This window comes from Solanum verrucosum, unplaced genomic scaffold (genome assembly GCF_900185275.1).
Source record: "Solanum verrucosum unplaced genomic scaffold, falcon-dt-bn FXZP01000199.1, whole genome shotgun sequence".
Classification (NCBI taxonomy): Eukaryota; Viridiplantae; Streptophyta; class Magnoliopsida; order Solanales; family Solanaceae; genus Solanum; species Solanum verrucosum.
The window spans coordinates 1641495-1713583 of NW_026020049.1; the positions used below are offsets into that span (position 1 = coordinate 1641495).

The following is a 72089-nucleotide window of genomic DNA, read 5'->3' on the forward strand; positions in this document are numbered from 1 at the left end:
ACGGACTCCTTGCTCCTTTTTCTTTTTCTCCTCTTCTTTCTCTCTTCTCTCAAAAGCCCTAACTCTCACTCTTTTAAAAAGGGAAAAACTGATTTAAAATCAGTCTAACACCTCAATATAACCAAAAGAAATGGCTAGGGAAAAGACCAAAATACCCTTACAAATTCGGGCTAACTGCCCTGACAACAGCCCAACTTCCAAAGGGCATAACTCACTCATACGAACTCGGAATTGAGCAAACTCGGCGGCGTTGGAAAGATCATTCCAAGGGATTTCCAAACATAACTGGAATTACACCTAAATCATCCTGAGTTAGGATTTATTACTGTTCAAAGTTGACCAAAAACTCACTTTTTTCCATACTTAACCAAATTTTCCAGATTTTTAAATTCTTTCCAAATATGACTATTTTCGATTTTTAAGCTTCTTCCTAGTTATCAACTTGCAAGATGTCACACTAGAGGATTTTCTATCACGACCAAGGGTAACCCCTAGATGTAACAAGGTGTATAGAACCCTGAAGGACTCCATACAAGCCACTTAGTCCTCATAACATAAGAAATAGAACAATAAGAGTAAAAACACATTACAAGTCTAAAATTTTCATAAACGAAAGTAGAAGTCTAAACATTAAGTCTTCATCATAGCCATCTATTACAATGTTTGAATGAAATAGGACCTAGCCCATACAACATATTACGACCCAGGGGTATACCCTAGAAGTAACACGGCGTACTTGATCCCGAAGGGGTCTCATTGAAGCTATTAGCATATCAAGAACATAAGATAATAGAAAAGTACGAAAAATTTAAAAAACTTTTTACAACCGAAGACATTTTCATAAAAGCAAGCGGAAGTCTTTCTATACTTTGTCTCACACCATCTAATACAAGTTTAGAATAAAACTCTTGGGACACAGCCCATACAATAGTCTCAACATGAAAATAAAAGACATAAAGGAAATGGTGGGTTTTGTCCTTGAAGCTATGAGGACTCACCAAGATCTTCAACTCCTTAGCTCCTTAGAAACCTATCTCCAAATAGCACTCAAGTCTCCAAACCCTACATTTGATTAGCATACAATGCATGAATAGCATCCCATAATACCACCCAAGCCAAGTAACCCTTTTTGGTCATCTTAATCATAGCCTATATACATGGTCAAGTCTTAAGCTTTTCTACTATAAGGGAACCATACTCCTAATTAACCTCAAAGCGCACTTGTGGAATGTATGAAAGGCATCCTATACTACCCTTCACACTATGCATAACCTTGAAGGCATCATAGTCATAATTACCTTTAGTCAATCATATCATGTCAAGGAAGGGAACTATAGCACAATCCTATCTAAGCATACATCATATAAGGGAAACACCTCATGAGTCACCTTAAGGCAAGCTTATGACATGCATGAACAAGACCGCATAATCCTACCCATGCTAAGCTATACACTTTAGGTTCATCATTCATGTTCATCATCTTTTAGCATCATAAATACAAGGGGAGTCACCACTAGTCATGCATGTATTGGAGAGGCCTCAAAAGCTACAATCCAAACTAATCATGCTAATGTTCATAAATGCAAGGGGGAGTCACCTCAAGACATAAATGTTTAGTTCATCATGAAAGACAAGGGGAATCACCTCAACCCATATATATCATGGAATCATACAAATAAGGGTAATCACCTCCAGTCACACATACTAGTGAATTATAAGGACAAGGGGAGTCTCCACAAGTCATACAAGTTAATGAATCATAGGTATTCGCCTCCATGTCCATTTTAATGTGATATAGATATTCACCTCCATATCAATTTTAATGTGTAATGTAGGTATTCGCTTCCACATCATCACATAAGGATCATAGGTAATCGCCTACATAATCAAACTAAAGGCTAATGGGTATTCACCGCTTGCCTTGGGAGTCACACATATATAAAGGGTAATCACCTCACACTCCCCATGACTAACTAATTAGGAGTAAGGGAACTCACCACACATTCCTATCATGTAAAGGTCATTTAGGGGAATCACCACAAGCCTCATTACAATTTATAGTCCTAGGACTTAGATTCATTTTAGGTGAGAAAACCTTTCAACCTAGAATCATTCTATGTGAGAGAACCTTTCATGTAATGTTATATTCATGCATAATACCATATCTAGAATTCTATATTAGACATTGGTATCCTCATGACTCAAGTGAATCTATCACTTCACATATTCAAGAATTTATTAGGTAGATTTGGTAGGCAAAGGTCGTCCACCATAACTCTATCCATTGAAGCTTCTAATATCATTAGAGTTTACTCTCAAAGCCTTAGCACATCTAGATCATCACATTGGCTTTACTCTCAAAACCCTAGTGATCATCATTCATGACTACAAGACTTATACTCAAAATTTTACTTCTTATTAGCTTCATTATACCTAGATTTCAAGGTATTCTAATCACATCCCTCATTACTAGGTGATTCTAGTCACAATTGATCATAAAGGTTCAATTTATCTTTACAAGTCATGATCCTCATATTCAATAAAGTCTAGTTCAATTTATGATTATATGTTCCTAACCTTGAACAATTACTACATATGGCACTGATTTAAGAAGATCACCTATGAACCTTCAATTTCACTTCTAATGGCATAAACCCATAAAATATCACATTCATCAAATAGACTAGGGTTAACCATAAAAATCACACAAATTCATCATAATATAATAATCCAATGTTAATACAATCATAATTAGGTATTATCCACTAGATTGGAATCATATCTAAACCCTACCCACAATGTAGAAGGAAACCCTAGCTAGAATTGGGTTTTTGACTTCACAATTGGTAGAAAACCTAGGAGGCTCTATGAATGGAAGAACTCATAGATGATTAAGCTAACATACCTCAATTCAAAGCCCTAATCAAGCTTGAAACAATGGAGGAAGATATGTCCCTCTTCCTTCTCTTCTTCTTCTTCTTCACTTCTAGAGAGAGAATTATTTGGAGAGAATTTGGGATTCTTTGATGAATGAGTTAATGACTTAGTTTATGGGTCTTATTAGGCTTATATATGGGGTTTAATAACTAACTAACGGACCTCCCTTAACCCATAGTTAATTACTAATTAACCTTTAAGTCCCCTAACTAAAAACTAAACTTGAAAATTTGCCCCAACTCACGAACCACCCACCCACGGACCGTGAGTGGGTCCATGATCCGTACTGAACCTTCGTAGGTGAGGTACTGAGGCTCAACATTGCAGGCTTCTGCAGGACTTGACCCACGACCCCAACCCAGGGGGCGTGGGTCCATTCACGGCCAGTAGGTGGCAATCATGAGTGCTGCCTATTTTGACAACTTTTAGGGTTGTTTTGAGGTCCACTTCAAGGACCCCTTGGGTGGTCCTTGGGGGGTCGTACCTTGACGCCCTAACCCTTAAACCTCCATACTAAGTTTGAGAATCATTTTTACAACTTTTAATCCTCATACCACACTCCAAAACTCTTACGATAAGCTCTAGAACTCTCTAGTTCAACTTACTAGTTTCCGAGGCGTAACACAACATGTCCAAAAAGGGAAAGTACATGAAATGAACTACAACATAGGAACAATCCATCCTCAAACCATGAGGACTCACCAACAAGCTCGGAAGATACACAATTCCAAGCTTTAGCCACTAGAATGATCACCTCGAGAACCGAACCCTACACTTAGGGAAAATGTAGGAAAAATAGGCGTTAGTACAAAAATGCACTAAGTATGATAGTCATGCATAAAAACATTGAAAACATGCAAAAAGGGACATTTAATTTGAAAGCATGAAATTTACCAAGTTTAAACAGCATCATAAAGATAGTGGAAAAGCATAAGTCATAAACATAGTCAACATAGTCATCATCATCTTTAAAACCTTGAAAACTCATATAAAAGCTTCTCGAGTAACCATAGTTCATAATTCATATTCTTGTCCTTGTTGGCGTGGGAATAAGCCATAACCGACATGAGACCATGTGAGTTATACATGGTCCTCCGGTGTTACCCACACCGAAAAGATGTGTCCTACTTGCCTAAGGTAAAACCATACTTTAGCTTAGGTGGATCCACTAGCTAAATAACCTATGAGGGCATATAGTTTATGGGATCAGGAGATTGCTACTAGAAACCCGGACTCAACTTGCATAAAAGGTCTCTATCTCATGAGACATACTTTGGGAACCCAGACTCAACTAGTATAAAAGGATCCCATTGGGAAGTCGGACTCAACTAGTGTAAAAGCTTCCATCCCATATTCAATATCCACTCAGTGCTAAGCATTAATTCCCATGGATTACATATTAAGTCTTGACTTAATTCATATTAATGCTTAGTTAACCATGTTTAGATTGTTGGGACATATAGTATTAACCATATGTTTAGATATAATATTTATTATGGAATAAATATTTACTCAGTTTTAATAGATCATATATTTGTTTATGGTGTCTATTTACTTATATAGTAGATGTTTTAGTGTATAGAGTTTTAGCTTATACACAGAGAATTAAATCATCGGTTCTTATAAGTATAAAGTTTTTTTTGTTCACAATTTAGTATGGAAATTGGACATGCCATCGGTACGATTGTAGCACAAGATTATATATAATTTATCTTGGTTATCGGAATGGTATAGTTCCAAGTTCTTGTGCTAGTGTATTTTGTATGTATTGAACGGGACCGAGTAGAGCTAGTTGTTTTAGATTGACTAACAAAAGCATATTCTCTAAACTGTTAAATGTACCTATATTCTTAATTTCTTAATCCTGATATAACTTTTATGATTTGTATATATTAATTATTGTTTTGATTTATTAAAAGGTGAGATTCTGAAATGGGTCAATATGCCTGGTAGATTGGATGATAATAATATATATTGGTGAAATAATTAGTTAGTTGATGTAATCCATGTCTCGTTATAGAGATTGATTGATATGCCTTTTTAGAGAAATTCATAAGTTTTCATCGTGTTCAACCTTGCAAGTGGATTTATGGATTCGACACATGAAATAAGTTAAGTAGTGCTCTAAAAGAAATTAATCATTGAATTAAATTTGCCAGTAATTTAATTTATTGATTAATATATGTAATATTAACATGGGGAATTACATAAGTTTTTAATGGGAATTTTGAAATTACTATATATTAGAAGAGTCTAGGATTACTACCATTGTTCCAATAAAAAATTACAAATGTCTAATATTTACTATATAAAATATATAAGTGGGCCCCACCATATAATAATAATAATAATAATAATTATTATTATTATTATTATTAGTATTATTATTATATATGTATTATTATTATTATTATTATTATTTTATTATTATTATTATTATTATTATTATTATTATTATTATTATTATTATAGGTGTTTTTCAGAAAACGTGGGTAGTTTTTTCTATGAGGAGTATTTTTTATTTTTTTGAAAGAAAAAACAGATTTTTTATTTAGTCCCCCCCCCCCCCCCCCCAAAACCCAAAAAAAAAGGAATAACACACTCTATACTTTTTAGAATTATTTTCAAAGGACGTGGGTTGTCATTATTTTTTAAAAAACTTTTTTTTTAATCAATTTTTAATTATCTATATTTAATTATTTTTTAAAAAACTCAAAATTCAAGAATGTAACTATTCATTTTAACGTTGTTATCTTCTAAAATAGTAACTTCTTTTCTTTATTTAAAAACAAATTATTATATTTGATTAGTTGATAATTTAAAATTTAAAAATTAGCAATTAATTGTGAAGAGTCTAGGATTTACTACCATTGTTCCAATAAAATCATTACAAATGTCCAATATTTACTATATAAAATATATAAGTGAGCCCCACCATAAAAATAATAATAATAATAATCATTATTATTATTATTATTATTATTATTATTATTATTATTAGTATTATTATTATATATGTATTATTATTATTATTATTTTATTATTATTATATGTGTTTTTCAGAAAACGTGGGTAGTTTTTTCTATGAGGAGTATTTTTTATTTTTTGAAAGAAAAAACATATTTTTTATTTAGTCCCCCCCCCCACCCAAAAAAAAAAAGGAATAACACACTCTATACTTTTTAGAATTGTTTTCAAAGGACGTGGGTTGTCATAATTTTTTTAAAAACTTTTTTTAATCAATTTTTAATTATCTATATTTAATTATTTTTAAAAAAACTCAAAATTCAAGAATGTAACTATTCATTTTAACGTTGTTATCTTCTAAAATAGTAACTTCTTTTCTTTATTTAAAAACAAATTATTATATTTGATTAGTTGATAATTTAAAATTTAAAAATTAGCAATTAATTGTGAAGAGTCTAGGATTTACTACCATTGTTCCAATAAAATCATTACAAATGTCCAATATTTACTATATAAAATATATAAGTGAGCCCCACCATAAAAATAATAATAATAATAATAATAATTATTATTATTATTATTATTATTATTATTATTATTATTATTATTATTAGTATTATTATTATATATGTATTATTATTATTATTTTATTATTATTATTATTATTATTATTATTATTATAATAATAATAATAATTATTATTATTATTATTATATGTGTTTTTCAGAAAACGTGGGTAGTTTTTTCTATGAGGAGTATTTTTTATTTTTTTGAAAGAAAAAACAGATTTTTTATTTAGTCCCCCCCCCCCAAACCCAAAAAAAAAGGAATAACACACTCTATACTTTTTAGAATTATTTTCAAAGGACGTGGGTTGTCATTATTTTTTAAAAAACTTTTTTTTTAATCAATTTTTAATTATCTATATTTAATTATTTTAAAAAAACTCAAAATTCAAGAATGTAACTATTCATTTTAACGTTGTTATCTTCTAAAATAGTAACTTCTTTTCTTTATTTAAAAACAAATTATTATATTTGATTAGTTGATAATTTAAAATTTAAAAATTAGCAATTAATTGTGGCACTGACACGTAGGCGCTGTCACCTCTCATATATTAGAAGAGTCTAGGATTTACTACCATTGTTCCAATAAAATCATTACAAATGTCCAATACTTACTATATAAAATATATATGTGGGCCCCACCACCTTCCACTTAAATACTACATATTATATATTATTAATTACTATACTATAAATCACTACTAATATCCAATATATTTATCAAACTATATAAGTGGGCCCCACCACCTTCCACTTAAATACTACATATTATATATTAATTACTATACTATAAATGACTTAAATACTCCATACTATCTATTACAATAATTAACAATTATTTGACACTTTAAATTCTATCAATGCCATATAAATTAGGATAAAAAACCTAACATATAATATTTAAATATATTTAAAAATAATATAAGTAATACTATACATTACAATAATTAACAGCTTAATTATTTAAAACTTATATAAAAAATTTAATTGACTCTCTAAATTCTATTGGTACCACATAAAATGGATTATATAATAAACATATATTGTTTGAAATTGACGAAAAAGAAACAATAAATTACAATAATTAGTAAAAAAAATAGTTCACTCCAAAAAATCTATCAATTAACAACATATATTGTTTGAAATTGACGAAAAAGAAACTATAAATTACAATAATTAACAAAACAAATCTCTCGACTCCAACAAATCTATCAATTAATGCCACATAAATTGGGACATGGCAAATAACATATATTATTAAAAATTAGGTTCAAAATGTACTAAAAAATACAATAATTAACAACTTAATATATTAAAGAGACATATAAAAAAGGGTTAATATTTGAAATTCTGCATCTGCCACATAAATTAGAACAAAGAGAGTAATAAATATTATTTTCAAAATTATGTAAAAAAAAAGGTACTGCAAATCACAATAACTAACAATTTAAAATATTTTTAAAATCATATAAAAATTTCAATAACTTCTCAAATTCCATAATATAACACTTAAATACTACATATTATATATTAATTATTATACTATAAATGACTTAAATACTCCTTATTATCTATTAGAATAATTAACAATTATTTGACACTTTAAATTCTATCAATGCCATATAAATTAGGATAAAAAACCTAACATATAATATTTAAATATATTTAAAAATAATATAAGTAATACTATACATTACAATAATTAACAGCTTAATTATTTAAACAATAACAACAACAACAACATACCTAGTGAAATCCCACTAGGTGGGGTCTGGGGAGGGTAGAGTGTACGCAGATCTTGCCACTACCTCGTGGATTATATGATAAACATATATTGTTTGAAATTGACGAAAAAGAAACAATAAATTACAATAATTAATAAGAAAAATAGTCGACTAAATTGACGAAAAACAAATTATAAATTACAATAATTAACAAAATAAATCTCTCGACTCCAACAAATCTATCAATTAATGCCACATAAATTGGGACATGGCAAATAACATATATTATTAAAAAATTAGGTTCAAAATGTACTATAAAATACAATAATTAACAACTTAATATATTAAAGAGACATATAAAAAATGGTTAATATTTGAAATTCTGCATCGGCTACATAAATTAGAAGAAATAGAGTAATAAATATTATTTTCAAAATTATGTTAAAAAAAAGTACTACAAATCACAATAGCTAACAATTTAAAATATTTTTAAAATCATATAAAATTTTCAATAACTTCTCAAATTCCATAATATGACATAAATTAAAAAAAAAGTGTTATAAATCATAATAAATAGTACAATATTTCAAATACTTTAAAAGTATTATAAATTGTAATAAATAATACAACAATTTAAATTACTTAAAATTTAACGACTTAAAAATATTTTTTAAAATGTATTAAAATTTTGGTTAATTGTCAAAACTTTACATGTGCCACCTAAATTGGGACATGGACAGTCACACATATTTTTTTAAAAAAATTACATTAAAAGTATTCTATCAATTAACAACATATATTGTTTGAAATTGATGGAAAAAAAACTATAAATTACAATAATTAACAAAATAAATCTCTCGACTCCCACAAATCTATCAATTAATGCCACATAAATTGGGACATGGCAAATAACATATATTATTAAAAAATTAGGTTAAAAATGTACTATAAAATACAATAATTAACAACTTAATATATTAAAGAGACATATAAAAAATGGTTAATATTTGAAATTGTGCGTGTGCCACATAAATTAGAACAAACAAAGTAATAAATATTATTTTAAAAATTATGTTAAAAAAAAGTACTACAAATCACAATAGCTAAAAATTTAAAATATTTTTAAAATCATATAAAAATTTCAATAATTTCTCAAATTTCATAATATGACATAAATTAAAATTAAAAAATAATATATATCCAGCACGGGGCCCTATATCTAGTATAAATAGAGGAGTGCAATTACGAATTTCTAGTGGAATGATTTATAATTTATTATGGTAAGAATAAATTCAAATTAATTATTTGAATTATTTCCATAATAGGAAGCCTCAGTAATTAATTATGTGGTCACTACAGTGCCCATATTTAACTAGAACTCAGAATCCTATTTCTAAGGGAAAAAGGAGAGTCAGACGTGGATTTGGTTTTAAAAAGAAAGCAAGCGTGTTTTTTTTGGAAGAAAAATTACGTGTGTTTTGGTTCTCCTCTTTGGACTGGAAGAAATCTCTATAATTAGGGATTCTTGTAACCCTAGAAAGATTGAAGGTATGCTTGCCCACCCAAGTATTGAGAGAGTTTGGATGTGAACTTGGGATCACTGTAGAAGATCATAGTTGTTGTCTTACTTGGGGATTCACTTGAAGGTATCTATCTACTCACGCTTCAAGTGGTATTTATCGAATTAAATTTCAGCAAGATTATGTGTTCTAACATAAATGGTATTGGTTATCTATTATTCATGTAAGTAGTAAGATTATGGTATGCTTTTGTTGTGCATATAGTTTTCCAAGAGTCTGGTTCTATTAAATTATTACTATTTAATATTTATGAAGGGTAAAGTAGTAAATTACTATCGTCTCAATGGGTTATCGATTTACCCAATAACCCAGTACTAAAAACTGATATCAAATTGATAACCCAATATATTTTTTATAAATCCATTAAAAGTCTGTCAACACAATAATCTAGTAATATTATTTTTGGTTCAATTTATTGATCGGTTTGGGTTTTGCACACCCCTAGCAATATGTCATTTTCTTGCATGGGTTAAGTCCAATATGTATCTCTGGATTTTAATTGGTATCTCAACATAGTGAATTAGATGTCGTTGTCACGACTAAAATGACACAAGCAAGAAAAGTTGAAATCGAGAAGGTTCTAATTGGTAGCTAGCCCTAGAGATTATGTAAATGCATGGATGATCGGCTTATAGTCATCCATGAAGCGATTAAAAAGTAATGATCATGATTTTATTCCGTGACAAAACTTGATGATTGTGATTATGCGTAGGATATTGCCTGAAAAATGCGAAAGTGTGAAGTGTACCTTTTTGTATGACTATGAAATTGTAATCCGAGAAAAGGCCATAAAAAGATTAATGTGTTAGTTTAGAAATGATTTGTAATTTTGTTAAGCTGAGTTGGTGTTAAATTTTTGGGCATGTATTTTTCATGGATAAGGAACAAGGATGAATAGTGATAGTAGGAAAACTCTGATTTAAGGATAGTCGATATTGGTTGGGAACCATAGGGAAAAATGGCTATTTTTGTATGATAGCGAGAATGTGATATGATGAACAATTTTTCTAAAGTTCTACAAGATTGATTTTATGTTAAGGTGGTGCAAGATTCTTATTTATGCATTGTTGGAGCTAGTCTTGAGGTATCATTTAAGACAATGATGAAATTTTAAGAATAAACAATTTTTCTAAAGTTCTACAAGATTGATTTTATGTTAAGGTGGTGCGAGATTCTTATTTATGCATTGTTGGAGCTAGTCTTGAGGTATCATTTAAGACAATGATGAAATTTTAAGAATAAACGTTGATAATGAGGACTGAGAAATGACGGAACCTTGCAAAAAATTTCAATTTCTAGGCTCACCTCGTCGGGGCCACCATAGCGAGGCTGTCCAACTATGGTGATCTTGCTATGGCGGGATTTTTTTTGCTATATAGGAGGCCACTGTAGTGGCGTTTTTGCTGCTATAGCAGGAAGGGCCAGACATAATCTCGGCCATGTCTTCCCTTGATTTATTTTTAATTTTTGGGGCGTCTAAAATCATAATACATATGGGAACCACAACAAAAACAATGAAAATTGTTTAGAACATATCCTAATATGCATATACGATGAATAATGATAGAAACCAACATCCATGTGCTAAAACAATGTTGGTGTCCTATTACCCTTGAAAGTATGAAATATCGTAGTAAATAGACCATTTTGATCCATTTTCTTATAAACCCAATAATTTGAATATGTGTGTGATGCACCCTCCCCCCTTATTTAATTAATTAATTTAATTTAAATACTACTAAAAGATTGGTTTAACTCGACCCAAAATGTTTCACCTACCAATATAATTGATATTTTTTTCTTTTTCTTTATTTTTCCATTTCTCACCTTTTTCTCTTTATTTTTTTCCATTTCTCAGCTTTTTCTCTTTATTTTTTTCCTTCTCAAATTACGCAGGAAATTGAAGATTATCAACTTAGTTTGCTTCATTTTGTATTGGAAGTAAGTCTTTATGTTTACATCACATTTTCATACACAATTTCGGATCATTCTCGTCGTTATAAATATGATTCCAGATTGCATTTGACATTATAAAAAATAGTTTCCCTGAAAACCTAATCACAAAAGATAACTTGATTTCTCAAATTTTAAAGAAATTAAACCTTGAACAACTGGAAATTAACAAGAAGTTAGAATGTTCTTACCTTTTTGGGTTGATTTTGTTCAAGAGAGGAGATTATTTATTTTTCAAAATATTTAATGGTTTCTTAGTAAGAATTGGGAAAGATGATGTATTTAAAGTGTAAGTAATTAAATAATAGAGAAAGAATTGACATGTAACGCTTTTAAATTCGTTTTGAAAGAAAAGTTTCTCATTCACGCTCGTTATCTGCAAACAAACATAGGGAGAAAATGATTCAAAATGATATATTTACAAAGGTATTTAATACTTTTGTGGGGTGATAGGACGACCACTGTAACACCCTGTATTCGAAAAAGGGAAATGAACCAAATTTTTGGAAGTTGCAGGTGCCAGCCACGGAGGCCAACCACGGCTCGTGGGTTGAACCACAGACCGTAGGAAGGTCCATGGGTTGGCCACCCTGCCAAGTGACTTGAGGTGCAGGACCACGACTCAACCTACGGACTGTAGGTCAGACCACGGTCCATGGTCGAGGTTCTTGGTTCGATGGACAAAAAAACTAGGTTTTTGATGACCAACCACGGTCCACCAGGACGGGCCGTGGGTCAGACCACGGTCCATTTTTTGGATCCGTTGGTGGTCACCTGGAAGTTATTGTTAGGGGCAGTTGGGTCTTTTCCTAATTATTTAGTTCCTATACTACATAATTTTACCTTTCCCTAAGACCCCTATATAAGTATTTTCAATCCCCAAATTATTCCATTTACTTCATTCTTCCAAACTCACAAAAGAAGAACTCTCCAAAAATTTCTCTCTCTAGAAACTTGAAGAAGAAGAAGATTCAACCTAGGGTTTCAAGTCAAAGTCTCAATTCCTCCATTGAAGGCTAGTTTTGGATTCAAGGTATGATAGTTTCCATCCATGGATTCCTTTCATTCATGGAGTTCCCAAATCCCTTTATTTCAAAAGGTAGAATTCCTCAATTGATTTAGGGTTTCTTCAATTATCATGGGTTCTCTTAATTATTGATTTAAATGATTGAATTATGATCTCTTATGAATGAATTGATGAAATATGATGATTTTATAATGATTTTCCCATGAACCCATGTAATCCCCATGTTTTCAAGTTATGAATCATATGATGTGGGATTTTGATCTTCAATGAAGAGTTTTATGAAATTGAGCATGTATTGCAAGTTTTACATGTATTTATGATGAAATCCATATTTAACCCATGCTTTCTAAGCAATGATGATTGAAAGTGGGTTTTGAGCCTCAAGAGGTAAATTATGGACATTCATTGTTTTATGAAATCCATGCAAATGTTTTAAGGGTGCTTTGAGAGTAAAGTACCAATGATGATGTTGTGTTGTGAAATGATATTTTCATAAACACATAATAACATGATGTGAAAGGTTTTCTCACATAGGAGGATTCTTAGGTTGAAAGGCTTGCTCACCTAATTGAATCAAAGAGTAAGAGTTATCCTAATGAACTAGCTTGGTTTGGTTGTCCAAGGGCACCTTTTCATGAATAATGAAGTCAAGTAGGAAATGACTATTCTGTGGGATTAATGCTTAGCACCGAGTGGATATTGATGATGAGATGAAAGCTCTCTCGTTAGTAGAGGTCGGGTTTTTAGAAGCAATCTCATGAGATAGAGACTCCCCCGTTAGTAAATGTCGGGTTTCTAGTAGCAATCTTTTTATCCCTTAACTATGTGCCCCCATAGGTTGATTACCTAGTGGATCCACCTAAGCTAGAAGTTCATTCTCCTTACCTTGGCAAGTAGGACAACCCTTTTCGGTGTGGGAGACACCAGGGATCATGTTATAGCTCACATGGTCTTTATGTCGGTTAAGGCTAATCCCCACAAGTAATAATGAACTAAGGTTACTTCAAGAAGTATCGCATATGAGTTCAAAGGTTTTAAAGATGAAGTTAGCTTGCATTGACCATGATTTATGACTTATGTATTCTAACTCTTTTATCTCATGTTTAGTTTGGTCAATTGCATGTCATAAATGAAATTTCCCTTTTAGCAGATTAGAATGTTTTATGCATGGCTTGAGTTTAACAACACCATACTCACATCAAGTATGACCCCTTTTTACCCACATTGGATACATGATTTATGGAGACTTGAGTTATTATGAACTCGTCCCCATATCGGTGCTCAAACCTATTCCCAAAATATACTCAGATCATATGCATAAACATTGATGGTATATCTAGATACCATACTGCTCATACATTGATGGCATACTCGATTGTCATACTAATCATGTTTTAGAAAACTCTTTTCTCAAAACTCATCTTTATTTTCTCAAAACTCAGTTTAATAACTCAAGTGTTGGCTTTAAAAAAATGCTTTTTAAAATTTATAACTCAAATCACAGGGTTCATGTGGAATTATGAACATGAACGACTCAACTTACGGATCTTAATAGAAATAAATAACCTCAGTACTCAGAACTCAAGACTCAACAATACTATTCATCTCTAGACTGCACAACTCATAAGGTTCATGCAGAATTATGGACATGAACAACTCAACTCAAGGACTTCATGGGTAACATATAATAGTCCTATGATTAGGAATATAATCTCAAAGGGATTTTAAATTCAATACTCAAGACTTAGAACTTGAAGATACTACTCCTCTCAAAGAAACTCAACTTATGAAGTTCATGCGGAATTTATGGGCATGAACGACTCGACTCGAGGGTCTCCATAACAATATGAAACTCATGTATACGACTCTTCTTATTCTCATACTTACTTCCTCAAAACTTAGCTCAATTGACAGTTGATCTCAAAGGATTCACAATTGAACTCAAAGACTTTCTTGAACTCTACTCTAAACTCTTTCTTGAATTTGAATTATGAATTCAAGAGTTATGATTCATGATATGAAGGATCTCAATAACAATATAAGAATTCGATAATTAGGAATAGAACTTTTAAAAGAAACATGAACTCAAGAACTCAAAATCAACTTTTCTCAACAATACTCAAATCTAGGGGTTGAATCCTAGATTTCTCTTTTACTGATTTGAAAGTAGATGTAGGGCGTGAGGAAGAACTAGTATAACACTATGATAGCCTAACATACCTGGAAGAACAAGTTTCTTTAAGAATCTTGAAGAAGAACTTGATTAGAAGCCTTGAAACCCTAGTTTGAAGGTTAACGATCAAGAAAACCTTTCTTGAGATTCTTGAATTACTTTCTTGAAATCTCTATGGCCAAAAATTATGATTTTCATTAGTGATTCATAATTGTATGGAGGAATTTGAGTTGAAAAAAATGGAATTCTTGGAAAAAGACTTACCTTGAAGAAGAATCTTGAAAAAGATTGAAAGAATCTTGAATGTAGTCTTCTACTTTGATTTTTTTTACTTAGAGTTTTGCCCTAGGGTTTGAGAGAGAAGAGAATGATGGATTAAAAGATGAAAAACTGATTGTTTTGAGCCTTTTATTAGTCAAGAAATTCGTTTAGGGTTTTCTTGGAGGTAAAAAACTAAAAACAACACGTTTTAATGTTTTTCCGTCGGCTAATTCGTAACAACACTATATAGGCTACTAAAATAGTCATAACTTTTTACTCAAAAATTGGATTGACGCGAAATTGGTGGAGTTGGAAATTAGATTCAAATACCTTTAATTTCATAGGTTTTAACTTACGTAACTCTTTATATTCTAAGAGATATGGTCGTTTGAAGTTGACCCAAGTAAAATCTTACATCAAAACTTAATCGATAAGGAAATCTTGAATTTCTTGTACGAACGCTTGAAACTTTGAACTTTTTCTCCTCTTGAATCTTCTCTCTAAAACCATAAACGCTTTTGGGGATGAATGAAACCGATTCTAATCAGTTTATACCCTTAATTAGGTGAAATTCTCGTTTAGAATAAGTGGGGGTAAGGAAAACACTAAAATACCCCTCCTATTTTTGGGTAACTTTCCTTAAATGGACAACCTGACTTAAAAAGGGCATATCTCCCTCATACGAACTCGTTAGCAAACTCTGTGGCGTTGAAAAGATAATTCAAAGACCTTTCATTAGATATCTAGTAGCCCACATAATTCATCATGTACTAAGAGTTATGATCGTTTTAAGTTGACCCAAAACTCATAACTTAAGCATAACTTGCAAAATTTTAGATTTTGCTATTTCCAATTTAGTTCTTTTTTTGGAACTCAAGGTGCTACTTCTAGAGACCTTAACACTCAAGAAATTTTAAATTTCTCGGTAAAATCCTACTCACAAAAAAGGATGGTTCGAGTCTTTGCTCAAAAAATTTCTTGGGTATACAGACAGTCAGGGTTATCTATTTCGTGGTTGGAGGTTGCTGTGAGATATTTCTTAGCTTTAGTGAGTCCTCTTGCTTCGAGGACGGACTTTCATTGTTGTTGTTCCTTTTCATGTATTTCTCTTTTGGAAATGAATTAGGGGCTAAGCTCAATTTCATTCTATTGTATTAGATGGCTATGATGAGACAAGTGTATTAGACTTCCTCTTTGCTTTTATAAAATGTTTTGGACTTGATTATTCTTATTGTTCTATTTCTTATGTTATGACAGCTAAGTGGCTCGTATGGAGTCCTTCGGGTTTCTATATGCCATATTACATCTAGGGGGTACCCCTGGGTCGTGACAACCACAATGTTAAGGCATCTTTTCGTAAATTCAGGACAACTTTTTGTGTCACTTTATATCTTTTCTCATCTTAATATTCATATGTGTATTCAGATTCATATATCTAAATAAAATGCTCAACTATGCATTCAGTTTCAAACTTCTTAATCTTATCAAAAAACAAATGAGGCCTTAATGGGTCTGAATATATTTCGATGATTAAGATTTATAACAAAGTCGAAACATCATTAAATGTCTAGTCAAAGATTTCTATAAAGATAACAGTTCATTGATTCCATCTATTTACCGCTACCACCTTCGCCCACTATTCGCAACTACCGTCGTAGTCCCCCAGCATTATCAACTACCACTATCAAAAACCACCATCATTTGCCACATTACTACAATAAGTTGTCACCACCACAAGTAACCATTACAATCAATCACTATTACTACAACAACCATCAATCACTACCATCAATTGTCATTATGTATCGTCAATCATTGTCATTAGTCACCACCACTATTTGCTATAACTTTGATCTATCACAACTATTTGATGTCACTACCAACTACCACCATCAACCATTACTATTAAGCATCCTCACAACTAATTACTACTCACACCACCACCATTAGCCAACATCATTCCCAATCGGCACCCACAATCGTCATCATTAGCCATCTCCTCCACCAACAACCATATAAATGATGTTAATTATTTTGTATTCAATTTTTTTACAACATTTTAATATTTAGATGTGTATTCAAATTCAAATATCTAAATATTAATACATATCTCAATATTCGAATTCTAACGTTCTAACCTTAATAAAATTAAATGAGACCTAGTTAAGCCTTGATAAGCCAAAAGCAAGAGGACGAATAAATTTTAACTCCCATGTGTGGTTAATTATACAATCATCTAAGTCATTCTACTATTTCTCTCAAGACCAAAAAAGCCATAAAAGGTAGGACATCAATCGCAATACAAGTTACGCGAGATCAAAGTTTGCACAATTAAACTAAATGGAATATCAATGGATCAAAAGGTTGAACATGAAAAGTGCACATAGATTATAAAATCATACTTCAAATATCAAGTGCAGATGAATAGTTTTACATGAGTAGTGATACGCCCAAACTACAACTCCCGAAAGAAGTATAAACGGTCGTCGTCGAATAAAGAACCTAAGCTTTAGGTTAGGATCGATCTCACAAGGAATATGATTTAGACTTAGGCTAACTTACGATTATCTACGTTCAATCAAACTATTTCTTAAAAAAAAAAAAGGAAAAAAGGGGGATTTGTAAACAAAATAGATGTTTGTTAATTTATATCAATAAGTAACAACTAAACAGGATTGACATTTTGAATATCAATATGAGATAAAAACTAGGGCATAGGTGTTCCCCACAAGATCTTAACGCAATATTCCTAATAATAGTAACTCTATCCTAGTGTTAACATGTAAGGTTGATAAGTTAGGTATCCCTAAGTGATTGGTCCTCCAAGTAGGGAATTTCACCACGCAACTTGGTCCGTCTACGGGTGTATGCTTTACCAACACTTACCCTTAACCCCAGATTAGCCTTCGCACTATTAGGGTTAGGCTATTAGATAGCGGCTAAACACATCTAAATATCCATTGTTTAATATCTTTCTCATTCGTTACCTCCTTGGTCCGGCAAGTAAGAATGAGACGAGTTCTAATGTTGTGCACCACTAGAAAGCATTCTAAACGAAAGGATTAACAATAGATGCATCAACACTATTTTAGAATTACTTAATTATAGTCATACATTGTTAATTACTCATGGTTCACACAACCCTAGTTGTGGATTTAGCTACTCATGTTTGAGAATTTACAATTCATGTTAGGGTTAATGAGATAACTAATGAACTGACAATTAGAATAGATGGATACTGTAATCTTGAATTGAAAAATCAAACGCAAATATCATAAACAAAGCTTTGAGAATTAATTGTCGAAAATGTTTGCAAAATAATCCTCAAAATAGAAACAAAATATCCCAAAAAGTCTAACAACCAAAAACGAAAAATACAACTTATATTTATAGAAACTAAATCCTAGGAAAAGAAAATATAGGAAAAATCCGGTCTGAGCAGTTTCAATCGACGGCAGCAAACAACGGACCATGGATCAGCCAACGGTCCGTGAGTCTCCTCAGTGGTTCAGCAGTAGGACAAAATTTTTAGTCTTCAATCGACAGTCATCACCTACGGTCCATAGGTCTATGCACGATCCGTCCTGTCTCTCCGTTGTTCAAGTACTGGAGCTCCTCTTCTCTGATTTAATTGACGATTAGCATCCACGATCCGTCAGTCAGACTACGATCCGTCATTTGCATCTATGGTTCCACACTTTGGTCAGACTTCCTTGAACAATTGACCCACGGCTCCCACCTACGGCTCATGAGTGAGCTCGTAGGTTGCCAAATTCCTCCTGGTTCAACTACATTCAACTTCAACTGCTTCAAACCGATTTCCTGTAAAATTAGGGTAAAAACCATCATATCTAATAACAAAAATGCCTAAGACGCACAAAAACTTCAAGTATAATGCATCAAAAATACCATACACTCACGGTACATCAAGTAGTAATTTACTACATTCTCCCGCTGCATTTATGAGAGCCACATTTACCCTTCTCTCTCTTCAAATTGCCATTTGTATCATGAACACGAACAATTCGGTGGTTGTAGTGATAAGTAAGCTCCTCTAATGGATAAATACTTTTGGAAGCGAAAAACATTATGTGAGGTACTCTTTTATCACCATGGTCATATATGACATTTTGAGCACAAAGGTTTGGTGAGCAACTATGATTGATAAATCTACCAACATTCCCATATATTGCGGCATCAATAGTAAATCCATCTTCATCCTTCCTTTAAAAGAATTTGACTCGACTTTACTACTTACAACCTTTCTTTTGGGGATATATTCATTATAGTTGCCAACATCAAAGAAGTACTCATCATAATCCATTCTAATTTTGGCTTCCTTATGATCAAGCAATTCTCCGATATATTCACAAATAAAACTTCCGGGTGAAATATAATCTGATGACCTCAAACCCCATCCTTTCGATTTGGTTTTGAAAACCTCGAAATGGTACCGAAGACCATGTTGGCTAACCCTATTTTTGCAAGATGGAGGACATTTGCAATATGGACCACACTCATGAACAAGAGGTTTTGCTCTAAGAATAGAGCTTTTTGGGTTGAATGGAAACTTGCCTCCGTTCTTAGAAGCACAAGAGCACTGATCAAAAGTCGAGCATCTACTTGTGCAACTGCAACCTTGAGGCCTAATGATATAATACCAATCAGGATACTGCATGTTAGTAATGTATGTGAAAGGTGGGGATCTCTCATCATCTATTTCATTGATAGTGGGAATTGGTATATTTTCCTTCCCTTGCGACACATCATACTCCATAATAAACTTTGTCTGCATAGTAGATTTTGGTGCCTTGTTAACAGTTTCACAAATATGATTGACATTGACTAACTGAGTAAGTTCTTGTTGGCCAAGATTCCTCTGCAGTTCAAACTTGAAAACGTATTTTCCAGTTGGACCTCTTTCTCGCCAACACTTAGTTACAGTGTACAACCCATAGTAAATGTATTTTCCATCGATCTTTTCACTATTAACTCTTGGACGACCATAAATAACCCTCACAGAATATCCCAAATCCATTGAGTTCTTCAAGGCAAGATTATCCCTTTTAAGCTTCTGATCTTCCACTCTCGCATTAACAGATACTCTAGGATTCCCTCCTTGACCTATATAAATGAACTTTTGAGAAGATATGGTCTCATTCTCGTATAGACCAGAATCAACAATGCAAGTTGCAACATTTTTTCTATTAATATACACATAATCGATACCCCTAAAAATTTCGTGATGTAGTCCAACCATAGCAAGTTCTACCTTGAACCGGAATTGATCACCAATTTCAACTCCAGGAACATGGCCAAAGGCCCACTCAGAATTTACCCACTTTCCTTCTTTTCTCAAAATCATTGCAGCCTTTATGTTGATATGTCTTCCTTGTTTTTCTGCATTCTTTTCTCGCAAAAGCTTAGTATATTCATCAGCAAAACGTTTGAGAGTCTCTCTAACTTGTTTTCGTTTCTGAATATGGTCATATTCAAAAATAGCGGGAAATTTAGATTCATTTATAATACGTCCACCGTTTGAAAACCATTCACATCTTGAATAAACTGATGAAATTTTGGGAACATTCAACTTATGTTTAATCAAGACATCATGTTGTTGAACAGTGTTTCCATTGTTGTGACGAACGGATGGATGACAATTTTCAGGAAAATTGTTGGTGACATGAACTCTCATGCGCTTACATACTGATAGAGATCTAGTATCAATCATCTGATGAAGTTTCTTCTTCTGTAACTTCTTTGAGGTACTTGTTTCTACCGGTACAAATGACATCTACAAGTAGGCACAACATAAATTCATCCTATAAATCCAGTATAATTGCAAACAATTTTACAAAAACACAAACACATTACACGATTATTAACACTAACACGACAAGGCGTTATGAATGTTTGAATCAAACTGGAAAAAAAATGTTATATCAAAGCAAAAAAAAGACGCATCATGAAACAAAAAGAATACGACCTAACAAGCAAAGAAGAAGAGTAGTGAAACTCATACTAGGGCTAAAGGAGAGCAAAATTCTGAAATCGTTTGAATTGGGGGGGGGGGGGGGGGGGGGATTAGTGTCATAGAAAGAGGTCGAACTAGAAACAGTTAACACTCCGCATTAAACTTATGGTCCTTATAATTAAACTTTTGCCGCAAAATAGTCCTTCAACAGAGGAACAATTTTCTCTAATGGAAGAAGAAAAGGGGTTGATGTGGTTTGACGAATTTAAAATAAATCTTCGAAATGACATTATTTCTCAGCATGTCTTAGAAGTGTTTCTCAAAGGTCTCACCAGGGAAAATCCACTATAGTTACAGATTGGGGAAAAGCTCAAGGCGTTATTTTTATTTTTAAAAAAGTATGTATGTAAAAATAATTTATTTAGAATGCACAAAAAAACAAAAAGAATTGTTGATTAAAGTTTATAAACTAAAAATTCTTGACTTTATTTTTTACCTTAACCTGAGACGGGTCCAAACAAAGTCATTTAAGCATATGAAACAATTGTAGGAAAACAGAAGGATTAACATTAAACGACATGAGAGAAATAAAACTAAACAACTTCAAAACACCAAGAAAAGAAATAACTTACTTTTAAGTATAAATCCAAGTGTTGACTTCTTAAGATCCAATTTTTTTCTCAAACCAAAAGATCCCAAAAATATTAGAGGAAGATGGAACAAGGGTATACCAATAGCATAATACCAAGCTTCTATTTAAACTAAAAATAGTGAAAGTGAAATTAGGTATGCAATTGATTTTTATTCAGATTGTGTTTCCTTACATTAATAAGTTTCCAAGTAAGTCAAGTATAAAATTGGAGAAAAAAAAAAGTCAACTATAAAATTAGACATAATAAAAGTGAAGGCTAAATTAGGTGTGCAATTGATTTTTATTCAAATTAAATTTTTTTTTACATTAATAAGTTTCCATATCAAACAAGATAAGTCAAATACAAAATTAGAAAAATAGTAAAAGTGAAGGCTAAATTAGATATGCAATTGATTTTTATTCACATTAGATATCCTTAACTTAATAAATTTCCATATCAAACAAGATAAGTCAAATATAAAATTAGACATAATGAAAGTGAAGACTAAATTAGATATGCAATTGATTTTTTATTCAAATTGAGCTTCTTTAAATAAATAATTTTCCATATCTAACTATGTAAGTTAATTACAAAAAAGTGAAGATAAAATCAGATTTGCAATTATATTGACTATTATTCAAATTGTATTCTTTACATCAACAAGTTTTCATATCAAACAAGGTAATTCATATACAATTGTACCTTTTCCTAATTAATGTATCATTTAAAATACATTAATTTTAATAAAATATTATTTTTAAAGATTTTTATGTAATTGTTTTCTTTTAAAACCATTTAACTAATATAAAGTGAAAAAAAAAACATTTTTTTCTTTTTAATCTCCTTTTATCAATTAAAATAGAGTTACATTTTATATTTTCTTAACTAATATATGTCTTATATATAATATCATATTAATTGCATCATTATTTCTCATTTATATAATTATTAAAATATATTAGTAAAATAGAAAATATATTTATTTCTTAATCATTATTACAATTTGCCAATATATTCCTTAATTTTGAAGTTAATATGAAAAAATGGTCAGCAATAACTTCATTGATGATATTTTAAAGATATTTGGTAATGTGGAGCAATTTAATAAACTATATCGTTTTATGCATTAATCATTATAATTATTGTATCTTAACTTTAAAATCAATAATTAATAAGTGTTTATCATCCTTCGATTTCGAATATATTGAGAAATATTTTTTTTCTTTTTTATTAGAATATTTTTATCGTTATCTAAATAAAAATAAATGATGAATTACATACATAAAAATTAACGATGGTTACAATATTTTTATTAGGAAAAAGAATGTATTAGAAAAAGGACATTTCTTTACCAAAAATAATAATAGGACATTTTTGGAACAAGCATTTTGACAATTTTCCGTATAATTTATCATAGTTAAGTAATTTAATGAAGTAAAATACATCTACTCCTCTGTTCACTTTTGGCTATCCATTATTTCAAAAATATATTTTTCACTTTTACATGTTATTTTTAACATATGAAGAAAACCAATTATTTTTTCTATATCTTATCCTTATTATTAATTGCTTATTTCTCAAATCATTTTTTAAGACCCAAATGTGACAAGTAAAAATGAACCGAGACAATATCTATATCTATCTATATTACTTTAAAAGCATAAATATCCTTAGAAGTACCAAATAAGTCATAATTTGTTCCTTTTATATATATTTATCATTAATTAATGTTGCACACGTGCAAACCAAGTTCACTTAACTAGTTCTTGAAAAATCATGAAGATCATTAGAAATGTTGATTAAATCTTTTTCTTTCATTAAACGACTTTACAATAGACAACTATTATTTACTATTTTCCTTAAATAATTGTCATTTAATTATTATCTTAATATTTAAAAGTTTGAAATTAATTGAAGTTATATGACATTCTTATTAATTAGATAAATATAACATTTATTTTAACATAAATTGTTTTAGAGTTTGCTTCACATATCTTTAACTGTATCGATCTTTGGAGCTCGATGGCCCTTTACTGTCAGCTTATTTCATATTATATAAGAATGTGAAGCAAACTCTAAAATATCTCTACTACATTAAGTAGTCAATTCTATTTATGGGAAGATTCAAAATGTAGTTCTAACCCATCTCAAAATACAAAAGTAATACAGGGGAAGGAGAAGATTTTTGACCTTGTTCATGACCCGTTCAAGCTACAACGAAGTAAGAGTACCTTCGATGAACATTCAGAGCTCGGAAAAGCCATTCTTCACAGTTTTGATTCAAGCAGTCGGCAGTGAGAAACTTTCACTTCCTGAAATCTCAATAATACACAACAGTTAATAAAGAACTACATTGATACATCACATGACATAATAAAATAGCTTATATGTAGAAGGCACGGCAAGAAGTATGCAATCGTCTTTCAAGTTACTGTGTAGTAACCGTAGGAGAAGTAGTATGGCCAATGCAGCTATCATTCACCATATCCAAAATATCAATTCCTTTACCCGGAATTTGTTGTGAGTCTCACATGATGTAACCAGTTTCCATTGCAAAGAGGACTTTTATTTGCTTGCTCTGTTTATATCATATTCTGGTTTTTCCTTGGCTCTGCCGAGGCAAGTTAATTAGGGGTCACCACGAATAGCTACTTTCTTCATTCCGAAGATCAAGAACCTCATAATCGATTGACTTTACAGAAAAATCATAAACAATAAAAGCAAGTAACTTCAAAACATGGAAATGTGGATCAAACACGACGCACATGCTCAAGATATGGCTTTGTGAATCCATAATTTCACGAATTTGATGGTGCATTTCGGGATTTCTTATGCGGTATCTCATATTACAGGAAAAAGGGAAATGACTGGCCTATTAGCATACTCCAATAGCAAATAGACAAGCTTTGTTTCCCTAACAACTGCATTTGGGACATGATAACAATAAGCCACAAGCACAACTTATGACAATCCACGTTTCCAGAAAATGTTCTCCGAAAATGACTTCTCTAGTGGAAGCAGAGAATACAAGTTCTAAGTGTCATTCCACATTGATTGTGTCCTCACAATCCTCCAACACATCTCATCTTCATCCACACGCCCATCACCCTACCAGCCCTTACATTTTAAATACCTACTACACCCTTAGTTTGATGTAGAAGACAATTATTGCTTAATAGAAGTAGAGCATGAAGGGAAAATGACTAACGATATCCTCGAGCAATATGGTTTAAAGACACCCTTTACATATGCATTGTTTATATTTGAGATAACAAACAAAATTCAATAGAATGTGACGGAAATGCAAAAAGTGCAACTCTTCCAAGTCATTTGTTGATTAATTGTTGTTCACCTGAGTTTTTCCAGCCTTCCTTTTTGTTGCATTCTTTCTCCCTTCTGCAGATAAAGGACAAACTAGGCTTTCAACGTAGATTTCCGCCAGACGCCAACCGTCAAAGTTAAAGTTAATAACCTTTGAATATCTGAAAGAGTCATCCTTTGGATTATATGTCATGACGTTACTTTTTTGATCAAGTGAAGTAGAATATGTCATGACTTTACTAGATCCAAAATTTCTCCTTCATTTGATATGAAAGAGGGTGGAAACAGCATATAATCATAATCCACAAAAGGATCATCTGGATACTCAATAGTTAACATCTTTGTCCATGATTCTTTAATCCCATACACCTTCATAACCCAAGCATCTACATGACTAACCATATTATCACAAAAGATAGAAAAATCACTTCCAAACACTCCAAGACTCAAAGAAAAATGTCCTATTCCATAGTTGGGCTGCTCCACCTTTCCCCATTTCTCATCAGTCATATCAATAGAAATGATGTTCCCGTCTTTATACATATTAAACAAATCAGGGGCATGAGTAATCCAATAAAGTTTCCCATTCACAAACTTGCCCGATATTTTTAGTAGCTTCTTAATTGGACATTCATCAACACATTTCCAAGAATCACTGTGTAAACTATATATTTGACCTCAACTTGATCCCGACTGCTATATTTCAAAAAAATAGCCACTACCTTATAATCATCGTGGAATTCATCATATCCAAAACCATATAAAGGACAGCAATCTTTCTTCATTAATGTAGGTTTGGAATTTGGCAATTTTTTGTACTTCCTAATTGATGGATTCCATAGAACCAATTCATATTCATCAATGGCAAGACAAACCAATCCATTGACAGAACCTACAATCGCAAAATGACTGTGCAATTTCTTGTATGGATAATCCAAGTCAAATGCCTCAGTTACAGACTCATAAAGTAAGGAACTAAGAGTAAAATCTTTAAGAGTATACTCATAAAGACCATTCGTAGCTGCACGAAAATTCATCGTAAGCAAATGGTGAGTGTAATCCTTGTTGTTACTAGTGGATATGCTGAGATGGGTGTTGATAAATTCAGGGCTAGAGATCAAAGCAAGCCAAGATTTCGAAACAGACCTGAATTTCAAAATCGATTTCACTGGTACCCTTGAGAGGATTTCAGTGATGAGTTCTGCTGGCAACACAGGGATTGTCGTCAAGACTGAATTTTTTATTGAAGTTGAAGGTAATTGAGAATGATTTGTGGGTTTTTTTCAGATCTGGGGGTATATGGAAGGCTACATATTGCTTGAATTCCATTTGAGTAGCAGAAATTTGAACCTCTCAGTTTTCGCTATGAACGAGTAAAAAACCTTGTGTTGGTGCTTTGAGAATTTTCCCCAAACTATTAATGCTGCTACTCCGTTTCAATTTACCTACTATCATGTGAGCAAGACTAATTTTAACGGCTCGTTTGGTGCGATGGACAAGTAATAATTAATTTTGGAAATATTTTTAAATTGGGCTTATTTTATATTAATTGATTTTTTTTTATCTTTGATTGGACTAAAATTTTGAGATATTTTATTATAGATAAATTATTTCAGAATTGTAATGTTATTTTTATGAGGTTTTATGAGGGTTGATAAACAACAACTTACTAAGTAAGGTCTAAAAAGACTAGAGTGCATGTATACTTTATCACTATCTCATAGATATAGAGAGGTTATTTCCTAAAAATAAAAATTAATTAACAATCTTAAAATAATTGATTCCGAAATAATTAATCTCAAGATAACTTGTACCAAACAAACCCCAAGAGATATTGTATCTAACTAGGGATGGCAATGGGGCGGGGTGGATGCGGGATGGGGTGGGTTGAAGTGGGTTTTTAAAAGCCAATGTGGGGCGGGTTGCGGGTATATGTGATTTCATGTGGGTTTAAACTTAATTTTAATATTTTACATGTTATAAGAGCTATAGAACGGTATTTATTAAGATGATTTCTTTAAAGTTACTAAAATATTCAAGATAGTAAATGAAAATGGTTCAGTAAAAAAATAATTCAATTTCTTACATATTTCCCAATTGACTTCTAAAAAATAAAATTTTAATTCACTATCCTATTAAATTAATACAACTTAATGAAAAAATGAATTTATTTTTATGAATTTTATTTTTAGTTTCAAACTTAAATAGAAAAAGAAGATATTAAAATAAATCGGGGCGGGTTCATGCGGAGCGGGTTGAAAATGAAAAAAAAAATGTTATACGGGGCGTATTAAAAATTTTACGGGTTAAGCTCAACCCGCTCCGCTCCGCCCCACCCTTCCACGTACCGTTCCATTGCCATCCCTTTATCTAACTACGTAATACCAACAAGGCCGAAAATTTGCTATTTATTTTGTCTCAATTCACAAGACACAACTTCTTTTAGTTGATCCGGAAAAGAATGATAATTATGTTGTAATTTAATTATAAAATTCATTTTGTCAAAATAACTATTTCATTTTTTGGACTAGAGTCACTAATATTAAACTTACATTGATCCGTATTCACTCAATTATTTGGATACAAATGAGAATTAAAAAAGATAATTTAGAGATATTCTTTCAGATTTCGCTTTATAACATTTATTGTTGGTGTAATATACCACAAATATAATAAATTATATTTGAAAATAAAAAGAACAAAAATAAATAAATAAGACTGAGACGTGGATATCTCGCTCTCTTTAAGAAGATTTAAGTGCAATACGGCATAATCTTTACCAATTCAAGACCATTTATGTATTTTGCCTAAAGTTTTTAAGTAAATTTTTTGATTGAATTTTGCTAAGTATTATTCTGAATTTTCATTTCAAAATTTAGTTTCAAGTACAAATTTTCACTAGAAAAATAGTCAAATTTGGTGGTGGAACCAACTTGGTATATTCTTTATAGTGACAAGGAATGTGAAGCAGAGATATCATGTTGCAATGATGAGATATTCCGAAACAATGAATTACATATCGAATCATTGATCCAATCTGCATCTACTGTAAGGTTCTTGCAACCTGATATATCCAAGCATAGAAGAGCACCAAGTTGAACTATGCTTCGAGGCAAATACTCCAAATTATTTCCAATGAGATTCAACTCTTTCAAAGAGGATAAGCATCCAATGTCTTCCGGAAGTCCTCCATCTAATATATTGCAGCAATTGAGTTTCAAAATATTCAAGTTTGGCATCCCCATGAAACTTGGCAACTCTTTCAGCCTGTTGCAACATGATAAGGGATTCCACGTAGATTCAGATATTTAAGAGATTCCGCATTAACAATCATACAAACTTAACTCAATGAGTTTTCTGCAACAGACCGGGGAATGGTGAATCTCTTCAAGACTCATACATTCATCTAGATACAAATACTCCAAATTTGGCATACCCCTGAAATCTGGTATTTTCTTCAGGCTTTGGGAGCCACTTGTCGCAGAGACGGTAATTGCTGCTATTCAAACACATAGGAAAGAAAAAGGGTAATTTGCCAAGATTGAAAGTGCAATTTGTAGAGGTTAAAAACCTCTGCTTTTTATATATAGTAATAATAGAATAACATTTCAAATATTATAAAATATTGCTGGCTGCTGCTTCTGTTGGAATATCCTGTTGTTACGTTCCAGCGATAAGCAAGTGTTATGCTACTTTTGCCCAATGTACCTCATCTGTCCAGTTCATACTGCCTCTCCTAACCCCTTGTCAAGTTAGTACACTATTTCAAACTTTTGTAGCATATAAACACTAGAAAAACAGATGATCTAGATCCTCATTCACCAGCTGACATAGAGAACATGTAGGGGACTGGATTATACCCGGCCATTTCGCCAATCTATCTTTAGTTGCATGCCTTCCATTCACTGCGAGATACAGAATGAATATCCATTTAGGAGCTCCAATATTTGTCCACGCCAGTGATCTCCATGCAAATAGATTCTGCTAATAGAGTACTTTTCCATGCCACTTGTACATGTTTAGAAGCCTCCAAAATCCTTTGGACAACCCATGAAGCTTGTTTAGCTTGTATATTCCACACTTCATTCTGCCCATAGTAGCTATGAATCCAAGCAACCCATAACCTGTCTTTTTTCTGGCATTTATTCCAGAACAACTTTTCAATAGCAGCCTTGTTCCATGTATATATGTCAAGTAGATTCATTCCTCCACTTGCTTTGGGGCAACACAGCTTGTCCATGCAATCAGAATTTTTCTTGAGGTCTCAATGTTACCAGTCCGTAGAAATCTTCTATACATAGTCTCCACTCAATGAATGATCTTCTTGGGAAGGGCAAATATCTGGGACCAAACCATTTGGATTGCATACAGTACACTTTTAATGAGTTGAGCTCTTCCTGCATATGATAAAAATTTAGTTGTCCAGCTTGTAATCCTACTTCGCATCTTGCCTAGAAGTGGCTTGCATTGTGATATGAAAAGCCTTTTAGTAGTCAAAGGAACTCCAAGATATCTAAATGGCAGATCCCCCTAAACAAATTGCAATTCCTTTAATATCTCCTCTTGTATCTGTTGGTTGACTCCACCAAAGTATACATTGCTCTTAATATATGTTTGCACCCAGGCGAGAAGCACTGAAGAACATCATAAAACATTGACCAAGATACTTTACTGATTTTTAAGTCACCCCTGCAGAACATCAATAAGTCATCAGACAAAGCTCAATTGCACTATCATCTGATTTTTGCATCTAGGATGATAATGGAAATCGGGATTTGTCTACAAGGTCTTCAAAATTCTTGTCAAATAGTCCATAACAATCATAAAAAGATAAGGGGACATTAGATTGTTGTACTATGCCCATTTATCTGAATGGAATAAGTATTTGTTGTAACACACTGCATTATCCATTTGACGACTTTGGCAGGTATCTTAAGTTCGGCCAGAATATGCTCCAGGAATGTCCACTCCAAAGAATCATATGCTTTCTTCATGTCAACTTTTACCATACATCCTCTGGAAATCCCTTTTCTTCCATATTCTTTTAAAACTTCTACCATACTTTTATAAGATAAACAAGGTCACATATTCCTAACCAACAACAATTACAACATCTACTCTGCAATAAGCCTGACCTGACAACAGCTAAGGTTAGTGCAGCCAACTCTATTGTAGGAAGTCGAGATATAGCATCAACAACTTTATTCTCCTTATCTTTCCTTTATTCAATAGTTAAATCAAATTGCATCAGTTTGGTAATCATTTTCAACTGGGATCCAATATGAAACTATTGTTCAAGCAGGAATTTTAAAACCTTTTGATCAGTTTTGACAATGAAGGGTTTACTTGTGAGATACTGGCCCCATCTAGATACAGACATTACCAAAACAAAAAGCTCTTATTCATAAACAGACATAACTTTATGGTGTAGAGAAAGGCCTTTGCTCAAGTAAGCAATAGGTTTCCCTTGCTGCATAATAGCAGCTCCTATGCCAACATCACAACTCAAGTTAAAGTTAAGAACAGCTAACACGGAAGCAGATATCAGCGCATCCTTCAAGTGCTGAAATGCCCTGGTAGCTCCTTCATTCCATTTAAAAGTTCCATCTTTACTTATATAACCTTGGATAAATCTTTTATAATATCCTGCAAGGCCAAGGAACCCTCTGATTTGCTTAAGGGTTGTAGGGATAGGCCATTTCTGAACTGTAAGAATCTTCTTTGAATCAGTAGCTACACCAGCAGCTAATACGTAGTGTCCCAGGTACTCAATACTGCTTGTGGAAAGGTGACATTTGGAGAGCCTGGCATACAAGCTGAAAAGTGATCCTGAAGTGATCCACATGAACCTCCTTAAGTGCTTTTAAAAACTGAAGGGAGCATTGTCAATCCAAAATGCATCACTATGACTATTAGTGGACGCATATTCTGTCAAGGGACCTGGTTCATTGACTATTAGTGGACGCATACATTGTATTACAAGTCTTGCAATCGTGTACAAATTTCACTACTTGATAGGAAAATAGATATTCGCATTTAAGATAAATGTTTCTTTCAAGGATTTTGGTCCAGCCTGGGTGATAAGTAAGCCTTGTTTCAGCAAGTCTAAAACTAAGAGGGCGAATAAGTAATAACTCCCTCATGTGGTTCTACAACCATTTAAGTTATTCTACATTCAAGACCAAACAAAAGTGTCATAAAGAATAGGATATTACGCATAATGAAATGTAAATGACAAGTGCAAAGATTATAAAAATTATACTTTAAACATCATGTCAAGAGGGATAGTATTACATGAGTAATTCTTTAGTACATTCTCCCCTCGCACTTCCGAGAGCCACATCTACAATTCTCTCTCTTCAGATTACAATTTTTATCATAAACATGGTCATAGTTGTAGTGATAAGTAAACTCCTCTAATGGAGCAATACTCTTAGAAGCGAAAAACATTATATGAGGTACTCTCCTATCACCATGGTAATACATGACATTTTGAGCATAAAGGTTTGGTGAGCAACTATGGTTGATAAATCTTCCAACATTCCCATATCGAACCGCATCAAGGGTAAAGCCATCTTCATCCTTCCTCCGCAAAGAATCTGACTCAACTTTAAGGTTATTATTACGCATAGGATTCCTTTTTGGGATTTCTTCATCATAGTTGCCAACATCAAACAAGTACTCATCATTATCTATTCTACTTTCAGCTTCCTTTACATCAAGCAACTCCCCAACATATTCACATATAAAACTTCCGGATGAGACATGATCTCGTGACCTCAAACCCCATCCTCTCGATTTGGTCTTGAAAACCTCCAAATGGTATCGAGGACCATGTTGGCTAACTCTATTTTTGCAAGAAGGTGGACATTTGCAAGATGGGCCACACTCATAAACAAGAGGTTGTGCTCTAACAATAGAGCCTCTTGTGTTGAATGGAATCTCACCTCCGTTCCTAGAAGCACAAGAGCATTGCTCAGAATCCGAGCATCCACTTGTGCAATTGCAACCTTGAGGCCTAGAGATGTAATACCAATCTGGATATTGTATGTTGGTAATGTAAGTAAATGATGGGAGTCTCTCATCATCTATTGCATTGACAACAGGGATTGGTATCTTCTCTTTTCCTTGGGAGACATCATAGTCCACAACAAACTCCGACTGCAAAATCGATTTTTTTGCCTTGTTGACACGAAATTGATTTACCTTGACTAACTTTGCTGGCCGTGACATTAGTTCACGAGCAAGTTTTGGTTGGCCAAGATTTCTTTTCAATTCAAACTTGAAAATGTATTTTCCAGTTGGAGCTATTTCTTCCCAACACTTGGTCACAGTGTAGAGCCCACTGTAAATGTATCTTATATCACTCTTTTCACCATTCACTCTTTTTCGACCACAAATAACCCTCACCGGACATCCCATGTCCATGGAGTTCTTCAAGGCAAGATTACCCCCTTTAAGCTTTTGATCTTCCACTCTCGCATTAACAGATACTTTTGGATTCCCGCCTTGACCTACATAAATGAATGTTTCAGAAGATATGGCCTCGTTATCGTACCGACCAGAATCAACAATGCTTGTTGCAACATATTTTCTGCCAATATTCACATAATTGATACCATTCATAAATTGGTGATGTAATCCGATCGTAACAAGTTCTGCCCTGAACCGGAATTGATCCCCAATTTCAATTCCAGGAACATGTCCAAAAGTCCACTCACAATTTACCCACTTTTTCTGATTTTTCAAAGTCATTGCTGCCTCTATATGGATATTTCTTTTGGATCGTCCTTCATGTTTCTCTGCTTTATCTTCTCGCAAAAGTTTAGTATATATGTCATCAAAAAGTTTCAGAGTCTCTCTAACTACTTTTACTTTATGAATATGTTCATATTCAGTTGACAATCCATGACCAGAAACACCACACATGACCACAGATTCATATTGATCCCAATCCTTATAGAAAAAATAATGGCCTTTGTTCATTTCATCGTGCTGCTCAGGACGTATCATGTCAGGCAATGGCTTGAAATCAACTGCATCTTCTAAAATATTTGAGCACTTGTGTAAGATCTCACCGTCCTTGCCACCTTTCTTCCACTCGGAGCATGTTAAAATGGAAATGTCATCATCATCTACCCAACTCCTGGACTCATCGTCAGAAACTTCTTCGTGGTGAACTCTCTGGCTTGTTTCCTTACTAGGTTCATTTCGAGCTTCGATTAGATTTTCTTGTGAAACAATAGCAGGCAATTCCGGTCCATTTTCAATAGGCTCATCTTTTATAAACCAATCACATGTATTTCTTGTATCAGTTGACGGCTTTTGGAGAGCCTGACTAGCCAATACTTCATGCTGTTGAGTAGATTCATCACACATAAGATTTTCTTCTTTCAATTTCAAAGGTTGGTTTCCATTAGTAGGTCGACATGAGGTATTTAAATGACTTGAACCACCAGCCTCTTTTGGACGCGCACCAGTTGCCTCAAAATTACTTGACTCAGCTGACTCAACCACATTTTTAGCTACTTCAGAACAACTTTTGCTATCAGCGTCAACAGAGCATTGAGTATCACTTCCATTCCTCTTTTGAGATACACAGGGGCCACACTTCTCAGGAAAACTCCTCATAGAGTCTACTTTTACACGCTTGGTATTGGATGGAAATTCCGGGTACATCTCTCTGGTTCCGTTGTTTTGACAAACAAATAGACCACAATTCTCAGGAAAACTCCTCGTAGTCTCGACTCTTACAGGCTTGGTAGTGGATGGAAATTCCGGGTTTATCTCTCTGGTTCCATTGTTTTGACAAACAAATGAACCACAATTTTCAGGAAAATTGCGGGTAGCATCAACTTTTAGGCGCTTAAATGTGGAGGGAGATTTAGTATCGACCATCAAATGAAGTTTCTTCTTGCCTAACATCTTTGGGGGACTCGTTGTTTCCACTAACACAGACATCTACAATCTACAATTTATAAAGTACGCACAACTTAATACCTTACTAGAAAAACTAATTTTACGTTACATGATTATTAACACTTAGCAAGACAAGGCATTATGAATATAGGAATCGAACAAAATAAAGAAGTTACAGCAAATGAAACACAGATTAGGGCTAAAAGAGAGCAGAAATTTTGGGGTGGAAAATGGCAGTTTCTAACTTTGAATTTGGAGGGAAATTAGTGCCATAGAAAGAGGCACGGATATTAATCTGGGAGACCGGTTTCAAGCTGGACTGGAACCGGTTCAGTTCAAGCAAAAATAGACTATGAATTTTATCGAAGCAATCTCATAAAATTAACCAACGATGTAAAGAAAAGAAAAATTACGCTTGGGAAATTAAACCAAAGAATTTCAAAACAACTTACTTGAATCAAAACAACTTACTTGAAGTTTTGGCTTGCTTTCATAAGATCAAAACGCTTTAGTATGGAACGGTATGCCAATAAGGTCCTATTTATACAATAAGGTCTGCAATTGATTCCTATTCAAATTGGGTTTTCTTAAAATTTAAACCAACAAAGTTACCATAATTACTGATCCTAATTTTGGTATAATTCTTAAGTCGCCCTAACTTTTTTTCCGCTACGCCCTTTTCATCTTTTATTTTTGGGATTAAAATTCACAAATCGCCCTTTCCTATTATACATGTTTGGTTTCGCAAGGAATACAAGTGCAATAAGTATAATAATGATTTGCTTCAACTAATTTGTTTATAACAGTCTATTTTTTCTTTCAAACAAATTTAAAAAAGAAACTTGCCTCGGATTTTATGAGAAAAACAGTTCAGTGCTCAAAGCATCTTATATTTATAAGACGTGTGATGTAGTCATGTAGACCATATACCCTAATGCAAGCATCATTAAATGCTTTCTATAGCTTGAACTCCATCATTTTAGCCAAATAAAAGTTGTTTCGTCAAAAATAATGAAGTACAAATTATGTTTTTCTTCTTTAAATACAATGGTTATTTATTTTAATTGTGTATTTTCTTATCATGACAAAATAATTGGGGGAAAAACAACTTAGAGTCTCATTTTTTTTAGTCTGATAAAAAAGTTTGACAAAAATAATGGAGTTGCATGCAATTGTGTATTTTTTTAAAAACATTATTTAGATATAATGACTATTTATTTTCGAATGTCGTCTCCTTTTTTTTTTGCCCCAAGTTTGTAAAAAAAAATGCACTTGATTGGAGCTCCTTTGTTTCTAGTGAAAAAAAAAAAGTTTTAGCATAAATAAGTTCTAATTGTATCCTTCTTATTATATCTTATATGCAGTGTTTTAAAACGTAGGGACATGAGACGAGACGTTTTATGCAACATGGGGTGAGGGGGTAAGCTTCGATTTATTATTAAGACAATAAGCAAAAGTAAAATTTTCAATAATTCTACCAATAAATTCAATAAATCACTAATAATATAGAAAAAATATTAAAATTATTCTTTGAGAAAGGTAACAACATAAAAAATGATATTAGCCGAGATAATTTGAATATATGTGTGATGCACCCTCCCTCCTTCTTTAATTAATTAATTTAATTTAAATACTTCGTAAAAACTGGTTTAACTCGACCCAAAATGTTTCACCTATCAATATAATTAATTTCTTTTTCTTTTTCTTTATATTTCCATTTCTCACTTTTTTCTCTTCATTTTTTCCTTCTCAAATTATGCAGGAAATTGAAGATTATTTGCTTAGTTTGCTTTATTTTACATTGAAAGTAAGTGTTTATGTTTACATTGCATTTTCATACGCAACTTCGGATCATTCTCATCGTTATAAATATGATTCAAGATTGTATTTGACATTATAAAAGTAGTTTCCCTCAAAACCTAATCACAAAAGATAACTTGATTTCTCAAATTTTAAAGAAATTAAACATTGAACAACTGGAAATTAACAAGAAGTTAGAATGTTCTTACCTTTTTGGGTAGATTTCGTTCAAGAGAGAAGATGATTTATTTTATAAAATCTTTAAGGGAAAAGGGTCAAAAATACCCCTCAACTTTATTTTATTGGTTGACTATGTCATTACCGTTAAAGTGAAGTTATTTTTACCCTTGCCATTACTAATTTCACCATATATACCCCTCATTTGACGAAAAGCCCCAAATCAACTTAAATTAACTTGAATCTTAAAAAACAACCCGTTACCCATTTTTAAACTCATGCCTGACCCTCTAACACTTAACCCAAGAGATGAACAAAGGAAAAATAGGGGAGGAAGAAGCAATAACTTCAGCCTTTGTTTTCCCATTTTTCCGACCAGCCTCTACTCTCCATGTTGCTGTCCAGCCACCAAACAACCACCCCTAAACGACCCCATTTTTCATAGCCACCATCACCCACTTTCCGGTCAGTGACCAAACCCACCTAAACCAGCCCACTTCGACGAAAAACAATTTGTAAGCCACCTCACAACCAGACGCCAACTCCGGCGAACCTGACCACCCTTTACTACCTCTTTTCTCCAGCCAAAATGTCACTAGAAAACACCCAAATTGACTCCACTAGTCGACTTCCCTCAACCCATCTTCCTTCTCCAACCAGAAACTCCGGTGAACCACATCAAAAACACCTCCAAACAACCACCACTCACCTCCAAATCGACAGAAATCACCACCCCAAAACAACCCTTTCCGCCGCCGCCTCATCGACACGAAAAACCCGCCACGAACATCCTCAACTCCATGAGCTCGTGAAACCCAACAGCAACAATCAACCACCATCGTTGCTGCTTTTCTTCCCCTTCCCTTTCATGACTTTGTTTGTTTTGCAGATCTGCATTTTCAGCAAACCAGAACTCATCAGCCCTCCAGCTTCGACAACAACAATCAACTCTGTCAAAAATTACTTTCTTTAATTGTTTTGCTCTTTTTGTTGTTATATTTTACTGCGTTTCAGGTGAATTATTTGACTCTCATTTCAAACTCCGATCATCTTATTGTTTCTTTAATGATTTTTTGTTATTCATAATTTTTGGGTGAACATTGTTCTTTCTTTCAATTTGTGTTATTCCAACTGTGACAATATTAAGTACTTTATAGATTTGGTGATACTTTGTTTTATTAATTCCCATGTTAAAATTGAAATGATGAAATTGTTCCAAAAAAAAAATCGAGCAAAGTACCTTCAACGATTTCAGCAGTAAGTGTTTTACTGGTGGAAGGAGATGAAGAAGATTAAACAAATGGGTTTGGGGTTTTAATTGAGTATGAATTAATTTGGTTTAGTGGGTCGGGTTTGGATTAAAAGAGAAACGGGTCATTTTAATTGAAATTGGGTAATTTTGGTTGATTTGAGACTTTCCGTCAAATGAGGGGTGTATATGGTGAAATTTGTAACGACAGGGGTAAAAATAACTTCACTTTAACGGTAAGGGCATAGTCAACTAATAAAATAAAGTTGAGGGGTGTTTTTTACCCTTTTCCCAATCTTTAATGGTTTCTTAGTAAGAATTGGGAAAGATGATGTATTTAAAGAGTAAGTAATTAAATAATAGAGAAAGAATTGACATGTAATGCTTTTAAATTCGTTTTGAAAGAAAAGCTTCTCATTCACACTCGTCATCGGCAAACAAACATAGGGAGAAAATGGGTCAAAATGATATATTTACAAAGGTATTTAATACTTTTGTGGGGTGATAGGACAACCACAAAGTTAAAGTGTCTTTTCATAGATTCAGGACAACTTTTGGTGTCACTTTATGTTTTTTCTCATCTTAATATTCAAATGTGTATTCAGATTCATATATCTAAATAAAATGCTCAGATATGCATTCAGTTTCAAACTTCTTCATCTTATCAAAAAACAAATGAGGCCTTAATGGGTCTGAATATATTTGGATGATTAAGATTTATAACAAAATCGAAACATCATGGGATGTCTAGTCAAAGACTTCTATTAAGATAACAGTTCATTGATTCCATCCATTCACTGCTACCATCATCGCCCACTATTCGAAACTAACGTCATAGTCCCCAGCATTATCAACTACCACTATCAAAAGCCACCATCATTTGCCATGACACTACAAAAAGTTGTTACTACCACAAGGCACCATTACAATCAATCACCATTACTACAACAACCATCAATTGTCATTATATATCGTCAATCAATGTCATTAGTCACCACCACTATTTGCTATCACTCTCATCTATCACAACTATTTGATTTCACTACCAACTACCACCATCAATCATTACTATTAATCATCCTCACAACTAATTACTACTCATACCACCACCATTAGCCAATATCATTCCCAATCGGCACCCATAACCGTCATCATTAGACATCTCTTCCACCACAACCATATAAATGATGTTAATTATTTTTTATTCAATTTTTTTTTACAATATTTTAATATTTAGATGAGTATTCAAATTCAAATATCTAAATCTTAATACACATCTCAATATTCGAATTCTGACGTTCTAACCTTAATAAAAACAAATGAGACCTAGTTAAGCCTTGATAAGCCAAAACCAAGAGGGCGAATTTATTTTAACTCCCATGTGTGGTTAATTATACAATCATCTAAGTCATTCTACTATTGCACTCAAGACCAAAAAAGCCATAAAAGGTAGGACATTAATCGCAATACAAGCTACGCGAGATCAAAGTATGCATAATTAAACTAAATGGAATAACAATGGATCGAAAGGCTGAACATGAAAAGTGCACATAGATTATAAAATCATACTTCAAATATCAAGTGCAGATGAATAATTTTACATGAGTAGTGATACATCCAAATTACACCCCCCGAAAAAAGTATAAGCGGTCGTTGTCAAATAAAGAACCTAACTTTTAGGTTAGGATCGATCCCATGAGGAATATGGTTTAGACTTAGGCTAACTTACGATTATCTACGTTCAGTCAAACTATTTCCGAAAAAAGGAAAAAAAAGGGATTTGTAAACAAAATAACAGTTTGTTGATTTGTATCAATAAGTAACAACTAAACAAGATTCGCAGTTTGAGATATCAATATGAGATGAAAACTAGGGCATAGGTGTTCCCCACAAGCTCTTAATGCAGTATTCCTAATAATAGTAATTATATCCTAGTGTTAACATGCCAAGTGTATAAGTTAGGTATTCCTAAGGGATTGGTCCTCCAAGTAGGGAATTTCACCACGCAACTTGGTTCATCTACGGGTGTATGTTTTACTAACCCTTACTCTTAACCCCAGATTAGCCTTTGCACTATTAGGGTCAAACTATTAAATAGCGGCTAAACATGTCTAAATCTCTGTTGTTTAATCCCTTCCTTATTCGTTACCTCGTTGGTCCAGCAAGTAGGAATGAGGCTAGTTCTAACATTGCGCATCGCTAGAAAGCATTCTAAGCGAAAGGATTAACAATACATACATCAACACTATTTTAGAATTACATAATTGATAGTCATACATTGTTAATTACTCATGGTTCCCACAATCCTAGTTGTGGACTTAGCTACTCATGCTTGAGAATTCACAATTCATGTTAGGGTTAATAAGATAAATCATGAACTTACAATTAGAATAGATGGATATCGTAATCTTGAATTGAAAATCAAATGCAAATATCATAAACAAAGCTTTGAGAATTAATTGTCGAAAATGTTTGCAAAATAATCATCAAAAACGAAAAATACAACATATATTTATTGAAACTAAATCCTAAACCAAATAGGAAAAGAAAATATAGGAAATTCGGTTTGAGTAGTTTCGATCGACGACAATAAACGACAGACCGTGGATCAGCCAACGGTCCGTGAGTCTCCTCTGTGGTGCAACAGTTGGCCAAAATTCTTAGTCTTCAATTGACGGTCATCACCTATGATCTGTAGTTCTATGCACGATCCGTCATGTCTCTCTGTTGTTCAAGTACTGGAACTCTTCTTCTCTAATTCAATCGACGATTAACATCCATGATCCATCAGTCAGACTATGATCCGTCATTTGCATCTGTGGTTCCACACTTTGGTCAGACTTCCTTGAACAATTGACCCCCGACTCCCACCTATGGCTCGTCAAGTGAATGACGGCTCGTGAGTGAGCTCGTAGGTTGCCAAATTCCTGATGGTTCAACTACATTCAACTTCAACTACTTCAAATCGATTTCCTGCAAAATTAGGCCAAACATAATCATATCTAATAACAAAAATGCCTAAGACGCACAAAAACTTCAAGTATAATGCATCAAAATTATCGTAAACTCACACTACATCAAGTAGTAATTTACTACATTCTCCTGTTGCACTTATGAGAGCCACATCTACCCTTCTCTCTCTTTAAATTGCCATTTGTATCATGAACATGGACAATCCGGTGGTTGTAGTGATAAGTAAGCTCCTCTAATGGAGAAATACTTTTGGAAGCGAAAAACATTATGTAAGGTACTTTTTTATCACCATGGTCATACATGAGATTTTGAGCACAAAGGTTTGGTGAGCAACTATGATTGATAAATCTACCAACATTCCCATATATTGCTGCATCAATAGTAAATCTATCTTCATCCTTCCTTTTAAAACAATTTGACTCGACTTTACTACTTACAACCTTCCTTTTGGGATATATTTGTTATAGTTGCCAACATCAAAGAAGTACTCGTCATAATCCATTCTAATTTTGGCTTCCTTATGATCAAGCAATTCTCCGATATATTCACAAATAAAACTTCCGGGTGCAATTTAATTTGATGACCTCAAACCCCATCCTTTTGATTTGGTTTTGAAAACCTCGAAATGGTACCGAAGACCATGTTGGCTAACCCTAATTTTGCAAGATGGAGGACATTTGCAATACGGACCACACTCATGAACAAGAGTCTTTGCTTAAAGAATAGAGCTTCTTGGGTTGAATGGAAACTTGCCTCCGTTCTTAGAAGTACAAGAGCACTGCTCAAAAGTCAAGCACCTACTTGTGCAACTGCAACCTTGAGGCCTAATGATATAATACCAATCAGGATATTGCATGTTAGTAATATATGTGAAAGGTGGGGGGTCTCTCATCATCTATTTCATTGATAACGGGGATTGGTATCTCCTTCCCTTGCGAGACATCATACTCCATAACAAACTTTGTCTGCATAGTAGATTTTGTTGTCTTGTTGACATTTTCACGGATATGATTGGCATTGACTAACTGAGTAAGTTCTAGTTGGCCAAGATTTCTCTGCAGTTCAAACTTAAAAACGTATTTTCCAATTGGACCTCTTTCTTGCCAACACTTAGTCACCATGTACAACCCATAGTAAATGTATTTTACCTCGGTATTTTCACCATTAACTCTTGGATGACCATAAATAACCCTTACTGAATATCCCAAATCCATTGAGTTCTTCAAGGCAAGATTATCCCTTTCAAGCTTCTGATCTTCCACTTTCACATTAACAGATACTCTAGGATTCCCTCCTTGACCTACATAAATGAACTTTTGAGAAGATATGGTCTCATTCTCGTATAGACCAAAATCAACAATGCTAGTTGCAACATATTTTTTTATTAATATTCACATAATCGATACCCTTTAAATTTTTGTTATGTAGTCTGACCATAGCAAGTTATACCTTGAACCGGAATTGATCACCAATTTCAACTCCAGGAGCATGGACAAAGGCCCAGTCAGAATTTACCCACTTTCCTTGTTTTCTCAAAATCATTGCAGCCTTTATATTGATTTTTCTTTTAGAGCGTCATCCTTGTTTTTCTGCTTTCTTTTCTCGCAAAAGCTTAGTATAGTCATATGCAAAAAGTTTGAGAGTCTCTCTAACTTGTTTTCGTTTCTGAATATGCTCGTATTCAGAAATAGTGGGCAATTTAGATCCATTTATAATAAGCCCACCGTTTGAAAACCATTCAAATCTTGAATAAACTAATGAAATTTTGGGAACATTCAACTTATGATTAATCAAGACATCATGTTGTTGAATAGTGTTTCCATTGTTTTGACGAACAGATGGACGAAAATTATTGATGCTATCAATTCTTAAGCGCTTAAACACTGATAGAGATCTAGTATCAATCATCTGATGAAGTTTCTTCTTCTGTAACTTCTTTGAGGTACTTGTTTCTACCAACACAAATGACATCTACAAGTAGACACAATATAAAATTCATCCTATAAACCCAGTAGAATAGCAGACAATATTACAAAAACACAAACATATTACATGATTATTAACACCAACACGACAAGGCATTATGAATGTTTGAATCAAACAGGAAAAAAATGTTACATCAAAGCAAAAAAAAAACACATCATGAAACAAAATGACCTAACAAGCAAAGAAGAGTAGTAAAACTCATATTAGGGCTAAAGGAGAGCAAAATTCTGAAATTGTTTGAATTGGGTGGGGTGGGGGGATTAGTTTCATAGAAAGAGTCGAAGTAGAAGCAATTAACACTCCACATTAAACTTATGATCCTTATAATTAAACTTTTGCGGCAAAAATAATCTTTCAACAGAGGAACAATTTTCTCTAAGGGAAGAAGAAAATGGGTTGATGTGGTTTGACAAATTTAGAACAAATCTTTGAAATGTCATCATTTCTCAGCATGTCTTAGAAGTGTTTTTCAAAGGTTTCACTCAGGAAAAATCCACTATAGTTACAGATTGGGGAAAAGCTAAAGGCGTTATTTGTATTAAAAAAAAGTATGATGTAAAAATAATTTATTTAGAATGCACAAAAAACAAAAAGAATTGTTAATTAAAGTTTATAAACTAAAATTCTTGACTTTGTTTTTGACCTTAGCCTGAGACGGGTCAAAAAAAGGTCATTTAAGCATATGAAACAATTGTAGGAAACCAGAAGGAATAACATTAAGCAACCTGAGAGAAATAAAACTAAATAACTTCAAAACACCAAGAAAATAAATAACTTACTTTTAATTATGAATCCAAGTGTTGACTTCTTAAGATCCAAAAATTTTCTAAAACCAAAAGATTGCCCAAAAATATTAGAGGAGGATGGAAAAAGGGTGTACCAATAGCACAATACCAAACTCCTATTTATACTAAAAATAGTGAAAGTGAAATTAGGTATGCAATTGATTTTTATTCAAATTGTGTTTCTTTACATTAGTAAGTTTCCAAGTAAGTCAAGTATAAAATTAGACATAATGAAAGTGAAGACTAAATTAGATATGCAATTGATTTTTTATTCAAATTGAGCTTCTTTAAATAAATAATTTTCCATATCTAACCAGGTAAGTTAATTACAAAAAAATGAAGATAAAATCAGATTTGCAATTATATTGACTATTATTCAAATTGTATTCTTTACATCATCAAGTTTTCATATCAAACAAGGTAATTCATATACAAATGTACCTTTTCCTAATTAATATATCTTTTAAAATACATTAATTTTAATAAAATAATATTTTTAAAGAATTTTATGTAATTGTTTTCTTTTAAAACCCTTTAACTAATATAAAAGTGAAAAAAAACAATATTTTTTCTTCTTAATTTCCTTTTATCAATTAAAATAGAGTTACATCTTATATTTTCTTAACTAATACATGTCTTATATATAATATCATATTAATTGCATCTTTTTTTTTCATTTATATAATTATTAAAAAATATTGGTAAAATAGAAAATATATTTATTTTTTCATCATTATTGCAATTTGCCAATATATTCCTTAATTTTGCAGTTAATATAAAAAAAAAAATGGTCAGCAATAACTTCATTGATGATATTTTAAAGATATTTGGTATCGTGGAGAAATTTAATAAATTATATCGTTTTATGCATTAATCATTATAATTATTGTATCTTGACTTTAAAATCAATAATTAATAAGTTTTTATCATCCTTCAATTTCGAATATATTGAGAAATATTTTTTCTTTTTTATTAGAAAATTTTTATCGTTATCTAAATAAAAATAAATAATTGATTACATACATAAAAATTAACGATGGTTACAATATTTTTATTAGGAAAAAAAGAATGTATTAGAAAAAGGACATTTCTTTACCAAAAATAATAATAGAACATTTTTGGAACAAGCATTTTGACAATTTTCCGTATAATTTATCATAGTTAAGTAATTTAATGAAGTAAAATACATCTACTCCCTCTGTTCACTTTTGGCTATCCATTATTTCAAAAATAGATTTTTCACTTTTACATGTTATTTTTAACATATGAAGAAAACCAATTATTTTTTCTATATCTTATCCTTATTATTATTTGCTTATTTCTCAAATCATTTTTTAAGAACCAAATGTGACAAGTAAAAATAAACTGAGACAATATCTATATCTATCTATATTACTTTAAAATCATAAACATCCTTAAAAGTACCAAATAAGTCATAATTTGTTTATTTTATATATATTTATCATTAATTTAACTAGTTCTTGTAAAATGATGAAGATCATTAGAAATGTTGATTAAATCTTTGTCCTTTCATTAAACGACTTTACAATAGACAAAACTATTATTTACTATTTTTCACTGTTGTTTTGATTCAAGCAGTCGGCAGTGAGCCATTCCTATGCACGGTCTACATTTAGAACGCAGCAAAAATCGTTTTCATCAGAAATTTTCTGCCTTTTTAAGTACAAAAGACGAGTTTCATACCGATTCCCTTACCAACTATACTTGAGGCATGCATGTCTAAGGTGCTTCCATTCAACTTCAATAGTAATAAATATAAAAGGATAGTTAACTACTCTGATGGCAGGATGGTGCAACTTCAAGTAGTCTATCATTAATACAAAAGGAAATTACGATTGAGAGTAAAGTCACAGGTAGTACTCATCGATCCGCGTCAAACATATTATGTTGTTCAAAATGGGTAGTAAGTTGATTTAAAGTTTAAAGTTTATGATTTTTATAGAAGGCATAATACATAAATATGTCCTTTAACTTGACCTTATTTTACATTCATGCCCTCTAAATTTGAGTGTGCACAAGTAGATACTTAACTTTGTAATAAAATTGAACAAATAGACAATACGTCCTACATGACATCCTTCATGGCAATTCGTGTCCTACATGATGTCCTACGTGTATTAAGACACATAGGACTCAAGTGTTAACTTGTTTAACTTTATATAAGTTTAAGTGTTAATTTGTGCACACCCAAAATTGATGGACATAAATATGAAATGCGGCCAAGTTAAAGAGCACATTTATGTATTATGTCTTTATAGAAGATATGTGCCCCTTTAGCAGACTAGCTACATGAAGCTCCTCATTTCGTATTTTAGCGAATGATAACTTTCCATTCAAAGATACAGTCGTCTTTCAAGTTACTGTCTAGTAACTTGTAGGAAAAGTAGTATGGCCAATGCAGCTATCATTCACATGATGTAAATTGCAAAGAGAACTTTTATTTGCTTGCTCTGTTTATTGCACATTCTGGTTTTTCCTTGGCTTTGCCGAGGCAAGTTAATTGGGGGTCACCAAGAATAGCTACTTTCTTCATTCCGAAGATCAAGAACCTCATAACCGATTGACTTTACAGAAAAAATCATAAACAATAAAAGCAAGTAACTTCAAAACGTGGAAATGTGGATCAAACACGACGCACATGCTCAAGATATGGGTTTGTGAATCCATAATTACACAAATTTGATGGTGCATTATGGGATTTCTTATGCGGTATCTCATATTACAAGAAAAAGGGAAATGACTGGCCTATTAGCATATTCCAGTAGCAAATAGACAAGCTCTGTTTCCCTACCAACTACATTTGGGACATGATAATAATAAGCCACAAGCTCAACTTATGACAATCCACATTTCCAGAAAATGTTCTCCGAAAATGACTTCTCTAGTGGAAGCAGAGAATACAAGTTCTAAGTGTCATTCCACATCGATTGTGTCCTCACAGTTCTTCAACACATCTCACCTTCATCCCCACACCCATCACCCCACCAGCCTTTACATTTTAAATACATACTACACCCTTAGTTTGAAGTAGAAGACAAAATTATTGCTTCATAAGAGTAGAGCATGAAGGGAAAATGACTAACGATATCCTCGAGCAATATGGTTTAAAGACGCCCTTTACATATGCATTGTTTATATTTGAGATAACAAACAAAATTCAATAGAATGTGACGGAAATGCACAAACTGCAACTCTTACAAGTCATTTGTTGATTAATTGTTGTTCACCTGAGTTTTTCCAACCTTCCTTTTTGTTGCATTCTTTCTCCCTTCTGCAGATAAAGGACAGACTAGGGTTTCAACGTAGATTCCCACCATACGCCAACCGTCAAAGTTAAAGTTAATAACCTTTGAATATCTGAAAGAGTCATCCTTTGGATTGTATGTCATGATGTTACTTTTTTTATCAAGTGAAGTAGAATATGTCATGACTATTGAAGATAATGTGGACAGAGGCGTGACTTGATTCCATTAGTTAGTTTTCAGCTTCATTAGTTAGTTAAGTATAACTAATTCTGTTAGATTGACAGGTGTACATTTCTGATTGGTTGTAAATGTAGTTAGGAAATTAGCTGAACTATATATATTGATGTACAGTGCACATGCTCCATAAGCATGATCAATGAATAAGATCATCTCTTTCGTTTCTCCCTATTCCCCTAAATCAGTTCTCTCCATTCATAGATGTAAATTGAGATTTTGTCATGGTATCAGAGCTACTAATCATTAATTGATTCATCTCTAATTGTGAACGATCTTTTTCTGCAAGTTATTTGAGTATTTTGTGATCTGGTTTTGGGAATTATGGTGAGCACTGACACAATTGTAGATGTCGAGAAGAACCACAATCATCCCATGTATCTCCTGCAATCTGACACTCCAGGATCTTCATTAACAACTATCTAGCTTACAGGCGTGGAGAATTACTCGTTATGGAGTCGATCGATGCTCCTAACTCTCCGAGCCAAAAGTAAAGTAGGTTTTGTTTTTGGTACCTGTAAGAAGAGTGATTACAACAATGCTTTGAAAGAACAATGGGAAAAGTGTAATGCATTCGTGCTATCATAGATTTTGAACTCTGTTTTGAAGGATTTAATGAGTGGAATCATCTATGCAACTGATGTTGCTACTGTATGGGTTGATTTGAAGGAGAGATTCGACAAGGTCGATGGATCGCGAGGTTACCAGCTACATTGTGAGATTTGTACTATCACACAAGGTACATCTTCTGTTTCTGCTTATTTCACACGATTGAGGTTACATTGGGATGAATTTGATGCTTTGGTCGCACCTCCTTCTTGTGGTTGTGATAAATCAATGGTCTATGCTAGTCACTTGCAGTACATGAAATTGTTTGCATTTCTCATGGGATAAATGAGTCTTACAATCAGGCACGTAGTCAAATCCTTGTGATGATTCCCTTACCCTCTGTAAACAAGGCTTATTCAATGATTATTTCTGATGAAAGCCAACGAATGGCTACTGGTTCGTACCAAGGAGGTGTTTTAGAACCACCTACTGCATTGTTGTATGCTGGAAAAAATCATCATAGGAAGTTTGTTGGCAATGATCCTTACTCAAGAGGACAGTTTGTTGGCAATAATCCTTACTCAGGAGGAGATGTAGGTGCATCCACCTTTACTGCATTATATGCAGGAAGAGGACATCAACAATCCTCATATAAGCAAAAGAGGGATTATACTTTGCAATGTAAAGTTTGCAAGTTGAAAGATCATACTAAGGAGACATGTTATCGAGTGGTTGGCTATCCACCAGACTATAAATTCAAGAAGAAGTTTGGAGCACAACCTGAAAGGTCTGGGAATCAGGGAAATAGAATGGCCAATGTGAATGCTGTTGAAGATGATTCACTTGGTTCAGCCTTTCCCACATTCACTCAGGAATAGTATGGTCAAATTCTCATGTTATTGAACAAAGAACACACTGATGCTCCTGTTGTCAATCAAGAAGGTATGGGCTATTCCTTTTCTCACAGCATTAAGCTTAAAAATTGGGTGATAGATTCTGGAGCAACAAAGTACACTACAGCCTCATTAGATGATCTATTTGATATAGTCTCTTTAGAACAAGGAGGTCAGAACTATGTACAATTACCCAATGGAGGTACTGCCTTAATATCTCACACTAGTAGTTTTAAATGGAGCACTGGTGATGTCTTAACTAATGTCTTAATAGTCCCTGATTTCAAGTATGATTTGCTATCAGTCTCTCAATTAACTAGGCAATTACACTGCTCAGTAAGATTTTTCCCTGAGTTTTGTGTCTTTCAGGACCTGTTAACTGGGAAGGTCAAGGGGATTGGTAAAGAGACAGGAGGCCTTTATTACTTGTTGAACCATGGTGCTGAAAGAACTAATCAAGTTGCTGGAAAATTGATGCACCTCAAAGTCACCAAGAATGATAGCATGTTATGGCACAGAAGACTTGGTCACCGTTCTTCTACTATTTTATAGAAATTAGGTCCAACTGTAAATAATCACATTGATGACTGTTTTGTATGTCCTTTAGCAAAACAAACAAGGTTGCCTTTTCCTTTGTCACTTACCAGATGTACCTCTATATTTGACTTGATACATATTGATGTTTGGGGACCATTTAGAGTACAAACTCATGCTGGTTTCAGATATTTCCTTACTGTGGTTGATGATTGTTCCAGAATTACATGGTTATACTTGCTTAGACTGAAATTTGATCTTGTCACAATTCTGAGATCTTTTTTTTAATATGGTTAAGACTCAATTCAATTGTGGTGTAAAGAGTGTTAGGTCAGATAATGGTGGTGAGTTCTTTAGCACTGAATGTAAAGATTTGTTTGATTCTTTAGGAATTGTCCATCAAAGCAGTTGTCCACACACTCCACAACAAAATGGAGTGGTGGAAAGGAAACATAGGCACATCTTAGAGGTTGCAAGGGCTATCAGGTTTCAATGAGGTTTACCCATTAGATTTTGGGGAGAATGTGTCATAGCAGTTGTTTATTTAATTAACAGACTGCCTAATCCCACATTAAAGGGTTAGTCACCTTATGAAGTTTTTTACAAAAGAAAGTCTAAACTAGATCATCTTAGAACTATTGGATGCTTATGTTTTGCTACCACACTTGTCAGAAAAGATAAGTTTTCACCTAGAGCTAATATTTGTGTGCTAATGGGGTATTCTCTTACTCAAAAAGGTTGTATTCTTTTTGACATTTTTGACAAGAAATTATTGGTTAGTAGAGATGTAGTGTTCAAAGAATCAGTTTTCCCTTTTAAAGAACATGATAGTTCAGATGGTTCAGTTCCCTTGTTTCCAAACCTCACTCAGTCATCAGAGTTTGATTCAGCTCAAATGGAGCTTAATGAACCTGAAGAGACTCCACTTACAGAAGAAGATATTGTCCCTAATGTGCCAGCCTCAATAGATACTGATGATGGTACTAATGAACACACAATCCTACATCCTGATCTAAGAAGGTCCAGTAGAGCAGTTATCAAACCAGCCTGGCATCATGATTATGTTACTACAAAAAAGGGCCATAACCCTCATTCATTATCCAACTATGTGTCTTACCAGACTATATCTCCTACATACAAAGCTTGTTTAGGTCATTTCTCAGTTGTCACTGAACCTAAGTCCTATGTAGAGGCACTACTAGATGATAAGTCGAAAGATGCAATGCAACAAAAATTACAGGCCTTCAAGGAAAATGGTACTTGGAACCTGGTACCTTGTCCACAAAGGAAGCCTGTGATAGGATGCAAATGGGTTTTTAAGATCAAACATAAGGTTGATGGCACTGTTGAAAGGTACAAAGATAGACTAGTGGCTAAAGGGTATAATCAGACTGCTGGGATAGACTATCAGTCTAGTAGTGAAGCTGGTAACAGTCAGAATTGTCATTGCTTTAGCTGCTGCAGAGAGTTGGTATATATATCAAATGGATGTTTACAATGCGTTTTTACAAGGAGACCTTACAGAGGAAGTATTCATGGAACTGCCTAAAGGCTTGCAGGTAGCAGGAACTACACCTATGGTATGTAAGCTTGTGAAGTCTCTTTATGGACTCAAACAAGCTTCCAGACAATGGAATTCTAAGCTTACTGAAGCCTTGCTGAAGACTAGATACAATCAAAGTGATTTGGATTATTCTTTATTCACAAAAAGGCAGGGTACCAATTTAGTCATTATATTGGTCTATGTTGATGACCTTCTTATCACTGGGAACAATGTTGCTCTTATTCAGGCCACTAAGGATGTCCTGCATAAATGGTTTAAAATCAAGGATTTGGGACAGTTGAAATTCTTCTTGGGGATAGAATTTAGCAAATCTAAAAAGGGAATCCTAATGAGCCAAAGGAAGTATGCTTTAGAACTTCTAGTTTAGGCTGGCATCACTGCAGAAAAGCCAACAATTACTCCACTAGAATGCAATATGAAACTCACTACAGCTTCTGAAGGTACGTGTGGTGAGGAGGAGTTATATCATGATGTTTCCCAATATCAAAGGTTGATTGGGAAGATACTATACTTGACAATAACTAGACCTGATATTGCCTACACAGTGCAAACTTTGAATCAGTTTCTACAAAGGCCAAAGGTTCAACACTGGCAGGCTGCTCTCAGAGTTCTTAGATACCATAAAAATCAACCAGGCTTGGGGTTATTGATGTCTTCACAGAAGAATATGAAGTTGACTGGTTTTTGTGATTCAGATTGGGTAGCATGCCCAAACACAAGGAGATCAGTTACTGGATACTTGTTAAAATTGGGAGACTATCTTATCTCTTGGAAGTCCAAGAAACAACCTACAGTTTCAAGGAGCTCTGCAGAAGCAGAATATAAGAGCCTAGCTTGTCTAACAGCTGAAATTGTGTGGGTGACAAACTTGTTTAAAGAGTTGGGCATCAATGTTAAAGAACCAGTAGCTGTATTTTGTGATAATAAAGCAGCCATTCAGATTGTTGAAATCGATTGTCACTTTATTCGCGAAAAGATTCAACAAGGGTTGATTAGCACTATCTACATTCCTACAGGAGACCAACAGGCAGACATACTGACAAAGGCTTTGGGGAAGTTGCAACATGATTTTTTACTATCCAAACTAGGTGTTTTGAATGTCTTCACCACACCTAGCTTGAGGAGGAGTATTGAAGATAATGTGGACAGAGGCGTGACTTAATTCCATTAGTTAGGTAAGTATAACATTGGTTGTAAAGGTAGTTAGGAAATTAGTTGAACTATATATATTGATGTACAGTGCACATGCTCCATAAGCATGATCAATGAATAAGATCATCTCTTTCGTTTCTCCCTATTTCCCCTAAATCAGTTCTCTCCATTCATAGATGTAAATTGAGATTTTGTAAATGACTTTACTAGATCCAAAACAAACCAAAATTTCACCTTTATTTGATATGAGAGGGTGGAAACATCATATAATCATAAGCCACAAAAGGATCATCAGGATACCCGATAGTTAAATTTTTTGTCCAAAATTCTTTAACTCTATATGTCACGCCCCGAGCTACCCCCAAGACGCGGACACGGGACCTAGGACCACAAGTGATCCCAAGCTAACCCTGCTGGCATGATCATGAGCATACTAAAGATAATAAATTGATGTGAAAGCTAATTCATAAATAAAATTGAAAAGATGGGGAATACTCATATACTATAACTGAATATATCAAATCTGAGAGTTTAATACAAAAGAAATATCAAACTCAAACCATACCGAGTTCTGAAGGCTGTCTTCGGAATGCCACTATCTCTGACTCTAAGCTGATGATATCCTGATTTGAGGTCTATCTTTGAGAAATGACTAACACCCTGAAGTTGGTCAAACAAGTCATCAATCCTGGGGATAGGATACTTTTTCTTGATTGTGACTTTGTTCAACTGCCTATAGTCAATACACATTCTGAGAGAACCATCTTTCTTCTTCACGAACAACACTGGTGCACCCCATGGCGAAATACTGGGTCTGATGAAGCCCTTATCTAGAAGGTCTTTCAACTGCTATTTCAATTTCTTAAGCTCAGCTGGAGCCATTCTGTAAGGAGGGATAGAGATAGGTTGGGTATCTGGAAGGAGATCAATTTCAAAGTCTATTTCCCTTTCGGGAGGAACTCTAGGAAGATCTTCTGGGAACACTTCTGGAAACTCACTGACTACAGGAACTGACTCAAGAGTTGGGGATTCGAAACTAGAATCCTTAACCCGAACTAGATGATAGAGATAACCCTTAGAGATCATCTTTCTGGCCTTAAGGTAAGAAATGAATCGACCCATAAGCGCTAAGCTACTACCCTTCCATTCTAGGATTGGTTCGTCTGAAAACTGAAAACGAACAATCCTAGTTCTACAATCGACTGAGGCATAACATGAATGTAACCAATCCATGCCTAGAATGACATCGAAGTCTACCATTTCTAACTCTACAAGATCTGCTGAGGTGACTTACTGAGAGATTGTGACAGGACAATTTTTGTATACCCGTCTTGCTATAACTAGGTCACCGACTGGAGTAGAGACTGAGAAGGGTTCTAAAAGAGTTTCTGGACTAACACTGAATTGGACTGTTATGTAAGGAGTTACAAAAGACAAAGTAGCCCCTGGATCTAACAATGCATAAACATCAAGATCAAAGACTCGTAACGTACCAATGACTACATCAGGAGAATCTTCCTGATCTTGACGAGCCTGAAGAGCATAAAGCCTGTTTTGGCGTTGTCCGCCACCAGTACCAGAAGAGTTACTCTGCTGAGTCGGGCGACCTACTGGTGCTGCTGAAGTTGAAGACTGAGCTCTACCATTATTTTCTCTTTGACCTTGTCTTGAAGGACAATCCTTCAATCTATGACCAGACTGGCCACACCCAAAGCATCCTTCCTTACCTGCAAGGCACTCGCCCGAATGGTTCCTACTACATTTCGGGCAAGTTGGGTAGGTTTTGGTGCCTGAAACACTACCTTGAGACTTAGAGTCTGATGCCCTACCTTTCTGATCATTACGGAACCTGGGGGATGGAACACTAGCTGATGAAGGGGCTGGAGTCGAAGACTTCTGCTGAAAATACGAGCGGTTTCCACCACCCGATTTCTGGTGGGAATACTCGTAGTTACCTGTTCTTGCTTTCTTAGTCTCCTTAGCATGTTCCCTAAGTTTATCACCCTCAACCTGCTGAGCATGAGTCATGAGCCTAGAGATGTTCATGTCTCCTAACAACATAGCATTCCTGCACTCTGTTTTCACTAAGTCTGACACTCCATAGAGAAACTTATTCATCTGAGCCCTGGAATCAGCAACCATGTGAGGAGCATACCTGGAGAGTTGGTTAAACTTGATCCCATACTCTTGGACAGTCATGTTACCCTGTCTTAAGTTCATAAATTCCTGGGCCCTTGCTTCTCTCAACTCTGTGGGGAAAAACTTGTCTAGAAAGGTTTCGCTAAACATTCCCAAGTAATAGGAGCAGCATATGTACCCCTGTTCTCCTTCCACTGAGTATACCAGATATGAGCTATATCCTTAAGTTGGTAAGATGCTAACTCAACCCGATCATTCCCAGTGACCTACATCACCTCAAAGATCTTCTTGATCTCATCCAAGAAATTCTGGGGATCTTCACCAGTCTGCGATCCTAAGAACTCTGGAGGATTCATCCTAACAAAGTCACGGACCCTTGCTGCTGCTGATCCACCATTTGCATTCATAGGAGCTTGAACCCGCTGATTGTTCTGGTTAGCGACACTCTGAGCCAACATCTGAATGGCATTCCTGAATTCAGCATTTAAGACTTCCTGATCTGGAACTTGAAAACTGCATTTGCGTTCCTGGCGTTAGCTCTACGGGGAGGCATGATCACTGAAACGTAGAACGTCGAGTTAGAATGGAATTAGATCATACCTTACGCATGATAAGAGTAACAAGAAAATGAAGATTTTTCCTAAAGACACTTTGTAGCCTCCCTCTCATTAGATGTGGTACGCACTACACACCCATGAAAAGGACTCTACCTAGTGCGGCTTTTCAGACATCCTAGGACACTTAAACCTAATGCTCTGATACCAAGTTTGTCACGCCCCGAGCTACCCCAAAGATGCGGACACGGGACCTAGGACCACAAGTGATCCCAAGCTAACCTTGTTGGCATGATCATGAGCATACTAAAGATAATAAACTGATGCGGAAGCTAATTCATAAATAAATCTGAAAAGATGGGGAATACCCATATACTATAACTGAATATATCAAATCTGAGAATTTAATACAAAAGAAATATCAAAATCAAAACACTAAGCTGAATCTAACTATGTCTGAAATAAGCCTCTAAACTGACTAGAAATGTTGGGACATGCCCCAACTAGATCTAGCAAAACTGAAACTAAAGACTAAAAGCGATAAAGATAAACATGTCACTAGTCTTCGAAAAATGAGGACTCACCACTGATGCTGCTGAACTGAAGATCGAGAACCGATCTAAGCATGATCTGGATACTGAGAACCTGAACCTACATCACGAGAAGATGTAGCGCACGTATGCGTCAGTACTTGAAAGGTACTGAGCAGGCAGGATAGAGTAAAGCTGAAAGAACATATAACTGAACAAAGCAATAAAGCAATGAAATAATCTGAACATGATATAGATACTAAATACTAAGCTAACTGAATGCAATGACCAAATTATAACATGCTGACTGAATACTGAATGAACTGTAAATGTGGTCAATGCAATAAAGTCTGACTGAACTGTGGGAGCTACTAATAACCGACATAAAACCACATGAGCTAAATGTGGAGTCCGATGTATATGCCCCATCGAGAGGACCCAATATACCCGGCCAAAGGTATAGAGGCATGACTGGCGTGATCACTAAACTGATATTGCCCACATAGGGGACTTACACCTACGTGGCTCGTAGTTCTGGGACTATATGGGTACGCTGAAACCCTAGTCCAACTCGGTATTATGCTACTCCCAATAGATTAAGTGTTTAACACATTATGACTGAGTTTCTGTAAATATTGGATAGCTCGAAACTGAACATGCAAACTAAGAATGCAACAATTAATCTGATAATGATGCATTTATAAACTGAGGCATGTAAAACTGAATACTAAAATATCTGACCTAGCATGTGTAATTCAAGAACTAAAGAAATACATAGCTAGGGTTCTGAAATTCATGCGATAAACTGAGCAATAACATGATAATCTGATTTGGAACATTTAAATAACTAATTCATGATGATCTGCTATAATTCTAGAAACCCTAGGTCTGTTCATAATCATGGAATCAAGAATCTGACTGAATTCTAGGGACCTAATGGGCGAAAAGAACCCACTAGTGAAATCCCACATACCTGGTGACGAATTCCACGGAGAAATCTTTCAATTTTGGGGCTGGAACTGAAGGAACCTCGCTGCGTTCTTGAACTAGGGTTCTTGACCTTTTTCTCCTCTCTTGCTTCTAATTTTTCTAAGTTTTGATTAATGAATTTGACTTAGGTAGGTTCTAGTTATGTTTCTAGGCTTAAACTAATTAAAACCTCATGATTTAGGGTCTAAACGACGTATCTTAGGGGTTAAACGAAATAGGAAAAGACCAAAAGACCCCTGAATTAACTGCTGTCGGAGTGACTGACGGAATGGACCTACGGTCCGTCAATCAATCGACGGTCCGTCGATTGGGTCCGTAGGTCGAGTCTGCCCGACAGGGTTTCACTAAAACGGGCATAACTTTTTACTCGGAGGTCGAAATTTAGCAAACTTGGTGGTGTTGGAAAGATAATTCAATTATTTATCTAACAATAGGTCATGATACACATAATTCATTTTGTGCTAAGATTTATGACCATCTGAAGTTGACCCATCAATATTTTTCAGCTAACTGGCTGCTGACCCTCATCTACGGTCAGACCTACGGACCGTGGATTGAATGACGGTCCGTGCTGGTCGACCGTAGTTTGTGTCAGAGGCTGGGTAAGAGAAGTCTCGATCCACGAACACAGACCACAGACCGTGGTCTGATCTACGGACCGTGAGTCTGTCCGTGAGTCAGGACTTAGCCAAATTTTCTGACTGAGTTCTGGGGAAGTTTTCTGTCATGGACCTGCAGGACAAACCGTGGGTCCATCTACGGTCCGTGGATGGTGTCCGTGAGTGCCACCTGTAACACCAAAAATCTGAAATCTCTATTTTCGGATATGGGGTGTTACACCATACACCTTCATAACCCAAACGTCCACATGACTAACCATATTATCACATAAAACAGAAAAATCACTTCCAAACACTCCAAAACTCAAAGAAAAATGTCTTTACTCCATAGGAGGGTTGCTCCACCTTTCCCCATTTCTCATCAGCTAAATCAATAGAAATGATGTTCCCGTCTTTATACATATTAAACAAATCAGGGCCATGAGTAATCCAATAAAGTTTCCCATTCACAAACTTGCCCGATATATTTAATAGCTTCTTAATAGGACATTCATCAACACATTTCCAAGAATCACTATGTAAACAATATATTTTAACCTCAACTTGATCCCGACTGCTATATTTCAAAAAAATAGCCACTACCTTATAATCATAGTGGAATTCATTATATCCAAAACCATATAAAGGCCAACAATCTTTCTTCATTAATGTAGGTTTAGAATCAAGCAATTTTTTGTACTTCCTAATTGATGGATTCCATAGAACCAAGTCATATTCCTCAATGGCAAGACAAATCAATCCATTGACAGAACCTACCATCGAAAAATATTTGGGCAATTTCTTGTACGGGTAATCCAAGTCAAATGCCTCAGTTACAGACTCATAAAGTAAGGAAGTAGGAGTAAAATCTTTAAGAGTATACTCATGAAGACCATTCATAGCTGCACCAAAATTCATAGTAAGCAAATGGTGAGTGTAATCCTTGTTGTTATTAGTGGATAAGTTGAGATGGGTGTTGATAAATTCAGGGCTAGAGATCAAAGCAAGCCAAGATTTCGAAACATACCTGAATTTCAAAAGCGATTTCACTGGTACCCTTGAGAGGATTTCAGTGATGAGTTATGCTGGCAACACAGGGATTGTCATCAAGACTGAACCTTTTATTGAAGTTGAAGGTAATTGAGAATGATTTGTGGGTTTTTTCAGATTTGGGTGTATATAGAAGGCTCCATCTTTCTTGGATTCCATTTGAGTAGCAGAAATTTGAGCTCTCAATTTTTGCTATGAACGAGTAAAGAACCTTGTGTTTGTGCTTTGAGAATTTTCCCCAAACTATTCAAAAGTACTAGTTGTATTTTTCCGCTTCAATTTACCTAGTATTATTTGAGCAAGATTAATTTTAAGGGCTCGTTTTAAAGGATAGACAAGTAATAATTAATCTCGAGATTATTTTCATGTTTAATTAAAAAATTATATTTGATTGAAATAAAATTATGAGATATTTTATCACGGATTAGTTAGTCCAGAATTGTAACGCTATTTTTATGAGGGTGGATTAAATACAACAATAATACATTTAGTGGAATCTCACTAAATGGGGTCTAGAAAAACTAGAGTGCACACATATTTTTATTTTCAAAAGATGAGGAAGGATTAACAATCTCGCATAAGATGGGTACTCCCGATATTGTCTTGGAAATTATCAGTATATATAGTAGTGTACTGGACTTCGACATAATTGATCCCGAAATAATTAATCTCAAAATAACATGTTCCCCAATCAAACAAGCCCTAAGAGAAATTATACAGTAAAACCTCTATAAATTAATATTCAGTAAATTAATAATCTCTCTAAAGTAATATTTTCCTCCGGTCCCAACTTGGGCTAATGGAAAAAATCACCAATTTCGATAAGATAATATATTTCCAGAAGACCCCTATATAAATATATGGTCCCATTAATATCATAAATTAATAATTCTTTAAAAGTACAAATATATCTAAGACAATTTCGTGAAACATGATTCTATTGTGTTCTGTTTTTCTTAAAGTTTAAATCTAATTGAAGCTCATCTCTAACTTTTCTTCTTGCATCCAAGAGCTCTGGCTTTGTCTTTTCTAACTGCACCATAAAATTGTGAAGAGTTCTAGATGCGATTAGTGCTTCTTTACGCGTAACTGGTTCCAAAGGTATAATATCATCTTCAACTTCATCATCAACATTGCTTTTTCTGATGGTATCTACAATTTCTTCTAAGCTCTAAACCTCTGAACATGTATCACTTTCACCCAAATAATCCAACATGTTATTGACATCCATTTTATTGTGGTAACCGAGATCATTAATCATGACCTCAAGTTCATAAATGACGTTTTCACAAGTGGGTTCATTCAAATTCTCTGAGATTGCATCCTCCGAATGAATTTTACAGTGTCAAAAATAATTTGCTATTGTCTTTTGCTGAACATGTGTTGTCCAAGCAAGGATTGCAAAATTGATAAGATCCAAAACATTATTCTTTGCTGCAGTTTATCTCACTTCATAGCCTTCTAATATCCTACAATAAAATATGTTACGATAATACATCTTGAAAACTTTTATTATCCCAACATCACAAGGTTGAATTTTGGATGTCATGTTGGGTGACAAGAAAAACAATTCAACATTTGCTATTTTATTCTGTATCATTTTGTATTACACAAGTTTTTTTAATCTGTTCGAAAAAAAAAAATCTCCAAATTTAGTAGTCATTTAATTTTAAAATTCATTTTGTCAAAATAACTAGTACAGTTTTTGGACTACAGTTTAGTAATATTCAAATTACATTGGTCTGTATTCAGTCAATAATTTGGATACAAATTAAGAAAAAAAAAACACTCAATGTTGATCTAAAAATAGCAAATTAAAAAAGATAAACGTAAAATAGTTAAATCCCTAATTTTGGATATTGACTACATAATATACCAATTCCTTAAGCATGCAAAACGACGTCGTTCTTCACAAGACGATGGAAAATAAAGTAATCTTCCCGCCTAACCAAAAAACCTCCTAAACATCAAAACGTTGTAGTTCTTCTCCAAGAGCTCAAATTACTGCAACTCTAATGGCAGAATCTGAGGGAGACGAAGCGTCCGATCTACACCAAAACGAATAAAATGCACTAACTCTGCTCAATTGCCTCTCACTTCAATTAAAGATTCAGTTTTTATGACAATTCCTATTCTGCCAGCAGAGCTCATCACTGAAATCCTCTTGAGGCTTCCGGTGAAATCTCTCTTGAAATTCAGGTCTGTATTAAAATCCTGGCTTGATTTAATCTCTAGACCTGAATTTATGAACACCCATCTCAGTAAATCTGCTAATAACGAGGATTTCACTCACCATAGGCTTATGCTGAGTTTTAATCAACCTAAGTACAATCTTAAGGATTGTTCTGTTAGTTCTTTAATTAATGGCTCAGTTACTGAGGCATTGAACTTGGAGTATCCTAGGATCTGTTGAGATTGTGGGTTCTATGAATGGATTGATTTGTCTTGTTATTGCAAAAAAGATATTTGTTTATATGGAATCCATCAATTAGGAAGTTCAAGAAATTGCCTGATTGTAGAGATAAATGGTGTTCTGGTTGCCATTCCATGTATGGTTTTGGATTTGATGAGGTTCATCGTGATTATAAGGTAGTGGTTGGGTTCCATAACGAGAGTTATGCCTATTCATTTCTTGTTAAGGTTAAAATGTATAGTCTAAATAGTAACTCTTGGACAAGTATAGAAGATTTTGAGACTGGGAACATATGTACTAAGTCGGGTATGTTTGTGAATGGGAAAATTCTTTGGGCTAATGATATTTATTATACTTCTGGTTCGGACATCATTTCTTTTGATTTGGCTGATAGGACATGGGGAAAAGTGCAACAACCCTACTATGGAGAAAGAGATTTTTGTTGGACCCTGGGAGTTTTGGAAAGTGATCTTTCTGTGTTTTGTAATTATCAAAGAATTCACGTTGACGTGTGGGTTTTGAAGGAGTATGGGGTTAAAAAAATCTTGGATAAAGATGTATAACATCAATATTCCTTGTGATCCTATGATCGGTTATCATTGTCTATTCTTTTGCATGTCAAATAAAGGTGAAATTTTGTTTCAGTTTGGCTCAACTTTCATGATTTACAATCCAAGGGATCATCACTCAATCGTACAACGAAGCCCACATCTAGAGGTTACCCACTATGACTATAAGGCAAGCATCTACATAGAAAGCCTAGTTTTGCCCTTTTTTCAACGGAAGAAATCAAGGATGCAACAACGGAGGAAGTTGAAATAGCTCTGATGAAGACAATTGTGTAATTAATAGTAAGACTTCTCTGTACATCTCTCAAGTGTTGTTATACTCTGTTTCTTTTCAAGTATAGAACGAGATATTACATACTACGCCTATCTGAACCATATCCTCTTGGAGGTCTTGTTAGTGTTATTTTCTTTTTTGCTTCACGGAGATAACAATTTTCTTGGAAGAATAGTTATTTGGTTGAAGTGCTTGGTGTCTTCATCCTCAACCTAAATGGCACTCAACATTTTTGTTACTTTGAATAACAATTATTTTATCATGTTCAGAGTATCTAAATTTGACTTTAAAGAAAGAACTTTTGTATGTTCTGTTGTATATTTTACAACAGTAAAGTTAAAATATGTGTGATGTTATGTATCACCGAGTGAGAGATAAAAGCCCCGGCTTAAAGAATTTCCAAGAGCAACATCCACTTGTTATACTATAACCAACCTATAATGAGGAAAAATAGCTAGTCCTTGTAAGTAAACAACGCCAAGAATTTGATTGACTTGCATATTAGTGTAATTGTGGTTCAATTTGTTGATTTGCATATTTTGTGATCCATTAAATTTAGATAACTTATTGTTGTGCATTAGTGAAATGATATGGAGGAGAAAAAGGAAAGAAGCCAAAATGTGTAATATGAAATTTCTTTGCGAGTTGGATTTACTGGAACTAGAGAGGAGAGGATGGTTTCTACATTAAACTCCAGCTCTAAATCAACTAATTTACCCATTTTTGGTAGCATAAAATGTTGGATAAGAATAAGTAATGCTTGTAATTCATTCTTAACGTTTTTATCCTTTTTGGTATTAATTGTAGATCATGTATACCACTTAAGGTTGCACCATGTTCCATCTTAGACATCAGATAAGTTAACGACGGTACATTTGTTTGTGTTATAATGGATGTTAAGGGAGATGTTATGCCCCTAAATCGAGTGAGAATAAAGAGCATTCAGAGACATGGAAATCTTGCATCGCGTTATATTGTGGTTTAATTTGTTGTTTTATGTCCCTGTGGATCATTAATTGCGGAAACAAGAGAGACATATAGCGAAGGCCAAGAACTTATTGGCCTGCAATGTATGTGTAAATTCTTAACAAGTTACTCTTTTATTGGCAGCATAATATATAGGATCAGCATGACAACCGCTTGATGTTGCATCACTTTTCATCTAGACATCAGATTTAGTTTACAGCGGTTTATTTGATTTGTGTCCATTGCTTAGAAGTTGAATGGAAGCAACTTTGACAACATGTATCAATGGTGTTTGCAGGGAAATGGAACTCGTCTCTTTGCTTAAATAACGCTGAATTTTCTAATGGAAGTGATGTTTGCGTGTGAATTGCTAACTGATACTATGTACTATTGAACTTTCAGGACGTGAATGCTGATGCTAGGAACAACTAATCTACTACTACTACTACTTGTCTGCATGGATTGCAACGTGGAAGGATGGATTTTCTCTGTTTTTACTGTTTCTTGGTTTTGTGGTCTGAAAGATAGAAACTTGCATTAAGGTCATCGCCAATCCTTAAATGGTCATGTCTGTGAATACAAAAGACATAATATATAAGCGTGTTCTTCAATTTGGTCTCAGCTAACATTTATATCCTTCAATTTTGGGTGTGCACGAGTAGATATTTAAACTTATATAAAGTTGAACTAATAGATATACTTGTGCGTTGTTTTGTCTTTCTATTGAAGAAATACATTTGTTTCTCTAGAATCCATCAATTAGTAAACTTAAGAAATTGCTAGTCTCTATAGAGCTATTGGTTTCTATTTCATGTGTGATTTTTGGATATAATGAGCTTCATGATGATTTTAAGGAAATGTGCATTTTCAAAATTTGAGTTGTGACTATTCACATCTTGTTAATGTCAAAATATATAGTTTAAATAGTGATGTTGTCCAACAAGTCGAGTATGATTACATTTGAGATATGACAAGTCACATCTTTTTAATGCCAAAATATATAGTCTAAATAGTGTTGTTGTCCAACAAGTCGGATATTCAATTCGTGGCTGCTGAATTTTATTGCAATAATTATATGAGTAACTAATTATATTGTCCAATTTTATCAATTCACATTTGCATCCTACTTATTGCATCTTATACATTTAAACTCCTATAATTAATAATTTTAACATAACATAATAGATTAATTAAGCAAAATATTTATCATATAAAACAAAAGTAATCCAAAATTACATAATCAAAATAGTAATTTTAAAGTGTCATTCAATAACAATATTAAAAAAATATAAAAATCCTTAATATGATTTCTACTTGATGCTTGGTTCATCATCAGTGCTACCTCCATCCTCCATCTGAAGATTTATTATCGATGGTTGAATCGATTGGTGACTAAACAACATCACTTTTTATATCTGATGTCTTAAAAAACAAAAAAATAAATATTAATTGACAGACAAGTTGATGATTATACTCCAAAAAACAATTTGAAGTTCTCTACTATTTTGACTAGTGCTACCATTCCACACACATCTCTTGCTCCCTTTCCTCATAGGAGGAACCAATCTATGATTCTTGGTGAAAGGGTTTTAATTTTTATTTCTATTGCTCATTTAATGAATATTTATGGATTAAACCATCCTTAACTATAACCTAGTTTCGTAAAAAAAATTGTTTTGACTAGTCAATTTGCTATTTAAAAATGTAATCGTCTTTGGCTTAAATTTTCACTTTAGTATATTGTAAAAACTTCTTTCATTAGTTTTTTAAGATGGGAAAATGCATAAGTACCCCCCAGCCTATGCCCAAAATCCCTGAGACACACCTAACATTTACTAAGGTCCTATTACCCCCCGAACTTATTTTTTAATTAATTTTTTACCACTTTTCGGCTTACGTGGCAATATAAACCAAATAGGTTGAAAGGTTTGTTCAACACGTGCCGGGCCCCAGTTTTTCAACTTTTTAAAAAGTAGTTTTTACACTTCCCAAAATTTCAAAAAGCTATTCTATTATTTATAATCTACTTTGTTAATATATTTTTAGTTAGTTTATAGATTTTAATGTTTATATATTTTATTTCAAATTTGGGCATGTAAAATTTTGTAAATATTATATATATAATTTTATTTTATTTATAGATAAAAAAATTTATTTATAATCTACTTTGTTAATATATTTTTAGTTAGTTTATAGTTTTCAATGTTTATATATTTTATTTTAAATTTGGGCTTGTAAAATTTTGTAAATATTATATATATAATTTTATTTTATTTATAGATAAAAAAATATTACTTATAATCTACTTTGTGAATATATTTTTAGTTAGTTTATAGCTTTCAATGTTTATATATTTTATTTCAAATTTGGGCTTGTAAAATTTTGTAAATATTATATATATAATTTTATTTTATTTATAGATAAAAAATATTATAACTTTGTTAATATATTTTTAGTTAGTTTATATATTTTATTTCAAATTTGGGTTTGTAAAATTTTGTAAATATTATATTATTATTTTTTTTTTATTTTTTTTATTTTAAATTGCCATCATCAAGGTTTGTCACCCGATGTTAGGGGTCTGGCTAGACCCACGTCTTTCCCATTCATTCAATATAATTTAATTTTATTTATAGATTAAAAAATATTATAACTTTGTTAATATATTTTTAGTTAGTTTATAGTTTTCAATGTTTATATATTTTATTTCAAAAAAATATATTTTGTACTCATGTGAATTTTACCGTCTTTACGAAAATTTCTATTCATTTAACGTTTCTTAAGTTTAGCTTATCACACAGGTAGGTGAAAATATATTTGATCTCTTTTTCAAACACCGTTAAGTTGTAAAAAAACCGAAAAAAACCGAAAAAAACCGAAAGAACCGACTAAAACCGAAACCGAAAAAACTGACTTTGCGTGGTTTGATTTGATATTTAGATTTAATAAACCGACATAATTGGTTTAGGTTTTTTTTAATGAAAAACCAAACCAAACTGACCTATGTACACCCCTACTTCTAAGTCATCAAGAATCGTGGTTGAGTTCAAAGGTTAGTTTTTTCTTGATTTTATTTTGTTAGCTTTTCGAAGAAAGGAGCAATTTAACTTATGATAATGAAGGTTTTTTTTCCAAACTTGAAGAACAATAATAAAGAAGAAGACAATTGAGTTAATATTTATTTTTTCCAAGTTTATTTTAACACATGACCAATTTTTATTGGTCAGTGCTGTCTAAAAGTTGCACCCACGCGCCTAACATAGGTGAAATCACGGACTCAGCCACGTAGACCGAAAAATGGTAAACAATTAACTAAAAAATAAGTTCGGGGGGTAATAGGACCTTAGTAAAGGTTAGATGTGTCTCAGGGATTTTGGGCATAGGCTGGGGGGTACTTATGCATTTTCCCTTTTAAGATCTATAAAGTACTTTGAATCTAGTTGACAATCTTTATATCTATATAATGACTAACCCGTATTCCATCGATATCAAATTAATAGACTCATTAACTAATAGTACATTATAACATTTGTTGATATTTAATTTTTATATAATATCTTCATCATTTTTCAAACCGCCTTCAATGTTGTTAATATTTCCCATCATCAAATGAAAATGCATAAGAATCTATCATGCTAAGACTTAAGCCCCTCCACGTCTATGTAATTCCCTTCTCTAGTGTAATTAAAAAGTCAAAATCATTTTTTTACCACTCAGTGCTCAAATTCTGTATTAAGAGCCTCGATTAAATTCAAATCGCACACTATAGAGTTCATTTGAATATGGAGATTCTAATAAAATTTTCTTTATATTCTAAGCTTGAATCAAAACCTCTAATTAAAAATAAAGCAGTACTACCACTACATCCCAACCCCAACCCCATGTACTTGGCATATACCTCGAATATAAACACCCCTATATTCATTACTAACGTGACTAGCACAAATTTGAAATCCTTTAGACTAGACATTCCCAATCAAAGAAAAATAGGGGGGAATGGGAAAAGGACAACAATCTTTATAATAGATACAAGTGCAAATGTGTCATAATTCTATTGGACCAACATGATAAATGATGCCTCCTATCCATTACTAAGTGTAGATAGGGTGTGTACCTACGATTTGGTTATTACTGTAAAATAAATATTTTGTATATATGGTGTGATAATAATACATACATGAGCACCACTCCTTGTCAACATTGAATAAAAATCTTGTGTTCCCTTCTTCTTTTTTTGTAGTATATAGATCGAGAGTGGTGTGTCGTAGAACATGCAGGTACTTCCACAAAAACTCACATGGATACTCACATGGATGATAATTAATCCCCTGCATATTTATTTGATTATTTAAATCTTATCGGTAAATTTTAAGTTAGGTCATATGTCTCTCATTCAAGTAAGAATTTGAGAAAATGGAGATAAGCCAATTTAACTGAGCATAGAGTTTACAAAATAAAAAGGAACTTTAATTTTAAATATTGGAATTTTAGTCTAAAGATTTGTATAGAGTTATATGCTCTTAAACGCAACATGATGTGGAATATAGAAATTAAAATTAAATATAAAAAAAAATACATCTTTTTAGGACAGACTAAAAGGGCAAGACACTTAAATAGTTAAATTGGCACAGATGGAATAGTATTACCAAATGAAAAAGGAAAAGAGGGAAGAAGGCCAGCACCAACAAGCTCCAAATTATGAGAGGCGAATCCAAAATTTTGAAAGAATAAGTGCAGTATTACTAAAAAGTGGATCTAAGATATAAATTTGATCGATTTAACCGTTAAGTTCCTATCACTGAACTCATTAAACTTTTAAAATTATAAGTTCAAATGTTCTTATCAAATAGTAATTTTTTATATATAAGATCTATTCCGTGTTGAAGTTATTGAGAGATCGATTGAACTCATCATTAATATTATTTGGCCAAGCAGCCTATATATTATCATAATATGAGTTTTACTTTTCTTTTGAAGTAAAGTCAAAATATTACCATAATACTTTTATTTTTTTCTAAAAGAAAATTCTTTCATATTAGGGTTATTCTTTCCTTTAGAGGAAAGATTTGGAACTCTATAAATTGAAAATGTCTCTTTTCATATCAAGCAAACAATAACATCCATAATATAGTCACTAACGAGTTTTGCTTATGGAGAGATTTATTTTCCTTGCAGTTTTAATATTTTTCTTTCATATGTAGGTCAATTGACCAAGTCAATATCATAAAGTTTTTTAATAGTTTTTCTTTGTCATATGATTTTGTCACCTCTATGATTTGCAACTATAAGCTTCTGCATGACGTCCTGAATCTTTCGAACCCAATAGTTCAATCTAACCTACATATCAACTCAATTTTTAATGGACTGAAATTAATTGAACTAAAATATGTTGAACTTATAAATGAACAGATCAATAAACCGCTCATCAAGCTTCAACGGATTAAATGAATCATATTTTTATGGACTAATTTTTCCATCCGAACCATGCTATAAGATAAATTTAACCATCCAAACAAAGCTCACCAAACTTATTGTTTTCCTTTTTTTCTTTTTTCACACTGATGACATGAACATTTTACTTTAGGTTTTATCAACCTATTGACTTTAGCTTGATTAAACTTTACATTCTTCCAAAGCAAGTACCAACTCTTAACTAAAAGTTTCTAAGCATGATTTATTAATTGAACTAATTTTACAATTACCAACATTTGGTGCTTTCTGGTGGCTGCGTTTAGATGAAGTTTAATAATGCTAAATGAATTTATTAAAAATAATTTGTTTGATTAGGATTGATGGGGAGAGCAATTAATTACATGACAAGAGCAGGTTAGATGTCACCAGCCAATGTCAGATCAGAATTTTCCAAGCACTATATTTAGTATAATTTTTTACAAATGGTAGCCAATTATTAAAAAAGAAAAATTCTTGATAAATACTTTTTGATGAAAATATCAGGTCAACAAAAATCAAGTAAAAAAGAACGCAAGGAATATAGAAGAAACTATTGATAAGTGGTATACTAGTACTAGTAACAAGAAGTTAAAGTATATGAAATTGTATACTAACAATTGCATAAAATAATGTTCCTATATATCTAAGTAATGATAAAGCAAATTATTATACGCTTAGAGGTAAAGCCTGAATAACCTATAGTGCCACCAACATGGGTTGTGGTATAGTGAGTGGGGAGGGGGGAGGGGGGGGGGGGGAGGGGGAGACTTCTTAATTCTTAATCAGAGGTCTCCGTTCAAATTCTGGGTATCGAGAAAATCTTATTGGAAGTGTCATCTCCGAATGGGCCCTGCAGTGTGTGATTTGAATTTAATCGAATTTTCAATGCGGACTTCGAACCGATGGGAAACAATAAAAACTTATAGTGCCTAAGAATGCTTATACTTGTGGGATCCAAATATGAATTAGTTATGTAAAAATCATCATTATTATGTGAAACTATAGAGTAGGCCCCTTAAAAAATTATAATAATCTTCCCTTTGTCACACAAATCTCTCCTCTAAATTAGTTAATCCCCTTCTTATCACTTCTCTTCTTTTAGAAGACAAGTCAACAACACCAAACTCTAGTGACATATGTTTACAAGTAAATGTACCATATTACAATTTATTATCCTGAGTAGACCAATGAAAAACAATTTTTTTTAAACTAAATATCTTGGGGATTGGCTGAGGTGGTGTAGGGGAAAGTGGCAGAGAATAATTAAGTGAAAAATGGAATTCTCCACTTGTAAATTTCAAGGTAATGACTCTGTTAATGATTATTACTAATGGTGTCAAATAAATGGATTGAGTTGAATTTAAACGGATTAAATGAACTGATCAATTAATAATTGTGCAGGTTATTATTTGGACTAATATGGTCTAAGTTAAATGGGTCAAATAATGAATCATAATTCAACTTGTGCAACTTTTACAAGTCTTAATTTGTTTGTATCTTTTCGTATAATTTATTTAAATACCTAGTTTTAAAAAAAAATACCATGACAAAATATAACATATCAAACAAAAAAAAATGTGTTAATTAAAAATATTTTAAGAAGGTTTTATATAGGTCAATTCTGTTACATATCAGGCCAATTTTTTTTTGGTAAACAAATTGTGTTATCAACAAAAGTAGAAAGCTCAAAGCAAAGAGCTATGCTACTAGACAGCCAATCCTAATTTAACCAGTTTCATCGGTCAATTTAGATTATATATCAGGTCAATTTCTAGATAAGTTAAATTTGATGGGTTAAAATAGATTGATATAATAAGTGAATAAGTCATTAATCCATTCAAATTTAATTGATCTCATGGATCAATTTGAATTATATATCAAGTCAACATTTAGATGAGCCGATTTTAATAGGTCAAATAAATTACGATAATAAATGAACATGACATTAACCCTCTCAAATTTAAACTAATTATACAAATTAAATTTTCATAAGCTAATTTTGTGACCCTTAATTATCACATTTCTTTATTCAATTTGGTGGTTAAGAAAACAGATAGCTCAGTGCAATGAGCTTCCACTACGCGCAGGGTTCAAGGAATAGACAAACCCCATACTATATTTATCCCACATTATGTGAAGTCATTTGACAGAGTATGATTTTATTTTAAAAGAAGAATTTTGAAACTTGTAATCTAAATTAATCATAGAAATTTATATGACTATAAATCATTTCATTAAGGAATAATGAAAAGTTTGAAGCTAAATTGTTAGATGTTATTTGTTTTGAACGGACTAAAAAGAAAAAAAATAAATGTGACGTTTATTAGGACAGGAGAGTAATATTTTACATTATATTTTTTATAACACCCCAAAAATTTCTAAGCTAAGACTTGAATCATTCAGTAATACCTCACAACTCTACTCTTAAAGTGATCTAGGTTCATAAGGGACCTCAAACACCACGTCACGTTCAAAGCATTTATATCGGTTAAGTTCTCGCATGAGTTCATATAGAGGTCTATTTGAAACAATCATATCTCCTAGACTATACTGAATTAGGTAGTTAATGACCTATCAAATTAAAGATCTATAAGTCTTCTTTCCAACTCCATCAAATTTTCTTTATTTCGGGTTTGAAGTAAAAAGTTATGATAGTTTTACTGGAACATGTCCGGGAAGGAAAATTCGGCAAGAATACCTGCCCATTTGGCAACTCGTTGAATAGGTTGGCGAATCGTTGAATTACCTCACCAAATTGTCCTGAAAACCTGCAGTCTCTGGATATTTTGGCAATCTAAAACCCCATTTGGCTAACCGCCAACTATTTCGGTGAGGAGACCTCCAGATCGCTAATTTGGGCTTTGTGATTCATTAAAAGGTCATTTTCTTTTATTTTTATGGTCTTCTTACGTTCCTAGAAGGGTATTTTTGACCTTTTACCTAAATCAACTTCCCTAAGTCCATCTTACAACCTAATAACATCATTATACGTATGACAACTCTCAAAATCCCCAATTCTCATTCTTCCAAATATCAAGAACTCCAAGAAAGAGATTTCTTCAATTTTGCAAGATCTAAAGGCTCCAAATTCAAGATTCTCTTCAAGAATCCTAAGGTTTTTAATCCAAGTTTTTCTCCACTCTTCATCTCCAAAAAAACCCGCAAGATAGGCAAAATCTAGGGTTTCAAGTCTTCCTATCAGGTTCTTTTTCAAACTCTTTCAAGAACTTTGTTCTTCCAGGTACATAAGACAAATCATAGTGATGGACTAAGTTCTTCCTCACACCTTACATCTAAATTCAGTCAGTAAAAGTTTAATCTAGGGTTATACTCTTAGTTTTGAGAATTTCTAAGATGAGTATATTATTGATTTTAAGTTCTAAATTTTAGATTATGAATTTCTATATATTATGCATTGAGATCTTTGAGTTGTTGTTCATGTTTATATTCTCGGATGAACCCCATTTACTGAATTTTCATTCAAAACCTTTTAATCAAACACTTTTCCTTAAATTGATTTTGAGAAGTTAAAAGTGAGTTCAAGAGTAAAGTTTAAAGTATATTTTTTTAGTAGAGAGTTTAAGGAAACTAAATGACTCCCAAAAGTATCATTTTTACATGGGAAATCGAACACTATTTTCGGAAAAGTATAAGAGTGTTTCAGAGTTTTTCAGACAGAGTTATTACAGAGCAGTTACCTCTTAAAGAGGCTCTTTTGAGAACTTATCTCAATCCAAAGAGAGTATCTTTACTTGAACATTGAGTTATATATTTTGGGAGTAGTATTGAGACCCGATATGGGGACGAGTTCAGACAATTCACATCTCCCATAAACCACGTTGCCAACGTGGGTTAGGATCACATTGACTTTCAAGCGACTCCTCACTACCTTTGAGCAGACCTTTTCAAATGGATCCATGAGTTGAGTTTGTTCTATACCCCACAAAGTATAGGGCAGTTCAAGCACGTGGGCGAGACGTTGTATCATCACGAGGCTCATAGTGATGGTTGTCGGTTAGAGAAACTCTAGTAAAGTAAAGTATATTTTTATATACATATTTCAGTTTAGTATTTTCTATTATTGCATCCTTACAGTAAGAACTTAAATGATCTTTTCATCGTGATTTATACTATATTTTAGTTAAATTACCTTTAGACTTTTTGTTCAATTATTTATTATTCAGTTATATTATATACTCGTACATTCAATGTACTAATGTCATTCGACCTGTATCTTTTTATGATGTAGATTTAGGTACTTAGGATCCTCAACATGAGTTCTGTTAAGATCATTACATCTGCTCGTCAGCTTTTGAGTGAGACCTCCTTACTTTCGGAGGACTCCAATTTTTATGAGTTTTTGGTAGTAATATTTTAAAGTATTGTGGGTCTTGTTCCGACACTCATCTGTATACAGTGGAGACTTCATAGATAGACAGTTTTGGAGATTCTTTAAGTTACAGATATTTTATTTAAAACTTATTTTCATACTTAGTTATTCAGAGAGTTCTGAGATTCAGTAAAATGTTGTTAAATATTTTTTCAGTTTAATGTTTGATTTTAAGAAGTTAAAAGTGAGATCAAAAGTAAAGTTTGAAGTACATTTTTTAGAGTTTGAGGGGACTAAATGATTTCAAATGTTTCATTTTTACATAGAGAAAGAGAGCACTATTTTCAGAAAAGTATAAGAGTTTTTTAGATAGAGTTATTACAGAGCAATTACCTCTTAAAGAAACCTTTTTGAGAACTTATCTGAACTCATTGAGAGTATTTTTACTTGAGCATTGAGTTATATATTTTGAGAATAGTATTGAGCACTGATATAGGGAAGAGTTTAGACAACTCATATTCCCCATAAACCACGTAGCCAGTGTGGGTTAGGATCGCACCGATTTTCGGGCGACTCTTCACTATCTTTGAGAAGACCTTTCAGATGGATTCATGAGTTGAATTTGTTCTATACCCCGACAAGGTATACGATAATTCTAATAATGTGGGGCGAGACGTTATACCATCACGAGACTCATAGTGATGGTTGTTGGTTAGAAACTCCTAGTAAAGCAAAGTATCTTGTATATGCATATTTCAGTTTAGTATTTTCTATTATTGCATCCTTACGTTAAGAGCATAACTTTTATCATGATTTATACTATATTTCAGTTGAGTTACCTTTAGGTTTTCAGTTCAACTATTTTCTATTCAACTATATTATATACTTGTACATTCAATGTATTGATGTCATTTGACTTGTATCTTTTTATGATGTAGATTTAGATACTTAGGATCCTCAACATGATTTATGTTAAGATCACTACATCTGCTCGTTAGCTTTTGAGTGAAACCTCCTTGCTTTCGGAG

The 72089-nt window shown here is 33.3% G+C and overlaps 5 protein-coding genes and 4 pseudogenes across 5 annotated transcripts; 2 read left to right on the plus strand and 7 right to left on the minus strand.

Moving 5' to 3' along the window:
• Window positions 1-19129: 19129 nt before the first annotated feature.
• On the minus strand, window positions 19130-20982 carry LOC125823119 (histone-lysine N-methyltransferase, H3 lysine-9 specific SUVH6-like). Its single transcript, XM_049502544.1, is given in 2 exon segments — window positions 19130-19416; window positions 19419-20982. Coding segments are annotated over 2 exon segments (1851 nt in total).
• Window positions 20983-23898: 2916 nt separating this feature from the next.
• LOC125823174 (F-box protein CPR1-like) lies at window positions 23899-25611 on the minus strand (annotated as a pseudogene).
• Window positions 25612-25626: 15 nt separating this feature from the next.
• On the minus strand, window positions 25627-26395 carry LOC125823120 (F-box/kelch-repeat protein At3g06240-like; annotated as a pseudogene).
• A 4118-nt stretch (window positions 26396-30513) lies between these two features.
• Window positions 30514-30960, minus strand: LOC125823121 (uncharacterized mitochondrial protein AtMg00860-like). The gene has a single exon (XM_049502545.1). The coding sequence runs from the start codon at window positions 30958-30960 to the stop codon at window positions 30514-30516; it is 447 nt and encodes a 148-aa protein (XP_049358502.1).
• Window positions 30961-31360: 400 nt separating this feature from the next.
• Window positions 31361-34076, minus strand: LOC125823160 (histone-lysine N-methyltransferase, H3 lysine-9 specific SUVH6-like). The gene is made up of 2 exons (XM_049502582.1): window positions 33930-34076; window positions 31361-33836 (listed from the first exon to the last, which is right to left on the minus strand). The coding sequence occupies exons 1-2, from the start codon at window positions 34074-34076 to the stop codon at window positions 31422-31424; spliced, it is 2562 nt and encodes an 853-aa protein (XP_049358539.1). The 3' UTR covers window positions 31361-31421.
• A 6276-nt stretch (window positions 34077-40352) lies between these two features.
• On the minus strand, window positions 40353-42204 carry LOC125823122 (histone-lysine N-methyltransferase, H3 lysine-9 specific SUVH6-like; annotated as a pseudogene).
• Window positions 42205-50459: 8255 nt separating this feature from the next.
• On the plus strand, window positions 50460-51206 carry LOC125823124 (secreted RxLR effector protein 161-like). Its single transcript, XM_049502546.1, has one exon. It carries the CDS (start codon window positions 50460-50462, stop codon window positions 51204-51206), a length of 747 nt encoding a protein of 248 aa, XP_049358503.1.
• Window positions 51207-56311: 5105 nt separating this feature from the next.
• LOC125823125 (F-box/kelch-repeat protein At3g23880-like) lies at window positions 56312-56926 on the minus strand. Its single transcript, XM_049502547.1, has one exon. It carries the CDS (start codon window positions 56924-56926, stop codon window positions 56312-56314), a length of 615 nt encoding a protein of 204 aa, XP_049358504.1.
• Window positions 56927-59073: 2147 nt separating this feature from the next.
• Window positions 59074-61712, plus strand: LOC125823126 (F-box/kelch-repeat protein At3g23880-like; annotated as a pseudogene).
• The last annotated feature ends 10377 nt before the right edge of the window (window positions 61713-72089 follow it).

Excerpts from the sequence above, each read along its gene's own strand:
- LOC125823125 (XM_049502547.1), bottom strand. The coding sequence starts at position 56,926 with ATGAATTTTGGTGCAGCTATGAATGGTCTTCATGAGTATACTCTTAAA.
- LOC125823121 (XM_049502545.1), bottom strand. The coding sequence starts at position 30,960 with ATGTGGATCACTTCAGGATCACTTTTCAGCTTGTATGCCAGGCTCTCC.
- LOC125823160 (XM_049502582.1), bottom strand. The coding sequence starts at position 34,076 with ATGTCTGTGTTAGTGGAAACAACGAGTCCCCCAAAGATGTTAGGCAAG. Across the intron at positions 33,837-33,929 it reads CTGAAAATTGTGGTTCATTT|AATTGTGGTCTATTTGTTTG; the intron begins GTTTGTCAAAAC and ends AGTTTTCCTGAG.
- LOC125823124 (XM_049502546.1), top strand. The coding sequence starts at position 50,460 with ATGAAACTCACTACAGCTTCTGAAGGTACGTGTGGTGAGGAGGAGTTA.